Below are 72,089 nucleotides of genomic sequence, written 5' to 3' on the forward strand. Positions count from 1 at the left end.
AGCTCGCGGTGGGACCAGTGCTTTACGCGTCTACAATTATGTACTTTGCGCTCTTGTGGATAAAATAAACAACTTTCTCATCCGTTTCTGGTGAATCAGGAGAGCCTTTACCAGTTGGTATGGTGAAAAGTATTAGGTATTACATATTTGAAGATTATATCCAATATCTTAGAACAATGGATACCATCCCTACCCTAGTGCCGCGTCAGCGCGAGTCGATTCGGAGATTAAAACCGATCTTATTATTGTCGAGATGGCAAGGCCCGCTGCATATTGTTTAGGGATCAACAAGATATCTGTTTTATTCGTAAACTTCAAAATTCATAATAACGAAAGAAACAGCTTTCGTCTGCTTTGGGGGCACTAGTTTTGCAGAAAACAACCGATTATAATTCAAATTAATATAAGTGCGGCGGATTTTTAAGAAGTGTAATTTACCTCTAAGTTCACTTTCACTTTATTATTTATTTATTTATTCATTCTTTATTGCACATACAAAAATAAGTACAAATGGTGGACATAATGCCTTAAGGCATTCTCTACCAGTCAACCACTGGGTTAAAAAGAAACATTTGATACGTGCAGGCATCGTGACAGAAAACAATCATCAGATATCACTTTCTATTCTACTATTTACAAATTAAAACTATTATCATTAAATACTATGATAATCTGATATCGGATGTCGGACCGATATCCTATACATTGCAGGCGCCATCTTGGATTTTTTGTATTGAAATTCTTCCGACATCCGATATCGGATCGGGTAATGTGAAAACGGACTAAGGCCTGAGTGGACACTCGGTGCTGAGCGTTCGGCGGGTCGTGTGGCGATGGCGGGGCGGGCTCGCTCGCGTCGCGTCCTCCCTATGCAGCGTCGACTCAGGACACTTGTACGAGCTACAATTGTTTGACATTCAAACCGCTCCGCTGCGCGCCCAATAAGAGGAGAATTAGATTAAATACGGACACTGCCTACCATCAGCCGTACGCTTGTTTACCAACAGCGTAGTGTAAAAGATCAGGCTGTAATTTCATTTGAAACTACCTAGTTAAATGTGAGAACCCTCTAACTTTGTTTCAACTCTGTCCGCCGCCATTTTCCGATCTTAAGAAACCGCACGAGGCCCAGATTTGTTTGCCGGATTGCAACTAAACTGATTGGACCTTTTTTTAGTTATTAACGTCGAATGAAATGGCTGGATTCCCATTTTACTTGTAGTAATATTTTTGGGACGAATGCCAATGGATTTGAGCTGAACTCGGGGTAATATAATTGAATGTTTGAGATAGGGTTTACGGCACTTTTTAAACAAATGGACGCCAAAAACTAATGACAAGGTAAAAATACTGCTGGACAGTCAAGTGTCCCAGTGCCCCTTTCAATATTAAGTCATCCATACTAATATTATAAATGGGAAAGTGTGTGTGTTTGTTTGTCCGTCTTTCACGGCAAAACGGAGCGACGAATTGACGTAATTTTTAAGTGGAGATAGTTGAAGGGAAGTGACATAGGCTACTTTTTGTCTCTTTCTAACGCGAGCGAAGCCGCGGCCAAAATCTAGTCTACAATAAATGTGAGAGAAGTGTAAGGTCTAAATTGACGCTCGGAGCGGAGCGGTCAGCGGGGCGTGCAGCGGGGCGGGCGAGCGTGCGTCCACCCTATGCTGCAGCGTCCACTCAGGACACTTGTATGAGCTTCAATTGTTTGACATGCACGCCGCGCCGTACGGGGGAAACGGAAAAAAGGTAAAATTATTTTACTTTATCCCGTTCGACCCGTGCGACTTTAAAGATGTGTAAGTACCTACAAGATGTGTAAGTCTCCATCGTAGGCCACGTCTTTGCCTTTGGCTAGTCTGTGGTCAAGAGTAAGCCCATTTATAATAAAAAAAAAAAAAAAAAAAACGTGAAAATTTACATACATACATACAATCACACCTGTATCCCATAAAGGGGTAGGCAGAACACATTAAACTACCTATCTCTCACATTCAATTATATTATAGGAGGTAGGGCATAGCGAATGATATTCCGCTTTGTGTGGTAGGGCACAGCACAGCGGATATCGTCTCGCTCGAATCTAGAGCAGAGCCCAACTGGGGTAGTACCTCCGCCTTACAGAAGACCACAGCCAAATAGCACTAGACCCTACTCATAGTGTTGTGTTCCTGTCGGTGAGTAAGGCTGCCAGAGCTCAACGGGGGTGCGGTGTGCTGATGACGGGAGGACTTACGGAACTAACTTGTTCCGTTTATTGTCCTTTGAGTCGTCGGCAACCCGAACCCTCCTTGGAACTTGTACACTCCTTTTTGCTGTGTACTTAGCACAGCAAAAGGGAATGTACAAGTTTCTAATGGGGTGGCAACGCGCATGTGACACTGTTTGAGTTGCAGGCGTCCATAGGTTACGGTGACCGCTTTACATCAGGCGGGCCGTATACTTGTTTGCCACCGACGTAGTATAAAAAAAAAAAACTACTAAAGCCTCAGTGCCACTCCTGGCAAATAAGGGGTTGAAAGAAAACGAAACTGTGACATTGCAGTGACAGGTTGCCAGCCTCGCCTACGCCACAATTTAACCCATATCCCATAGTCGCCTTCTACGACACCCAAGGTGAAAATTTAAAGTGTTAAATTTAAGTACCTAAAGAAACATACTATATATTAGTTATTTGATTCTGACGTCGTCTTTGAAATCTACACTCCACCCATTGAAACGTCAAACTTTAGCAGTTACTACTATCACCGGTAAATGAAAAGTAAGTATGAAAACTGAAAACAGTTTCTGAAATTTCAGAGATCTGAAAGTGCGAAGTAATTCTTCGTGAACTGCATATTCACCAACTTTCGTTAGTTTGGAAACTTTCCTCATTTTATTCCATTTAAATAGAATAGAAGTACCTAAGTATTCAATGAGGGCTAACACGAATTAATTTACCTTTATACAACCTGTATTTATTGAATTCCGTTAACTTTAAGGGAAGATTCATTCCTAGTACATCAAATACAATTAATTTCTCTAAGCAACTAGCGTCTTAACTCTTGCGGTTATCGAGTTATTACAATAAAAATAATCGCTGAACACGTGTGTCACAGCCTTTACCAATTCCTTATGTTTTTTTTTTTTTGACATGTGCCGTCAATCACTTGACACTAACTTGAATGTTATTCTTAATTGAATTACCAATTCCTAAATTCTCACACTAATAAATTCATTGATCATGTATGAAAATGATAATATTTTTTTTGCGAATTTAACTATAAGTGATATACAGGGTGGCTCCTGATAATGAACCTAACGCCGTGTTGAAGTTAACGAAAAACAAAAAAAAAACACGGTGTATAAAGTCTTTCCCCCTTATCCATAAACGTTATATATTAGGTCTTCCGGTTAGTTTTAAGGAAATAATTAGAAATAATATTACACTTTTTCATGAAGAATATATTTTATATTTTAATCAAAATATCTTCCATTATTAGCTACAACCTTCTCCCATTTTTCGGGCAACAAGTGGATTCCAGTATAAAAGAACTTCTCTTCTTTTGACGCGATCCATTTATCGATCCATTTTTGGACACTTTCGTATGAATTGAAGTGCTGATCAGCGAGGCTGTGCTGCATGGACCGAAACAGATGATAATCGGAAGGTGCACAGTCGGGCGAGTATGCGGGGTGTGGTATCACTTCCCACTGAAGATCTGAAAGTGTATCTTTTACGGTCTTTGCAACATGTGGGCGAGCATTGTCGTGCAGTAAAATTACCTTTTGTTTTTTATTTGCAACTCTTGGTCGTTTTTGGTCCAATTCATGACTCAATTTAATTAACTGGTGTTTGTAGCGCTCAGCAGTGACAGTTTCATTTGGCTTTAACAGTTCGTAATAAATTACACCTCTCATATCCCACCAAATGCATAACAAAGCCTTATGTCCATGAATAGCGCGTTTTGGAGTAGAAGTGGACGGCTGACCTGGATCCACCCACGATTTTCTACGTTTTGGATTATAGTAGTAGATCCATTTTTCATCGCCAGTGACGATTTGGTGAAGAAAAGATTTCTTTTTGTGACGAGACAGTAGAGAAGCGCATATGGTTACTCGAACTTGCATCGCTAATTCTGACAAATCGTGTGGAAGCCATTTCCCTTCTTTTTGAATTTTGCCCATGGCGTGTAAACGATCAGAGACTGTTGAATTGCCTACATTCAACTTTTCAGCCAACTCTTGTAGTGTTTGAGTCGGGTTTTCGTCTAATAACGCCTGCAATTCGCTATCATCAAATTTTTTCGGCTGCCCTGTACGTTCTTTGTCTTCCAAATTAAAATCACCACTTCTAAATCTTCGAAACCAGTATTCACATGTTTTTAAAGAAGGTGCACATTCATGATAAGTATCTGTAATATGTCTATGAGCTTCTGCTGCAGTTTTCTTCGAATCGAAAAAGTACAGTAATAAATGACGAAAATGATATTTATCGCGTTCCATATTTTGACTGTATAAAAAACGTGCGTGCGTTTACGATGACTTCGTTACTTCAACTGTTTACACAACAAACTACAAGACATCGCATCGAATATCCAAATAACTTGTGTAAACATGTCGCGACAGGTACTTAAAACATTCCCTCAAAACTAACCGGAAGACCTAATATTTCATAGCTGAATACGAGTCTCCTTCGGATTATTAATAGGGAAATATAATTAATAGATTGGGTCCGATTAGTAGTAATGGATATGAATCGAGTGATGTCGCTGCGAATATGGGTTTCCTGTGAGTCCTGTGACTACCATGTGTTTGTACATAACTCGATACGTATTCGGTAATGCTGCAGAAATCGCAAAAAAAATTACTGTAATATGTGTTCCGATCGACAAAAAAAAGCACTGGTGGCCTAGCGGTAAGAGCGTGCGGCTTTCGAAAGTCGCGGGTTCGAACCCCGGCTCGTACCAATGAGTTTTTCTGAAGTTAGGTGCGAAATGTCATTTGATATTTGCCAGTCGCTTTTCGGTGAAGGCTTATTGCGAGGAAACCGGACTACCTAATTCCAATACGGCTTTACCCTTCGGATTGGAAGGTCAGATGGCAGTCGCTTTCGTAAAAACTAGTGTCTACGCCAAATCTTGGGATTAGTTGTCAAAGCGGACCCCAAGCTCCCATGAACCGTGGCAAATGCCGGGATAACGCTAGGAGGGTGACGATTTGTTATATGTTCCGAGTGTTCCGACTAACTTGATGCCGCTCATTTCTGAGCATTTCTTTTTTTTGCCAATATTTTTTTTTAATTGTTTTAGGGAATTTTAGGTCAATTTTATTGTACTCAGAATCACGAGTACTTTCAATCTCACTGGGACACAAAAAGTGTCCCAGAATTTCCATACATTTTTGTTACTTTCCTCTTTTGTTACCCTATACAAAATGTACGGAAAATGGTAACAAAATGAGAAAAAATCGTATGGGACAATTTTTTTAACTACTAGGATTGAAAAGGCTAGTAATTCTCAGTAGAAATAGCATTTTTTTTTTTCAAAAATATCACACTTCATAAAAGTGGCAAAAAAAAAAAGAAATGCTCTTCTGTGGAACAACCATAGTACATTACATCAGAGGCCGGGAAAATGAGGATTTCCGGCCAAGTAGGTATATACGGCCGAGCGAGCGTGCGAGCAAGGCCGGATAGGGATACGAGGCCGGGAATCCGTTTTCACGCCGAGGCATGTATAGTGCTTTTCTCAAACATACAATGAAATAAAAAAAAATACTCTAAAGGACAATATTTTATAAAAAAAGTTACTTTGCAGGCCTAGGCCTAAAAAATAATATGAAATCCCTTTACAGTCCTCTCGAGTTGTTGCGCCCAAAAAGCGATACTTCCCAGCCCATTTTAAGGAACGTAAAGACAATATTTCATTGCATGTTTGAGAAAAATTATTTTTTCGCGATTTCAACATTAGTCTACATAGTAAATGTTGTTCATTATGACCTAAAACGTCACTATTCAAAGTGTGGCTGGTCTTTTTTATGTCATGCTGTATACATATGTAATCCCCCACATAGTAGACCGATTTTCATAAAACATGGCTCAAAAACACTCCCGACTAACTCAGCATTAAAACAAAAAAAATGCATCCGTTCGGGAGCTACGATGAAACAGACAGACACACACACAGACAGACAAACGGACAGAGAGACAGTCTGACACACACGTCAAACTTATAACACACCGTCGTTTTTGCCTGGGTAGTTAAAAAATGACACCTTTTTAGGGTTCCGTATTTTATGACGACACTTGTGTAAAGGCCGTCCATAATAATTTGCCTGATTTTAATATCCATATTATAATACGTTATATTACCGGCACGATTCGCGTAATGAGTTTTGCTTCGTTAAAAATAATATAATAGATAATAATGAGCCTCACAAAATAAATGTAGTTGTGAGAGGAAATTATTATATTTGGTACAGTCAAAGTATAAATATACTTCCGATATCGGATGTAGCACCGATATCCCGTACATTTAAGCCGCCATCTTTGATTTTTACTATTGACATCCTTCCGACATCCGATATCGGATCGGATAATGTGAAAACGCACTAAGAGTTAAGACACTAGTTTCTTACAGAAATCAATTGTATTTGATCTAAAGAACCTCTCCTTAAAGTTAACGGAATTCAATAAACACAGGGTGTATATTTATAATACCTTGTATTGTACACTATCCATTCCTTGTTCTAATAGGAGGTACTATTTTAAATAAAATTTAGTGAGGAAGTTAAGTAAGGTCTCCGAGTGGTGACGGGTTAAGAATTTCACCACCCCCTTTCCTCTCGTGTGGGTGTCGTATTCGTACTGTTAGTCAACTGTGGGACATGGGTTCAATAGGCGAGACGACTAAAAAAAACTAAGTAGTTAGATTATCAAACAATTTTAGACACGTAATTTTTCTTTTTTCTCGTAAACGAAAAATGACGACGGTACAGTGCGTCGAAGTTTCGCGTGACGTCACGCCTAGGTACAAATTTTACTTAGAAGTGACGTCACAAGCCCCCACTCCGGAGCTTTGATGCTCTATATCTTTGTATTTTTTCATTCTTCACGTGCTTCTCTAAGGCTGGAATGGCGTCGTACGGTTCACAAAAGTATTGGGCTTTTTGAGACGGGTTACCCTCATCTGGCAGAATAATTTTAGTCCGAAACAAACTTCGCATAACATGTTTCGCAGAAACACTTTCGGTCGAATGGTAATTTTGCAGAAAACTTAATTGACATTATTAATATCACGCATGAGATACATTTGGCAGAATATTGTTTTACAGAACATTACTTTGGTCGACTTTGGTTTAGCATAATTGTATGTACCATAATAATCTTATGGCATATTATTACATTAGCAGAATTATTACTCGCTATCAGAAAAGAAAAACTGCCCCAGAGTCACCGTTATCTTGCATCCCCAACACATCCAACTCGCTATCAAATAGCAAATTACAACTTTATGCCGCCTAAATATTATGCACAAATTTTATCTGCAAATGTATTGTTCGACTAGAAGACTATTATGCCCATCAACATTATGACAACAGACGATTCGGTATTACAAAAATCTGCGAAATGATTTGTGCCAAAGCATATTCTGCGTAAGGTGTTTCTGCCAAACTTGACTTCTGCCAAGAACTATTATACGAATCAAATATATGCGTAAAAAGTTTCTGCCAGATAATAGTGAACCTTTTGAGACACAGCGTTTAGAAAACCTTGACGCTAAACGCCATTCCCAGAAGACCAGACCAAAGCCGTCCTACACTTACACATATAGTTAACACAGCTGGCCAGCTATATTGTGCTCCGTGTAATCGCACGTTTAAAACCAAGTTCGGTTTTGCGAGTCATTTAAGAGCCCACCAAAACCAAAACTCAGACCACATGGACTAACAAGGAGTCGCCATAGCCGGATACGGTTTGGACGACGATGATGATGATGATGATTTTTTCATTAATTAGAAAAAGCGAAAAATATGTGTTCAGTATTTTTGGACGATCTGATTAACTGACTGACTAAACAGGATGCTTTTTTAAACCCCCGACGCAAAAACGAAGGGGTGTTATAAGTTTGACGTGTCTGTCTGTGTGTTTGTCTGTCTGTCTGTCTGTTTGTCTGTTTGTCTGTCTGTGTGTGTGATGAACCGATTTAGATTTCGTTTTTTTGTCTGAAAGCTGAGTTAGTCGGGAGTGTTCTTAGCCATGTTTCATGAAAATCGGTCTACTATGTCGCAGTCGGAGGTTTTTTCAAAATTTTAATTTTGTGGTTAGGTTATTTTATGTAGTCGTCACCCCTATTGTGATTGGGCGTAGGCGAGAGGCTGGCAATCAGATGTCACTGCACTATTTGCAATGTTACAATTTTCTTTAACCCTTTAACTGCTAAGAGTTGCACTGAAACTCGAAACGATACGCGGGCAGTGTGCTACGCCCCTAAATCAAATTCAATTCATTTTGAAGAAACTCGATTCAATAAAATTGGCAATTTTTATATAACTGCCAAAGTTTGCAACTATTTACTAACTTCGGGCCATTATGCTCCAATCTATGGTTTTCTTATGGTAACTGGTACCAGTGGTTTATGGGTTGGCAGGGCTTAGTTTGGGCGGTGATCAATAAATAATAATTAAATCTATAGACGTTTAACTTTCGTGAGACATATACAGCGTGGTACCACCACCCGGGCATTTATTAAAACCGATAATAATACAGTCAATTAGCAATCGTTTGCGTTTATCAGAAAATTATAGTTATTTAAATTATAAATTGAAATAGATATCATACACGAAAGAAAAAACGACAAGGCCCACTGGTGGCCGAGCCGGGAATCGAACCCGGGTCTTCAGCTTATACGCGCTAACCACCACCACCACTGGACCACCCGCCCGCCCACGCACGCACACGCACGCACACGCACGGGCGTGCGGGTGGTCTAGTGGTGAAGACGTTAGCCGCGTAAGCTGCATTGCATTCCACTTCCGTCGGTTGTTTTTTTTTCTAAATTTAAATTTTGTTTCGTGGTTATTAAACGTTAACGATATTTGATACGAAACAAATGATTCAGTAATTCCATCATCTCAAATATGATTTTTTCCATTCGCTATATCGTAAAGTAAAACAAAATAGTACATTACGATTTACGATACAAGTGCGTAAAAAACGAAGTGCGAAACGAGTGGCGATAAATTAAAACACGACCGAAGGGAGTGTTATAAATCGACACGAGTTACGAATTTTCTTTGTGTCGTACGAGGTTTTTCAGTACAGATGGCCCTCCGAAGATTCGACCTGACATAATATAATGAACCACTTCTTGCACTAGTGCGTTATAAACGCACTATCTATACTGAACACTACTATTCAGTACCTAGCAAAGTCATTTATTTCCCCTCACTAGCTCGGAAACACGTGTTTTGTCCTCTAATACGAGCGGGTAAAAACGCATTTGATGCACTAGTGGGTAAAGTAATTTGTACTTGAATATAGTAATTTTTTCTGCTTTAAAATTGATAAAAGTTAAGTGAATCTAGTGATGACGATGATTTACCACCTGTGGAACTACTGGAAGCAGTGATAAACGCGTTTTTTGCGTTGTACTTTCCTCGCTATAGTGAGGGGAAAAATTTTGTGTTACACTCGGGTGCAAATGTATTTTACTTCTCGTGTGTTAAAAAACAACTTTGCACCCTTGTATAACAAATAAATATTAAATATATTAGGCCTTTTGCTTATCGCTCCTAAGCATAATTACAGAGAACGTATGATAAGCATCATGGACATAAGCAATTACCCTTTTCCATTACCAATCAAGTATCACGAAAAAAATACAGCACCTATTATGTGATCAGCATTGAAGTAGGTATAATTATGTTGATTATCAACCTATGAGAATTTAGGATTCCTTTATACACCGTGTTGTTTTCAATTTCTGTTAATTTCAAGGGGAGATTCTTCAGGTTATTAAAAGTTAATTTATCTAAGAAACTGGTCTTAATTATTACTCAGGGAAAGATTAGCTGGCATAGATCCCTATATGGATAAGTTCACCTTTGTACCTCTATTCCTGTAAATTGTATATATAATTAGTCTGTTGTACCTAGACAATAAAGTGATTAGGTACTGTGAATGAATGTAAACCTAATTGTAGCGGAACCCTCGGTGGGCGAATTACACGATTAGATACTTGTAGGTACGGGGTTATATTATTTGAGTTGTAACATTCCATTAAATTTCTTATTTTTGTACAAATTGTAAAACAAATTGGTAGAACTAGATAATTATGTATAATGAGCCGTATATCCCTGAGGGCTAATCCCTACAGCTATTTTTATTATAATTAAAGTTATCATACGTTTTAGATCTATTTTATTGGGTTGTTTTGTTATATTATAACATTTTCATTCAACATGGATGCACGCATTTGCCTATTTATAATATCAGTCGTCGGTTTTTGGCTGTATCTTATTGAGACCAGTAATGCTGATGAGTCGGTAAGTACTGTCTACTTATTTAAAGCCTAGGCATTGTAGAGTGTTTTAACCTTAAAAACCTGAACCACAGTAAACGCCAAATGTAGAATCGTGATGGAGGACTGTGGAAATTCAAATGATGGAAAAAACACTTATTCTTACATTATAATGGTGACGCGAGCGCCATCTGTCTATACTATATTTTTAATGTATTTTTATCATAAAAAAATGTTTAAAAGTGATACTTAAGTGACATCGCAAATTTTAAGAAAAAAATGTTAAAATCATTTTAGATGTTTCAAGTGAAAATATATTAAAAGGAATAAAAAAGTCCTATAACATTTTTTCCGTTTTTTTGGAGTCTAGAAATGCGTGCTTACCTACAACAGTCTTTCTGGTGACTTATATTGACCGGGATGTAGACCGTGATTACCTATTTGATTTTTGTCGAACTTCCGATATTTATTTATTTATTTATTTATTTAAACTTTATTGCACAGTAAAAAAAATGTACAAAAGGCGAACTTAATACCAAAAGGCATTCGAAGCAGTCCCGTCAGTTGGAAAAATGTTATTACTCTGTAGAGGAATTTTTAAGTATAAATGTAGATTAAGTAATTGTGTCATTTTTATTTATAGGTATATTAATAATTTAATCATATTCTCAGAAAAAAAAAACACATAACAATGACTTATATATAACTTTTACTTAGTATGTTTTTTTTTAATTTTTTTTATTCAATTTTAATTGCATGTTATACTGGGGACGCTATTGCTATGTCTTGTATGGGAACCCTGCATTTTATGATTAAGCACTGAGACTTGGCACAGTTGTTCATTGGGTGGCCCTGAGTAGATAAAGATCGGGAGGCATCGAGAGCCCCCCTTAATTTAGGAGGGAGGAGGGGGGGAAGGCTGGCGCCTCCGCGCTTCCTTTGAAACCATATTTCTCTAAAACTATACAAAATAGGGCATGCGATATATCATTTTCGGATAAATGAAGGACGAGGAATTCATTTTTGGAACAAAAAAAGTATTTTAGAACAAAAATACAAAATAAAATGGGAAAATCTAAAAACGAGATTTTTTTTTATACATATTATTGCACATTTTATGAAAACTGTAATGGTTTTTTTTATATAAAAAATATTATTAAATAGCTACATTTATCTAGTTTTAGAAAATGTATAATTTGTTATAGAAATATATTATAGGACGAGTGATAAAAAATAATTTACATCGCCCGATAGGGTGATTTGAATGCTCATTTCAATAAGTTTTGTCAATGATTTCAGGTATAATCACTATTTTTAACACACGAAAGCCGTAATCATTGTAGTTTATGGCTATTTTAGTGATTAATGTACTTAAAATAAAAAAAATACAAAAATAAAAAAAATTAAAATGTGATAACTTTTTTATAACATTATCCTATTTTGTTCTTTCTATACTATATATATCTAAAAGCAATAAATATGAATGAAAAGCCACATTTATTTAGTTTATAAAAATATATAGTTTGTTACATAAATATATTACGAAACGCGAGATAAAAAATAATGAAAGTGACGTGGCAGGGCGATCTTGATGTACGGTACGGGTCAGCTTGTATGATTCGATGAGGTGAGGTAAAGGTACTCAAAGCTCTCAAAAAGTGTAGTTATTTAGGGTACTTTAAATTAAACAACATACTCCTATATAGTCTGAATTTAACTATTTATATCACATGAAATGATCGATTGATATGATAGGTCAGATATATACATCTGATCCTAATACATCTTGTGAAATAGTAGTTACGTATCTATATGATTGTATGTACGAAGCAGACTTGAGACCAATGCAATAATCTGGAGTCCTCACGAACAGCAATACGTACTTATGTTAGAAAAGGTACAAAAATCGTTCATTCGTAACCTATATTACAAACTTTACGGCTATTATCCTCACAATACATGTACCCTAGTTTATTTATACTGGGCATGGTCAGCTGCACTACTCTTGAAGCCAGAAGAAATATAACACTAATAAAATACTTTTACCACCTAATCCGGGGTCAATCGCATAACCCTCAATTGCTAAAGCTTATTCCGTTTCGAGTGCCTGTGCTACACAACACCATTCATAGACCAATAAAAATAGCTTGACCTGGACATAATTCGCTAACCGTAATTTTCTTTTTGTGTCGTATAAAGTATCATTAGTGATAGTTAAAATACAAATTATTAATCAGATTAGGGTTCTGATTCAATTAAAAAAAAAAAAAAAAAAAAAAAAAACGAAATTTGATTAATTTTTGATTTTATAACTAAAGTATTAAATGTAATCCGGAAAAAGTGCTTGTATTATGTTGTGACACCTGCATTTCATATAAAAACGTCTTATTTTTATAAATAATTCATACAGAACTATCATTTATAAAGAACATTCAGTGAGTTACACATTTTCAGGCATATTTCACTAGAAAATATTGCTAACCGTAATCCTGCAATTTATTATGAATATACTATTACGTGTGTTGATAAATTATTAAAACTTATACCAATACTTTTGGCGTTTATACAAAATCTTAAATATTGATAATTTTAGGAAGGGAAAAATACTTAACTAAATTGAAAGATGGTAAATTTTGCCGTTAATATATTCTTAGTACTATACGAAATCTATTAAACAAAAAATATGTAAGATTCATTACTTAATTCATATTTTTCTTAATTGCGTTTTAATATGAACGTTTAACCTGCAGAATAAGGTCGTGCACAGAGTAGGTATAGCTAGTATAGTAGTAGCGGGAACGGGCGGCGAGTCGTCGACACGTGTTTTGCTCGGCGATATCAAGGGCGCCGCGTTTTCAAAACGCTTCGATAACAAATATTTCACCGTCCAGTATAAGAGAGCTCCCTTATTACAAGTGACAAAAGTCATACAAATCAATTAGTCCGATAGGTCACGTTAAACTGGTCAAGTCGTTAGCTCAATAATAGTACCTATCGAGCTTGACGAGATGCTTGGATCACAACAACGTAATATGTATGAAAGCTTGCGGCGGCGCTTAAGACTGTATTCTTTCGAGTCGTGTGTAACGTATTTTGGCGAGGCAAATTTGAAGCACAGTGCGTGTCTGTCTCACTCACTCTTACGGTAAACCTAATGAACTGTTTCACTTTCAGAGGATTTTTGAAGTAATTTGGGTAATGTGACATTGTCGCGGTGAGGTCTTTCCGGTACAAATTTATCGGTGGATCTTTTCGGATTTGTGGACGATGAGCCGATGCGATGTCGCTTCATTTTGAAGTGTCGACTCTCGCAAGGGAGTTCTTAGAGGACCGCGAGGAGCGCGTGTGACTGTTGAGTTTTTGAATGATTTGAAGTTTGTGAATGATTTTATTTTGTGTGTATTTGTGTGGGCATGAGGTGTTTGTGTAGCGAGAGTCAAATCAATAATATGAGTGGTACAAATTTTATTAGGGGGCCTCATGTGTGAGAAACTCAACACTCGAATGCTGCGTAACAATGCGAGCCGAAATCGCCTAATCGGAAGTGTCCGACTTGGTATCGACTAATCTATACACGTTGTAACATGAGAAACCAGAAATCAAAACCTGGTTTCTGGTATCTGGTACCCGGTAACCGGTAACCGTTAACCGGTATCCGGTATCCTGTATCCTGTATCCTGTATCCTGTATCCTGTATCCTGTATCCGGTATCCGGTATCCGGTATCCGGTATCCGGTATCCGGTAACCGGTATCCGGTAACCGGTATCCGGTAACAGGTATCCGGTAACCGGTATCCGGTATCCTGTAACCGGTATCCGGTAACCGGTATCCGGTAACCGGTAACCGGTATCCGGTAACCGGTAACCGGTATCCGGTAACCGGTAACCGGTATCCGGTAACCGGTATCCGTTAACCGGTATCCGGTAACCGGTATCCGGTACCCGTTAACCGGTAACCGGTGACAGGTCTCCGGTATTCGGTGACCGGTAACCGGTAACCAGTAACCAATGACCGTTAACCGGTATTCGGTGACCGGTAACCGGTAACCAGTAACCAATGACCGTTAACCGGTATCCGGTAAACGGTGACCGGTAACCGGTAGACGGTAACCGGTATCCGGTAAACGGTAGACAGTAACCGGTAACCAGTATCCGATATACGGTATCCGATATCCGGTTTCCCGTGTTCGGTTTCCCGTTTCTGGTTTGGTTTTGGTTTTGGTTTTAGTTTTGGTTCTGTTAGTTTAAACAAAAACAAAACTGAAAACGAAAACGGAAACCGAAACGGGAATGGAAACGAAAACCGAAATCGAAACCGAAACCGACACCGAAACCTACACCAAACCCGACACCGAAACCAAGACCAAAACCGAAACCGAAAAAAATATTTAAGTTCCTAGAAGTAAAGAGTGACAGAGATAGCACTATAATCATTTAAGTTCCTGGTAGTAAAGAGTGACAGAGGTAGCACTCATGTTAGTCAAACTCGTGGTATGTGCACTTCCCGCACACAGTAAAGAGTGACAGAGATAGCACTATAATCATTTAAGTTCCTGGTAGTAAAGAGTGACAGAGATAGCACTGTAATAATAAAATGTATGTTCCTGGTAGTAAAGAGTGACAGAGATAGCACTATCATAATTAAAGTTCCTGGTAGTAAAGAGTGATAGAGATAGCACTCATGTTAGTCAAACTCGTGGTATGTGCACTTCCCGCACACAGTAAAGAGTGACAGAGATAGCACTATAATAATTTAAGGTCCTGGTAGTAAAGAGTGACAGAGATAGCACTATAACAATTTAAGTTCCTGATAGTAAAGAGTGACAGAGAATAGAGATAGCACTATAATAATTTAAGTTCCTGGTAGTAAAGAGTGACAGAGATAGCATTTTTGTTATTTAAATTTCTGTTAGTAAAGACGTAAAGAGTGACAGAGATATCACTCACGTTGGTCAAAGACGTGGTTTATGGACTACTATTTGGACCCCCCAATGTCACGCTTTTTTAATCCTTTAACATGGATTGTCACATTTAGTATGACGTAATATATGAATGACGCCTAAAGATTGAGAGAGACAGCAATATTGTTCTTCAAATTCGTGGTAGTGAGAACAGGGTGCGTAGCCGAATGGCACAAACGCTCACGAAACGAAACGCTATATCGCTCTTGCGTATTGGCGCGACAGAGCCAGACTGCGTTTCGTTTTCGTTTCGCGTCGGAGAAATGGCATTCGGCTACGGGGCCTGAACAGAGACAGCACTATGTATCGCGCGGCCGCCGACTACGCAAGTCACCGCGTAATTATAATAACCGTTCGGCTCCTTTTTAGATCGTGTACAGTCAACAACACAGCTGGCAAGACAAAGTGCCAAAAATATGTATAGAGTATTTTATTTCCTGTACAAGTGTTGGTACTTGGTACATTAAGGTGTGTGTATACATATATTTGGCACTTTATCTGTATTCACAGCTGAGTTGCTGACTGTACCAATAACGATCAACTATGAACTTTTGTGGTTTGTTTTAAATAGTTCTATGCAGATATAGATTAGAATACCTATTCTATCGGTACTTTTTGTATAGGTTATTATAATAACTGGACAAAATAATTATAATCAGTGCCGGCGCACTCCGCGATCACGATTCTTTCGCCGAGCTACAAGGCCTTGATATATAGGATGTATTATTTTATCAGCAACAAAAATATGTGATGATATCGAATTAAGGCAAAACAAGACATATAAACGCTCTCCATTATTTCCTCCCTGGTTTATGAAGCTAGAACAATGATTTTTAACACATACGAAATTCGTACACTGAAATAAAGTGATGATACTATAAATATACTCGACATTCAAAGTCGATAATCTAGTGACGTGAGAAGTTATTGATATAACAGAATTTTGCACAAAATAGGCTCACCCTTTGATGTTGAAAATGCCGCCACTCTATAAAACAAACAGACCGCACACGAGCAGCCGACATTAAATTCTATTGCACGGCGCGAAGGTCGAAAGCCGCGCCCGCACCTGGGCGTAGGTAGCGAGATCGGGTGCACGTGCGCTTACCTTTGAAATCGCCGACACGCAGGTGTCGCCGTTCGCCCTCTCTTTTCATTTATGTTTCTGTTTCAATCGGTTAGCCGTTTGCCGGCCGGCAATAAAGGTTGTTTTTTTAACCGACTTCAAAAAAAGTAGGAGGTTCTCAATTCGACTGAATGTTTTTTAGGGTTCCGTAGTCAACTAGGAATCCTTATAGTTTCCCCCTGTCTGTCTGTCTGTCCGTCCGTCCGCGGATAATCTCAGTAACCGTAAGCACTAGAAAGCTGAAATTTGGTACCAATGTATCAATCACGCCAACAAAGTGCAAAAATAAAAAATGGAAAAAAATGTTTTATTAGGGTGCCCCCCCTACATGTAAAGTGGGGGCTGATTTTTTTTTCATTCCAACCCCAACGTATGATATATTGTTGGATAGGTATTTAAAAATGAATAAGGGTTTACTTTTACTAAGATCGTTTTTTGATCATATTAATATTTTCGGAAATAATCGCTCCTAAAGGAAAAAAAAGTGCGTCCCCCCCCTCTATATTTTGAACCTTATGTTTAAAAAAATATGAAAAAAGATCAAAAAAGTAGAACTTTATAAAGACTTTCTAGGAAAATTGTTTTGAGAAAAATACGGAAAACTACGGAACCCTACACTGAGCGTGGACCGACACGCTCTTGGCCGGTTTTTTTGTATGTATGTTACTCGATATCTCCGAGAATCGTGGACCGATTTTCAAATTATTTTTTTTAATCGAACGGGTATAACCCCGAGATGGTCCTATTGGCACCAAGTCGGGGTCTGATGATGGGATCTTGGAGAAATCGAGGGAACTCTTCAAATGTTATAAGTAGGCACATGTAATGTTTTTAGTGTATTTTTAATAGGTACACCAATATTTACGATTGATGGTAAAAATTTTAATGTCGCTGAGCTGATGATGGAAGGTCAACTCCTCAATGGTTAGGAGTTAAAGGATAATTCTTTCACTACTGTACGTATATAATATCAATAGGAACCACTAAAATCAATAAATAAATAAATTTTTCTTTAATATAAAACCGCCTTCAAAAATAAGCGCGTTACAAAACACGGAGAAACTAAAACGCAAAAAATAATAAACCTTTGAATTCAGATTTCTTATCGTATTGCAATAATCTAAATATCCAAATTATAAACAAATCAATTATTTTTGGAGTCGGGGCCAGCCTGGGTATGGTTGGGTGGGGCAAACAGGCATGAGGGATAAGAAATCTGAATTCAAAGGTTTATTATTTGCATTTTTATTTGACATTTTATAAACTGTACGAAAAAGATCCGGATATTCATGCAACTTTTCCATGGTTTCGAAATATCTGTAATGTTTGGATAATTTTCGCATAGGGTGAACCCAATATCTCCTGTGCCTCTGCATATTGAGAATTTGCAGCAAGGCAAACGCATCTTCATCATCGGACGAGGAAGACGTTTCCGCAACGAAATCAGCCTGTATAATGACGCATCGAGCCGTGTTTTCACCTCTTTGTGTAATTTAGATTGCATCCGCGCCCCGTCCGCGCCTCGTCCTCGCCACGCCCGCGCCACGCCACCTCCGTTGTGTTTATTTTAGACGTAAGACGCGCCCCCAGGCGGCGCGGCGCGCGCCACGCCGCCGCCACGCCGCCTGGGGCGCGTCTTACGTCCTTCCTATACAAAATGTACTGAGGAGACGATTTTTGAATTACACTCAGGTGGAGTGGCGCGGACGTCCGTTGCGCGCCCCGAGACACGCGAAGCTCTGGTGTGGCCGGTACCTTACGTCCCTAACCTATTAACCGATCCGCCGCGGTGACGCGGCCGGTGCGCGGCGCGCTCTCCCAGGCCCGCGCCCCGCGCGCTCCCCCCGACCCGCGACAGCCGCTCTACGACAACTTTGCACCCTTTTAAATTACTGACATTTACAGTTTCTTAAGCGCGACCTTCACAGTATTAATTTTGATAAAATCATGATTATAGTACACAAAAACCTGGTCTTAAGCAAAAAAATCTCAGTTACAATTTATACCTACTGAGAAATTCATGTTTATTTAAACGTTAAAAATATATGTTTAAGATCGGTGCTAAATGTCTATATATACTCAATACAATGCAAATTGATATATATATCATGGTCACCATTTTTACCTACCTAGATATTCACATTAAATGAAAACGGTAAAAAAAAGTACACAATCAGATTTATTTTCTGTGTAATATCGCTAATAACTGATCGCATCTGAGTGCACCACAAAGTTAATCTAACAAAGTTTTCGGTTAACTATTTTGCTGTTAGCGAAAAGTGGGATAATGTACTTTATCTCATGATTTTTATAAGATATGAATAATATCGCTTTTTTTTTTATCTATGTACATAATTACTATTTGATGCTTAATAATAATACCCAATAAAATATCAAAAAGGACGAGTTATTGAATTATGTCCAGGGTACCTTACTTTTACTCCACTGTCAGCTGCGTCCACGTCGCCGCGCACTGTTTGCGCTCCCAGTGACTCGGACGTATATCCCTGAGGGCTAATCCCTACAGCTATTTTTATTATAATTAAAGTTATCATACGTTTTAGATCTATTTTATTGGGTTGTTTTGTTATATTATAACATTTTCATTCAACATGGATGCACGCATTTGCCTATTTATAATATCAGTCGTCGGTTTTTGGCTGTATCTTATTGAGACCAGTAATGCTGATGAGTCGGTAAGTACTGTCTACTTATTTAAAGCCTAGGCATTGTAGAGTGTTTTAACCTTAAAAACCTGAACCACAGTAAACGCCAAATGTAGAATCGTGATGGAGGACTGTGGAAATTCAAATGATGGAAAAAACACTTATTCTTACATTATAATGATGACGCGAGCGCCATCTGTCTATACTATATTTTTAATGTATTTTTATCATAAAAAAATGTTTAAAAGTGATACTTAAGTGACATCGCAAATTTTAAGAAAAAAATGTTAAAATCATTTTAGATGTTTCAAGTGAAAATATATTAAAAGGAATAAAAAAGTCCTATAACATTTTTTCCGTTTTTTTGGAGTCTAGAAATGCGTGCTTACCTACAACAGTCTTTCTGGTGACTTATATTGACCGGGATGTAGACCGTGATTACCTATTTGATTTTTGTCGAACTTCCGATATTTATTTATTTATTTATTTATTTAAACTTTATTGCACAGTAAAAAAAATGTACAAAAGGCGAACTTAATACCAAAAGGCATTCGAAGCAGTCCCGTCAGTTGGAAAAATGTTATTACTCTGTAGAGGAATTTTTAAGTATAAATGTAGATTAAGTAATTGTGTCATTTTTATTTATAGGTATATTAATAATTTAATCATATTCTCAGAAAAAAAAACACATAACAATGACTTATATATAACTTTTACTTAGTATGTTTTTTTTTAATTTTTTTTATTCAATTTTAATTGCATGTTATACTGGGGACGCTATTGCTATGTCTTGTATGGGAACCCTGCATTTTATGATTAAGCACTGAGACTTGGCACAGTTGTTCATTGGGTGGCCCTGAGTAGATAAAGATCGGGAGGCATCGAGAGCCCCCTTAATTTAGGAGGGAGGAGGGGGAAGGCTGGCGCCTCCGCGCTTCCTTTGAAACCATATTTCTCTAAAACTATACAAAATAGGGCATGCGATATATCATTTTCGGATAAATGAAGGACGAGGAATTCATTTTTGGAACAAAAAAAGTATTTTAGAACAAAAATACAAAATAAAATGGGAAAATCTAAAAACGAGATTTTTTTTTATACATATTATTGCACATTTTATGAAAACTGTAATGGTTTTTTTTATATAAAAAATATTATTAAATAGCTACATTTATCTAGTTTTAGAAAATGTATAATTTGTTATAGAAATATATTATAGGACGAGTGATAAAAAATAATTTACATCGCCCGATAGGGTGATTTGAATGCTCATTTCAATAAGTTTTGTCAATGATTTCAGGTATAATCACTATTTTTAACACACGAAAGCCGTAATCATTGTAGTTTATGGCTATTTTAGTGATTAATGTACTTAAAATAAAAAAAATACAAAAATAAAAAAAATTAAAATGTGATAACTTTTTTATAACATTATCCTATTTTGTTCTTTCTATACTATATATATCTAAAAGCAATAAATATGAATGAAAAGCCACATTTATTTAGTTTATAAAAATATATAGTTTGTTACATAAATATATTACGAAACGCGAGATAAAAAATAATGAAAGTGACGTGGCAGGGCGATCTTGATGTACGGTACGGGTCAGCTTGTATGATTCGATGAGGTGAGGTAAAGGTACTCAAAGCTCTCAAAAAGTGTAGTTATTTAGGGTACTTTAAATTAAACAACATACTCCTATATAGTCTGAATTTAACTATTTATATCACATGAAATGATCGATTGATATGATAGGTCAGATATATACATCTGATCCTAATACATCTTGTGAAATAGTAGTTACGTATCTATATGATTGTATGTACGAAGCAGACTTGAGACCAATGCAATAATCTGGAGTCCTCACGAACAGCAATACGTACTTATGTTAGAAAAGGTACAAAAATCGTTCATTCGTAACCTATATTACAAACTTTACGGCTATTATCCTCACAATACATGTACCCTAGTTTATTTATACTGGGCATGGTCAGCTGCACTACTCTTGAAGCCAGAAGAAATATAACACTAATAAAATACTTTTACCACCTAATCCGGGGTCAATCGCATAACCCTCAATTGCTAAAGCTTATTCCGTTTCGAGTGCCTGTGCTACACAACACCATTCAGCTGCGTCCACGTCGCCGCGCACTGTTTGCGCTCCCAGTGACTCGGACGCGTGCATTATCGCACTCTCCGCTGCACCGTGCACTCACACTCCTCAATGATATCTTGGACAGCGACAGCAATCTGGACATATTCCATAGTACCGAGACCTATTTTATGATAGTCAGTAGCAGATACCTGGAATCCATAACGACGCCGAGCTCAATTACAATAGGTTAACATTTTATGTTGTAATTAAGTAACTAACTTTGTAAACTGTCACTCGGATCCTTTAACATGTGTAGCTAGACTGTAAGTGTTAATATAAGGAATAAATAAATGAAATGAAATAAATGAAAAAATGAAATGATTTGCATAATTTATGGATAATTCTTACTTGACATATTTATTATTCCAGATCTGCGTCCTATACTTTGGTTAACGAGTGCCGAAAATAGTTATTAACCAAAAAAGACCGCCAAATTAACAGCATTTCACCGACAAAAGCTGCCTTACACCATTTTTGTAGTTATAGGTATATCTAGGTGTCCATGTATGAGGTCAACTAACCCAATTCAAAATTTGCCATTATTTGCTACTTGTGGCTGGACGAAAGTCTGTAACAATTGGGATTTGGGAGCCTACTTGCCCGCAACGTTGCCTGTTGCTGCAGAAACATGCCTCGAAATTGTCGGATGCAGGTGTAAAAAACAGTGCCGCGTAAGGTGCAACCGTAAAAAAAGACTTTTTAAATTAAATGTTTGGAGCTGATGTGCTTATGCAGTGGATGTTGTGATATATATACATAATTAAATTCAGACTATTCATGTTGTTTTATTTGAATAACTCAAAATAGCTACACTTTTTGAGAGCCTTGAGTACTAGCCCCGATACACATGTTTTTGTCTAGTCAGACCATTTTTTGAGGTTCTCCTTTGTACAAAAGCAATGTCTTAGTTAAAAAATCATTAATGTTTAATGCTAATATGAATCTAGTTTATTTTTTATGGCACTATTGCGCAATAACTAACTATTGATACTGAAAGGAAGAATATGACGATTTTTATTTTATCTTTTATGGATGGGTAAAACCGATTTAAGGGGGCCCAAAGGAAGTAACTAAGTTCTGCTAGTAAACTAAAAAATCTTCAAGCCTATGCATGCAGAACTGCGTTAGGAGAGGACAACGTGATTAAGACATTTTTTTACAATATAAGTCACATGCAATTTTATTTTACAATCAAAATAAACTATATTATAGGACTTTTACAATTTTCTGTACTGGGTCGTGATATACCTACATGTGTAAACGTTATTAGAATAAGTATATTTCTGTATTACTAGACGAACTCCACTGCATAGCGGGTGTAATAGTACCTTTACCTCACCTCATCGAATAATGCAAGCTGACCCGTACATTAAAATTTTCATTTTCATTATTTTTTATCTCGCGTTTCGTAATATATTTATATAACAAACTATATATTTTTATAAACTGCATAAATGTGGCTTTTTATTGATATTTATTGCTTTTAGATATATATTGTGTAGACAGAACAAAATAGGATAATGTTAAAAAAAATTATCACATTTTAAATATTATTTTTAATTTTTGTATTTTTTTTTTATTTTAAGTACATTAATCACTAAAATAGCCATAAACTACAATGATTACGGCTTTCGTGTGTTAAAAATAGTGATTATACCTGAAATCATTAACAAAACTTATTGAAATGAGCATTCAAATCACCCTATAGGGCGATGTAAATTATTTTTTATCACTTGTCCTATAATATATTTCTATAACAAATTATACATTTTCTAAAACAAGATAAGTGTAGCTATTAAATAATATTTTTTATTTTAAAATAACTATTACGGTTTTTATAAAAAGTGCATTAATATGTATAAAAAAAAATCTCGTTTTAAGATTTTTCCATTTTTTTTTGTATTTTTGTTCTAAAGTACATTTTTTTTTGTTCCGAAAATGAATTCCTCGTCCTTAATTTATCCGGAAAAGATATATTGCATGCCCTATTTTGTATAGTTTTAGAGAAATATGGTTTCAAAGGAAGCGCGGCGGCGCCAGCCTTCCCCCCCTCTTCCCTTCTAAATTAAGGGGGGCTCTCGATGCCTCCCGATCTTTATCTACTCAGGGCCACCCAAGGAACAACCTGTGCCAAGTCTCAGTGCTTAATCATAAAATGCAGGGTGTTGTGCAATAGCGTCCCAGCTATTATGTGTTTTTGTTATTGTAGTCTTAAGTACCTTTATATAAGATTATATAGGTCTTTGCCTGAAGGTCATACCCCAATATTTTGCAGGTGTACTACGTATCTACGGAGCGCGTCAATGTAACGTACTACAACGATAAGTACGCCTACTTGAACCTTACGGCGTCCCGATACGGACGCCAGGATTATAAATACTACGTGCACGGGTACCTACGTATTACAGACACTGCTGACAATAACGTTACGGTGAAGAGTTTTACTCATTATTATTTCGTAATAATATAATATGTGAGTGTGCACGGAAAAACGTCCCACTTAGTCGATTGCTATAATCGATACCTACTAAAGAAACAAGTAAGACCGTTTTCACATTATCCGATCCGATATCGAATGTCGGAAGGATTTCAATAGAAAAATCCAAGATGGCGCCTGTAATGTAAGGGATATCGGTCCGACATCCGATATCGGATCGGATAATGTGAAAACGCACTAAATCTCGCCTTAAGACCGTTTTCACATTATCCGATCCGATATCGGATGTCGGAAGGATTTCAATAGAAAAAATCCAAGATGGCGCCTGTGATGTATGGGATATCGGTCCGACATCCGATATCGGATCGGATAATGTGAAAACGCACAAATGGTAACCGACAAAGTGGGACGTTTTACTAAACACACTCACATATGTCGGGTTAAGTGTAAGGCCTGAGTCACCCGGAGTACACGCTTGGAACAGTCAGAGCGTTCGGTTCAGCGGGGCGAGAGAGCATACGACCACCCTATGCAGCGTCGACTCAGGACACTTGTATGAGCTTCAATTGTTTGACATGCACGCCGCACGCCCCGCCCGCTGCACGCCCAATATGAGCGTGCACTCAGGCCTTACATTTAGGGCCAGTGGGTAACTATGAGACGAAATTTGTGTAAGGGGATAAGATTATTTTAGAAATCTTATAACCAGCAGGGTTAGCGCATGATTGTCGCGAGACTATGTCGCCGCGAGATACCCGTATTACCCGTCTTCGTCGAGACTACCCGTCCTTTATGTCATTCATACATACATACATACATACATACATACAATCACGCCTGTGTCCCATGAAGGGGTAGGCAGAGCACATCAAACTACTCAGGTTTCAGTGCCACTCTTGGCAAATAAGGGGTTGAAAGAAAACGAAACTGTGACATTGCAGTGACAGGTTGCCAGCCTGTCGCCTACGCCACAATTTAACCCATATCCCACAGTCGCCTTCTACGACACCCACGGGAAGAAAGGGGGTGGTGAAGTTCTTAACCCGTCACCACACGGCCATGTCATTCATACAATTTTAAAAAGACGTATCTATCTCGCGGCGACATACCTACTCTCGTTGCAATCATGTGATAGCCCAGCAGATAGGTACTAATCTTTCGTGCAATACTCATACTCATAATCATACTCATTTACTCATACATATATTACACGTCACAATTGATTTAGGTACATAATTATTATATGGTATATTAAAATTAAAATTATTATATTAATTTCTTTATTTCATGATAAAAATTACACTATAAATTTGTTACATATGCCAAAGTTATGTTTATCTTCTCATCATGATCGTCAAAAGTTACATTATAAATTGAAAATAATAAAATTAATAGTTTCTCCCAATAAGGATCGTCATTTACAAAGAGAAATACACAAAGCACAATAAAATTAACAAATGAAATAAAATCCGAAGTCAGTGTAATCAAATGCATGCTATCACAGATTCAATTCCATGTACTCATTTACAGAGTAATCATAATCATAATCATAATCATAATCATTTTATTGGTAAAGCTAATTTACATGTCAGTCAATGATACAATAAAAAGAAAGCATTAATAATAATAATAGTCCTTACGTATTATACATCGTAAGCATATCAAATAAGAATTAAGTCAAGAAATGAGTACAAGAAGTAAATAAAAATAAAAATATTAAATTAGGTACAATAAAAATTAACATTGAATTCTGCACTTTCAATAGAAAGTAATCATTATCCTTTGTTCGTTATGAACTCGTTGTAATTGTAGAACGGGCGCTCAATAAGCCACTTTTTTAAGCGATACTTAAAGCTAGATATGCTTGGGGCTTCAGTGATGCTATCTGGTAGGTGGTTAAAGACCGTGGGACCCATGACGTGGGTCAGTTTTGAGGACTTGGCGAGCCTGCGGCCGATAACAATGAGCTTCCCTGCATTTCTTGTATTTCGCCCATGTACCATGCCATTTGTCTTGTACATTGAAATATTTTCTCGTACGTAAACTGCTATTTGCATAATTATAACAGCAGGTAACGTCAGTATACCTAACTCTTTAAATAGCGGTTTAGCCGGTGTATCTGCTGGTACTCGAGCTAGAATTCTAATCGCGCGTTTTTGCAGGCGAAATACCCTTTCCCACTCGGCACAGCGACCCCAGAGTTCAGCACCATATTGTATCAGCGAGTGAACGGTGGCAAAGTAGCATGTACGGGCTACCTCTGGAGCCACTGTCTTGGCAACCCGGCTTAGAGCAAAGCAGGCACTAGCTATTTTACCGCACAGCTTGTCGACGTGTCGATCCCATTTCAAACCCGAGTCGATTTCAAACCCAAGAAAGGTTGAGGCGGTGGTTTGTTCCAATAATGTTCCGTTGATTTGAACAAGTAGTGGTGATAAACTCCGGCCCGCTAGGTTGAAATGGACGAAATGGGTCTTTTTTAGGTTTAACGCTAGGCCGTTTATTTTGAACCACTGAGCTAGCTGCGCTGCTGTCTCATTCAATGCATGACGAACGCCATCCATTGTTGGGGCCGTTACAATAGCTGCTACATCGTCTGCATACATCAGGACTTCAGCAGTTTTTATAGCGTCTGGCAGGTCGTTCAGAAGGAGTGAGAAGAGGAGGTTTGATACAGACGATCCCTGCGCGACGCCCATCTGGGCCCCCGATGGATCTGACCTCGCCTTCCCTCCATCACCGACAACGACTTGCGATCTATTTTGCAGCAAGCTCTTAAATAGAGATAATGCTGTGCCCTGGATGCCATAATGGCTGAGCTTGCCCTCGAGTACGGCGTGGTCGGCGACATCAAATGCCTTCGAGAGGTCGCAGCACAAGACGGCCACGTGCATCTGATGCTCTCTTGCGGCCATAATGCGCCGAACCAGGTCGCGGGTCAGGGAGGTTGTGGATCGGCCCGCGCGGTACGCGTATTGCCGGTCTGACAGACTATCAGTGGCGATTAAAAAGCTAGTGAGACGAGTACTTAGCCCATTTTCAAAGACTTTAGCTATCGCTGGTATGATCGAGACGGGCCTATATGCGTCTATATCCCCTCTATTGCCCTTGCCTTTGAAGATAGGGGCTACTTTGCTAACTTTTAGTGATTCTGGGTAAGTTCCTTCATCTATACAGCGCGTAAAGAGTTCTGCCATAACGAAAGATAAGGGAATAGGCGCTAGTCTTAGTAATAACATATTAATACCGTATACATCTTTAGAGGCCTTCGGTGGAATGTGAGAAGTTACCAAACGGTATACCTCATCCGCTGTAAAGGGGCGGAGAGTAAGCAGTTGTGTGAGGGCAGGGCGCGCATCGCGCAGCGCACGCAGGGCGCCGGCGACGTCGGCGCGCGGCGCCCCGCACGCCGCTGCGGCGCTCAAGAACCTGCGACCGACAAGTACCAGAGGGTTATCTAACAAAAGGTTTCTCATAATATCGAAATATGTTAATACATTTTTAAATTACATTAAGGAATATTGAGCATTATATAATATTAGAATAAAATGAATACAATACACACAAATGAATACAATACATACAATATATAATACACGGGGTATCTGTGATTATATTATGTAGGTGGACTTATTTAGGTACAGCTTGGCAGAAAGATTAGGAATGGATCTAATTAACTTGTTATTTATCATATTGTTATCATACCAACACTTATTGTTCTCATACAAAAGTGACGAAATAGTTGCCACATGCAAAACAGTTTGGCGCCCCTATTTTTTCTACTCTTTTTTTACCAGACTGCATTGTAAAGTTGTATAATCAATAATTTGATGCCGTTACATGTTTTCAGGTAGATTTTTGGTTCTATGAGTTCCTGAGCAACGAGTACAGACGGGGGTTCGTGGAGATGCACTACAAGCTCTGCGACCTGTTAGACAAGGACCCTTTGTTCGGCCCTGCACTGCGCGCCAACCTGCCACCTTGTCCATTTCCAGCGGTAATCCATACTTATATCACAGTATAATAAAGAGTACTATCGTACAGTATGGCCACTTCCGCTCCCCGCTGAAAGCGCCACCCACCCCCTCTCGGTTACCGCACAGTTACCGCCTGTCAAAAACGCGAACAGTCAACCTGTCATATGTCACTCATACAATCATGGTACGCGTTCACCTACACGAGCTTAGAATGTGTGCTAGGAACGCGCCTCTTTCATATATTTGATCGCCAGTGTCCGAGATGTGCTTATATTATAAATAGGACCGAGGGGGGGCACAAACTAAAAAACATCGACTTTAGCCCCCCGTTGGACTTGACGTTCTTCGAATTTGGCGCCGCTTAAACTTGGCGCCCGGGCGCCCGGGGCATGGGCCCCGGCTCGCCCCTCCCTAGATCCGGACCCGTGTGTCCGATTGTTTGGCCGTCTTTCACGGCAAAACGGAGCGACGAATTGACATGATTTTTTAAATGGAGATATTTGAAGGGATGGAGAGTGACATAGGCTACTTTTTGTCTCTTTCTAACCCCGAGTCCCCTAAAATGGGTGGTGGGAGTTTGTATGGAGCATTCCGTAATTTTCGAATTGAACACGAGCGAAGCCGCGGGCAAAAGCTAGTACCTAATAAATACCTACATTATAATGTTGCCTTGCCTTTGAGCCATCTTGTTTTGTCGCTTTTTGTGTCACCAGTCTTTTTTTAATTATTCTCCTTTATTCATAGTAACTAGGCAGTTTAGAATGTTATACACATGTATAACCTGTCTAATTTATTGTATGCTATTTTATTTTTATCGTGACTCGACTTGGAATCGGTTAGTTCTGTATTTTTTTATTACATACGAGTGAATAACGACCTAGACGACCGGTCTGGCGTAGTCGCGGTAGTGACCCTGCCTGCTGCGCCGCGGTCCCGGGTTCGAGTCCCGGTAAGGGCATTTATTTGTGTGATGAGCACAGATATTTGTTCCTGAGTCATGGATGTTTTCTACATATGTATGTAAGTATTTATATATTATATATATCGTTGTCTGAGTACCCACAACACAAGCCTTCTTGAGCTTACCGTGGGCCTCAGTCAGTCTGTGTAAGAATGTCCTATAATATTTATATAAAAAAAAAAACACCTACCTACATTCCCTTAACACTTTCGCTACCAAGAACCCGACTGTCGGGCACACCGCTCGTAGAAGCGTAGCCGATTACATGGGTTTCCCCGTATGTAGCGAAAATGTCGTAGCGCCGCGTAGAGCCCGGTTTCGAAAGTGTTAAAATAAGTTATTTATTCTAGTAATTAACACTAATTTTTGTTCATTGTTCGCAGGGCGAATATCGCATGTACAACATGTCAATCCCAGAGTTGCCACTCCTGCGCACTTTCCCGTTCCGCAAGGGCCGGATCTACTGCTCGATCAACTACTTTGGCACCCGCATATTGTACGGATACATCGATATGGAGATTAAGTTAAAACCAAAACGAGCGAAAAAATTAGGGGCAAATGCAAACCATACGAAAGAGAAATAACTGTATCGTTAAGTATGAGGACAACTTTGAGTAGCCGTATTTATTTGCTATTATATTTTTTTTCTTAAAACAAGACATAGGCTTAATAAGGCACATAATAAGGTTCACATTTTGTCCTAGAAACTCGACGTAAGTCAAGTGGTTTAGACAGTATTGACTTAATCCTCCCGAGTAACAATTACGATTCCGGACAAATGCTACTAGAAAATTCACAAAGTGCGTAAAAAACGATACGATTGCGAAAAAAAATTGTACTGTGTGAACCTCAACGACATATGATCCACAAAGCAGAATATCTGGACATAGTCTAGCCATAGTTATTTTTAAGAAATAAAGTTCAGGATCTGTGTATGGCGGCCATTTAGAGAATGTGGCATGGTGCTTCCTCTAACTCAGACTTTGATGTCGAATTTAACTATCATACACTGTTTATATCGATTTGGTTTAGGCACTGTTCAAACACCGTGAATGTCAGTTAGACTTTGGCCTATGGCTAATTTTTTTATCTGTTTCTCTCATCCTGCTTGCATCAAAAATTTACGACAATCCGGAACGTTGCTCAAAATAGCGTTTTTTTTAATTATATAAATTCACCGCATTTATTCTGCAAGTACCCAATTGAAAAACCATGAAGAGGACTCTTAAAGAATATATTTTGGCAGCATATTAACCTTTATTTGTTGAAATCGTACAAACAGTCATTGAAATATTCTCAAATTAAGCCAGATAGGGGTTGTCCGAAATTTATTTGCTAGACCTTAATGAAAGTACCATAAAGTCTCTAAAATAAAAATAAAAATTAGACCTTCTTATATCAAATAGTGCTTACCAATACCTTCAGATCATACTCACGGAACATAATAATATAAAATTATGCACATGTCAACATTTAGACGAGGTTTGTTTTGTCCTTATACTTATCGATACAGTCCTTACACTGTTTTGATTGATGTCCGTTAACTTCAAGGAAAGGTTCTTTAGTACTATCATAATTAATTTCTTTAAAAAACTAGTGTTTTACTATTACTGTAATCGAGTTATTAATTTAATAATTGGGTGCAAATTAAAACCATACTTAAGTGAAATAAGTAATAATGAATGAATACAGAATAGCCATCGTTCCAGCCCCGGCCGTTTTGTCCGTTGAAAAACTCTGTATTTTTTATGCTATGACCTGTAAAGAAACTTACCAATAAAGAACCCGAAAATATAGTAATAAAAGTTAAAATAATTGAGATTTATTTATTTATTGAGATACAATTATTTAAATAAACACACAGAATGAACAAATAGCCATGGCAAGTAAGAAGTTTCATGCTTCATAGGTCCCCTTACTCAGTTTGTTTTTTCGGCTTTCTTTTTCTTCTTTTTTTAATTTTTACTCCCTTAATGCGCATTTCGTTGAGTTTTTCAACTCGCATGTCTATTAAAAGCTAGCTCAAACGAGGTTGTATATTTGCACGGGACGCAGGAGTATTTCTCTTCGATATGCCTGTTCATATGTTCATCTAAATACCATTTTCTGTGACACACGTACTCTCATTTAGTACATTTGTATCGCTTAACGCAGGCGGCACCGGCATGCCTCTTTTTATGTCTAGTTAAAGTTGGCCTTTCACACGTCGCGTATTTGCATTGATCACACTTATAAGGCTTTTCCCCTGTGTGTCTCATCTGATGAGATGTTAACATAGTTTTTTGATGAGTTCTATAGTCACAATGATCACATTTCAAGTGTTATCTGGTGGTCGCGCATTTGGTGTTTATCTCGACACGCGAAATCACAGTCATGGCACGTGTACCGTGTGACGTGTATTTGCTTTTGAGTCTGAAACTCTTCTTTTTCGATGCAGTAAAACTCACATTTGAAGGGTTTCAATCTTTTCAACAGTTGGACGTGTAGGTTCCCGTGGCGCGTGAAACTGCACTGTTGGCTGAAGGTGCGGCTACAGTATTGGCACACGTAGGGTTTCTCACCTGTGTGTGTTCTCATGTGGCATATTAAGTAGGTCCTGCTTGCACTGAGAGAAATTTGCATTGTGAATTTAACAAGTTCGACTTGTTGCGGTTTATCCATTTGAATCAGCCAAACGTATGTTTAAAACAATATGTGTCAGGTTGTTTTTATAAAATCGACTTGTTGATTCAAATATATTGCCGATTCAAATGACAAGTAGCTTGTTGTTTGAACCAAAGAGCACGTAGGCGCTATTTTAACCAAAAAACTTGTTGAACGAACATGAAAACTGGTTGTATTTTTCTCAGTGTGTGAATCTGGTATGACAATATGTCACATTCAAAGGGTTTCTCTCCAGTGTGTGTGCTTTCGTGTATTTTCATCGTGGTCGGGTGCAGGCAATCGAAGCTACAGTAGCTACACTTTAGTGCTCGCTCGTGCTTCTTTTTTTGATGATTTATCATGAAAGTTCTATCGCGGCACGCATACTTAGTGAGCACGCTTAATGCAAATGCAAAAAATATTGGCTTGTACTATCAGCTGCAAAAGTGTATGGCGAATTTATCAATGAACTCATTCATAATTTCTCCATGCACTTTTGCTGCTGATAGTACATTGGCTAACTAACCAGTACTAAACTTTGATATACAAAATTACTTACAAGCAAATACAAAAGAATCATTGTCAGTCATATCATCGCCCGATGACTCTCCTTCTCTCTCAAGTGTTTTTTTAAGATTATGAATGTTAAGACTGACTGTTGCCGGCCTTAATCTAACGTAGTGATTGAATTCTCTTTGGTTAATCTAGTTATAAGAGTAGAATAGAAAGAAATAAAAACGCCTACAAACATTTTTTAATTTATTTATAAATGTTTATGATCTATAGTTTGAGCAAGAGCATAATGGGCGCTAAAGGCACAAGTAAAGTCTTCTTTTGCAATTTTATTAAAAGCTCACCTAAATTAGACTGAGACCTTGGAGTCACCATAAAAGTTAAGCCCTCGTTTGAAAACGACAATCCAAAATAACATCAACATTTAAGAGAGAGAAAGACTAAGAACTAAGAACTAGGTATGTACTATACCTCGCATAGTTTTCATTATTAAAAATCGTAACATCACGATATGCATATAAGAATGTCGTTTACAAAACCGACTAGGTACCATACCAAGCGCGGATCCAGATTCGTGCCCAGGGGGGGGTCACGTGGTAAAGGCCCAGGCCCTGGGAGGGGGGGGGGGGGGGTCACGTGGTCTATTTGTATGGCCAACCTGGGCCCATGGTGATCCCCCCCTTCCCTGGATCCGCGCATGCCAGGTACGTAGAACTTTAAGGCGAGAGTCTTTCATAAACCCAACCATCTTCGCCCGCATGGAGTAGTTTCCCATCCGGGATTTCCCCATGTTCTGGTCTTCTGAAACGTATCCTGTCAGACAGTCGGTTGGACTGAGCTTGCCAAAATTCGACAGCACTCGGACGTATTATGTATCCTCCCCTGAAACACACATTACGTTTGATAATTCACTTGAACTTAGCTGACGACAAGTAGGAGCTATCAAAATGGTACTCATTTCCTTGATGGTAATTGGTAAATAAAATAAATAAATAAGTATTATAGGACATTCTTACACAGATTGACTGAGTCCCACGGTAAATAAAAAACATCCATGACTCAGGAACAAATATCTCTGCTCATCACACAAATGCCCTTACCGGGATTCGAACCCGGGACCGCGGCATAGCAGGCAGAGTCACTACGCGCTAGGCCAGACCGGTTTAGGTAAGTTTGGTAACTCGCATTTATTATGTACATAATGATCAATAAAATTAATTGATGCAGTTCTTTCATTAACACTATGATCAGAATAAACTAAGGGCCAGTTGCTTCAAACTGTCTGTCACCGTTAAAGCATTCGTTAAATTTTATTGTATGGGAAGTTCCATAGACTTCTGCTGCGTGACAATGTGTCTGTCAAATGTGGTTGATGCAACTGGCCCTAAAACATAATATATTCAAAAGTGTTTAACTAGTTTACCCACCAGTAATTTGGTTTCGGCACCTCCTTTTCAGCCAGAAACTTTTCTCTCAACTCGTTCTGTCGCTCGCCTAATAATGACTTTGATTCTATTGGAATACTTTGTGAGCTAGCCCATACAGCTGCTTGAACGTCTAACGGCCGAGATTTGAAAGCTTCTGTAGATTCCTCGTCGGGTAACTTTTCTGCGTGACCTTCGATTCTGATGGATCTGTCGCAGGCTGCCCAGTAGAATGTTGCGGCTACATTAGGGTTTGTATCCTGAAACGTAAGTTGAAAATAACAGTTAAATATTTCTACATTACATTTTTGCTAAAATGTGCAAAAAAACAATAACTGCACTTATGAAATAAAAGTAAAACTGTTGCTTACCATTTCTTTAGACTTTCTGCTGCTGTAGTCAGTGAAAAATTTGAAACCATCTTTACTGAAGCTAGTGCAAATGACGTATCTTGCTGATGGAAAACCTTCCCTGAAGAATGAGAATGAAAAAGTTGAACACAATAAAATTGCCTGTGCCACTGTTGAGTACTGTAATATTTCTGAAATAGTACTTCTGGCTAATTTAATTGTCTTCTTTTTAAATTTAAACTGGTAAAAAAATAGAACTCATTTATGTAGGTAGTCCCTACTACTAAAGTAATTCTATTTATAAACATATTCCGTATCAGTGTGATAGAAAAGGACAAACAAACATTACGCTTGATAACTTTAGAGTATGTTTATTAATAAGGGGGTTGGTGTTTATTATTTCCCTGTTGTCTATGCAACAAAGTATGTTTATTGATACATACTTACATACTTAGCACAACATTTGATAAGATTGAGCTTGTTCTTATTTAAAAAAATATATATTATACTAACCTTGACACTGTGGCAAGGCACATGGCACCAGGGAATAGAACCTGTTTAGCGGCGCAAACTTCATCATACCAAGCCTTGAATTGCCCAATAGGCTCTTTGGATGCTAAGTCCTTTTCCAAGAAAGCTTCATCCTTATTCTTGCATTGTTTCCTCAGACCTAAACAAATGTATTTCATGTTTTAATAAATTTGAGGAAAAGCTATTTATTATAGTCTCTTCTGGGAAGTATAATCTGATTTTGGTTGTAACAATAAAATATGCCTTTTATCTTTCAGAGCAATGTAGCAGTAAAAAATACTTCATTAAAACTTGTAACAACAAAGGACAAAACAAATATGCAAAAACTTCATTGCTAAGTTTGGAACAAATTACCCTCTGAAGTTGTGAACTCTACCAGTGTGACTCAATTTAAAAATAAACTAGACAAACTATTTAAGAAGTGAAATTTTTTGGACGTACCAGCAACAGCGGCCTGTCTAAAACGAAATAAAAATACTTAAATAAAATCATTATTATAATTTATAAAGTGGGGTACAATACTAAACGGAGATGATTTGGAAATGGATATAGATGGATTTCAAAAGTAGTATTAATTGAAGTAACCTCTTGGACTATAATAAAAAGGTTCTATTTCAAATGAATGTAGACTGCGTTTCTGCGCAATATTTTTTACCTGATATACTAACTTCCATTTTACTTTGGTACCGGTTTTGAGTCACGAAATATAGATATTGTCTTCTAAATTTCATATTCCAGAAGTGGACACATTTTCTAACTGGCACTGGAGATATATTTTATGAGGTTATCGCTATAGGTTGATAAGGTGTATCCACCGTATCTGCACCAAATAAAATGTTTTTATTTTATAATAGTAATAAAAGTTAAATTTATAAATTTACTCCAAGTTTAGTGTTCTAAATGACCCAAATGTATAATATACAAAAATTTTATATACAAAACTTCCGTGTACAAAACTGACAATGACAAATATGACAATCCAAACATCACGGCTGTCCAAAATCAAAACCTAGCAAGGGACATTTTTTGTCAAAATACGTTTTTTTAATCAATCAGCCTCAAATTTTGAGCTGCGTCTAATGCAAAAACACCTGTATTTCTATCTCAATTAGAATCAAAGTTACGGAACCCTCTAAACCTAGCAAGTGCATATCTTACATGCAAATATCAAAATCAAAATCCTAGTAAGTAACATTTTCAAGTCCAAAAACCTAGTAAGTGCATGCTATACTAGGTTTCTGAGTTTGTAAACGGAACATACTAGGTTTTTGAATATGGAATTGTCCCATACTAGGTTTTAAATTTTAAAAATTGCCGAAGGGTTGAACAAGGAATTCAAATATAACAATAAATAAAACATAGCAAGTCAGTAATGAGTGAAGTTTGAATTCAAACGGTCGCCGTTCCCGCGCCCCCGCCCGCGCGCCTGCGTTTGTTCCGTTCGGGATCCGAATTTAGGGAACGAGTTTCAATTCAACCTGAAGTTTCTAGTTTGTCGTACTTTGCGCTGCTGCGCGGACGCATGATGAATAAAAGATGATGATATTCCGCTTTGTGTGGTAGGGCACAGCACAGCGGATATCGTCTCGCTCGAATCTAGAGCAGAGCCCAACTGGGGTAGTACCTCCGCCTTACAGAAGACCGCAGCCAAATAGCACTAGACTCTACTCATAGTGTTGTGTTCCTGCCGGTGAGTAAGGCTGCCAGAGCTCAACGAGGGTGCGGTGCTGATGGCGGGAGGACTTACGGAACTAACTTGTTCCGTATATTGTCCTTTAGAGTCATCGGCAACCCGAACCCTCCTTGGAACTTGTACACTCCTTTTTGCTGTGTACTTAACACAGCAAAAGGGAATGTACAAGTTTCAAATGGGGTGGCAACGCGCATGTGACACTGTTTGCATTGCATGCGTTCATAGGTTACGGTGACCGCTTTCCATCAAGCGGACCGTATGCTTGTTTGCCACCGACGTAGTATAAGTGATCGATGGAGACGAATTTTAGCAGCTGCTTTTAGATAGTCATTCTCATTATGTTCGTTGTTTTAGCCCGTGATATTATACTTATTTAATATTGTGTGTGGCGATCGCAAAAGTGTTTGTGGTGCTGAATTGTGGTTTTTTATTTGTGATGTTTTAATGGGGCTTGGATCGAGGTATTAACATTCGGAATGCTTTTTAACATTATTTTTGCTATCTATTTTACGTAGGTACCTACTTAACCTACTTATATATATTTGACGATGGGAGCAACTTAAAATATGTAGTTCTAACAATTATGCCTTTCCAATCTACCTATCTATCCCTATCCTATCCTATCTATCTTGCCCGTGTGGTGACGGGTTAAGAATTTCATCACCCCCTTTCTTCCCGTGGGTGTCGTAGAAGTCGACTGAGGGATATGGGTTAAATTGTGTCGTAGGCGAGAGGCTGGCAACCTGTCACTGCAATGTCACAATTTCGTTTTATTTCAACCCCTTTTTGCCAAGAGTGGCACTGAAACTTGATTAGTTCATGTGCTCTGCCTACCCCTTTATGGGATACAGGCGTGATTGTATGCATGTATGCATGCAATCTACCTAAAGGAATAACTGCCAGTAGTACCTAGTGCTTGTAACAGGTTGTTGATGTGCAGTATATGGCGTGTGTTACATATGAAACTATCGTGTTAAAAAAAGGACACTCTAGTTGCAAAATTAGTGCCTTTAATGCCAGAAACAAGGCGTGATTTTTGGAGTCGATTGCCAATTAATGACCTTTCGGATGATCTTTAAACTGGAGGCGAATAGGCTACTAGACTCATATCTAATTTGGCACAATAAATAATTGTCTTCTGTAATATTTTGGATACCTAAATAATGTGTACGATGTCTACGTATTTTTAATTAAAAAATGTGAATAAATTTTTTTTGGCCACCGAAAACTCTGTCGGCCGTGTAGTGACCTCATAAAATTCATGTCAAATCAATCGCTGACATTACATAATACCTTTATGCCTCGTACTTAAATTGTCAGAAAGTGTTGTTTTCGCACCACTGAATGACTTCATTCACAGAAAATTTATAGATGACATGGCTGATGTTGTTTTTGCCTGAAATATTACGTAAACGTATTCTTTAAAAATATTTTTTTGCGGTTTATAAGCCATAATAAAATATAGTGATATTTTTTTTCGTTAATTGGGTAGTAAGTAATGCTATAAGACAAACTATAAAAAGGGTCAAGTAGCCTATTGTTTACCCGATGACTGATTTTTGTTTTATGCATAAAATTTAATTAATTGTCTAATAATGTTGCCTTTTGTTATTATAATCCCATCAAACAAATATTATAATGTGATCAGACACGAAACGACATTTTGATATTTGCTAGTACCTTTTCGATGAAGGAAAAAACGTGAGGAAACCGGACTAAGTCCAATAAGGCCTACTTACCCTTCGGGTTGGAAGGTAAGATGGCAGCCGCATTTGTAAAAACTAGTTCCTACGCCAAATCTTGTGATTAGTTGTCAAAGTGGACCCCAGGCTCTCATGAGCCGTGGAAAATGCTGGGATAATGCGAAAATTAATCATTTAATATACTTAGTAAGACCACTTGCTAGCTTTTTGTTTTGTAATTGACGAAACAATACTATTATTTTTTTGTAATTAATTGTTAGTAAGGCACATAAAAGTTCTAAATAGACACATACATTTAGTTTCAACATTTTGTCTTGTAAAGCAAGTTATACTTCTTTATATAAAACCAAGTCTTGTGAGAAAAAGGTCTTTGGTACTAATTTTTTTTAACAAAATCTTTGTTTGCCTCTCCTGTAAAATTTCGGTAAATGCACTTGCTAGGCTTTGATTTTGGACAGCCGATCACCCCAACTGTCTTTTTTTCAAGCTGTTCAAGATATTTGCAGAAACGTCGGTAAACTAATGGGTTGGGGTTGGTTATTATTGTTTGTCGTGGGAAGGATTATTTTTATACGGCAACACAGCTGAGCGCAGCTGTCAAATCAAATCTTTCAAAACTACCACGAATGCCGATTCGTGTTGCGACGTATTTATAAATTATCCCTGAAAGTTGTGTTAATTTCAAAAGCAAACTATTTTAATCGAATCAACAATGGAATCAGAAGTAGTAAAGGAGAAAATTCACACCGAACCCATGCTGAACGACCCTAAATACATAACCTTACTTAGTTTGATTGTGCTTATTTTTACACTTGGTAAGTAGACTATTTACAGTTAATTTACCTCTTACTATTGCAGAATTGCCGTTTTTTTCACAATTTATATTAATTCCGACGTGTCGGAATTAGGTAGTTTCTTTGTTTGATGATCCTTATGGATGTTTTATGGTTTTCCTCAATTATTATTGTTTATTCAGACAAAGAAAATTGGTACTTTAGAAGTAACTTAAACCACGTGGTTTAAGTAAGTAGCTTACGGTGTAAAATGGATGCCCATGCTTGAAAAACTAAGTTATAGATTTTAGGGGATTATTTTTTATTATACAATGATAAGATAGTTCCTGTGGTTATTGTTATTCTTCATACATATTTGTAAACAGATATGAATTATTATCTTAAAGTCAAATGTTACCATAATATGCAGCAAAACAAGGCTATTAGTAACATAACATTAAAGGTGAATTAAAGGAGATGAGTTGAAAAATATAAAATATTCATTTTATTCATGTATTTTGTGAAGTTTTGAAATTCTTAAAGGATTTCTTTTATGTATTTCAGCTATTAAATAATGCCTGTATATCCTTAGACATGGATTCAGACAATCCATGTGCTGGAGTTTAATTTTCATGTTACATGCAGACACACAGACATACAGACATACAGTAGACGCTAGTCATCATTTCATGAAAGGGATTTTTAAGCAATTTATCTTGCACATAAGTAATTTCTCTTTGAAAGTCATTTTTTTCCATGAAGCTGCATTGGTTTAATTAAATATATTAATATCATTTAGTACTTTTAGTAGTAAACTTGTAAACATATAGGAAAGAAAAGTTACTCTAAATATTTCATATTACTGGACCACAACAGCGCTGGTAGCCTAGCGGTAAGTGCGTGCGACTTTCGTTCCGGAGGTCGCGGGTTTAAACCATGGCTCGCACCAATGAGTTTTTCGGAACTTATGTGCTTAATGTCATTTGATATTTGCCAGTCGTTTTTCAGTGAAGGAAAACATCGAGAGAATTCCAATAAGGTCTAGTTTACCCTTCGGGTTGGAAGGTCATGGCAGTCACTTTCGTAAAAACTAGTGCCTTCGCCACATCTTGGGATTAGTTGTCAAAGCGGACCCCAGGCACCCATGAGCCGTGGCAAATGGACTGGACCACAACAAATTGTAATTTTTTTTAAAGTCTCTCATTACATTTTCCAGTATTCTGGTGGGTATTCTCGCGCCGGCGCCAACAGCGGCGCTCGGTGCTGCTCACGGGGCTCTCGGACTCCGGCAAGACTCTGCTGTTTGTCCGGCTGGCCTACTCGCAGTACCGGCAGACCTTTACGTCTATGAAGGAGAATGTGGAGGACTATGCAGTTGGTAGTGTAAGTATTCGCTGTGAAAGCTGGAGCTAAATTAGCTACATCATTTGAGGGCCTAAATCATGTCAGAACACTGTTCTAAGTTGGGTGGATTTCTGCATACACTCTTAATAATGTCCATATCTTATTTTCAAAGTGGGGTCAATTTCAAAATAAGAAATATTTCACAGTAGACAAATAGGTAATGACTGGCAGAAATTCGTCTGCATCTTTCTTTGTATAGTTTTGCCTTACAATTTACAGTATTTGAGCAATATCCCCTAGATGGCATTCCAAGCACTGCACTGAGTAATTTTTTTTCTGGTTTAGAGTCTACCTATACTCTAATCTAGAAAAAAGTGCCTAAATATTTAAATAGATGCTACTGACCTATGGCTGCTGCTCACTGTTACTGCCACAGAGCAAATAGGTACAGTCAACCAAATGGAACCCTAGGTAACCATGTCAAAATGACTAGCAGTAAGAGATTTCTTACAATCTGATTTACAGACTGACATAGTTCTACAGTGGACTAGGGTTCCAATTGGTTGACTGTACGTGACTAAGCCCCTTATTCATTAAAAAGTTACTGAACTGAATAATTAAAAAGCGTTTTCCCCTCACTAGCTCGGAAACACGTGTTTTGTCCTTTAATACCAGCGGGTAAAAACGCGTTTTATCCACTAGTGGGTAAAGTAATTTGACCTTGAATAACGTCAAATTAACTGCTTTAAAATTGATAAAAGTAGGTGAATCTAGTAATAAAGATGATTTACCACCTGTGGAACTACTGGAAACAGTGATAAACGCATTTTTTGCGTTGTAGTTTCCTCGCTGTAGTGAGGGGAAAAGTTTTGTGTCACACTCGGGTGCAAATGTATTTTACTTCTCGTGTGTTAAAAAACTCGCAAGTTCAGGATTCTATTCTCGAACCACTTGCTTCGCTCGTGGTTCAACTATAGAATCCTTTTACTTGCTCGTTTTTCAATTCCACACTCGGCGTTAAAATACAACTTTGCCCCCTTGTATAACAAATAACTATTTATCCCTTGCAGTCAAGTTCACTTACAAACACTGACAAAACATTTTTTACTAATCAGTCCAGTAACTTTTTTATGGGAGTAGGTCGTTATGTTTTAAAAGCAGATTAAAATATAACACCTGGCCAATAATTGTCGAATTTGAAGGATTTTAAATGTTTTTAAATATATTTTCAGAAAACCCTTAAGCTAGTCGACTTGCCCGGCCAAGAGCGGCTCCGGAACAAGTTCTTCGACCAGTACAAGAGCAGTGCCAAAGGCATCGTCTACGTGGTCGACTCGGAGACAGTGCAGAAGGAGATCAGAGATGTTGCTGAGTAAGTGTTACCATAGAAAAAAAACATATTAGAGCATTGATTGAATGCAGTAACAAACTAGCTAAGCTTCATGTTGAAAATATCGAACTAACAATATTTTGTGTTATAGAGGTACATTGAGCATGCTCTAACTCAATACTTAATAAATAAATATTATAGGACATTCTTACACAGATTGACTGACTGAATACAAAAACTGTTTGCTTTGCAGGTACTTGTACACGATCCTCTCGGACCCCGCAGTGCAGAGCAATTCCTCCCCCGTGCTCATTCTGTGCAACAAGCAAGATCTACCTCTGGCCAAGGGCAGCCAGGTCATCAAGGGCTTGTTGGAGAAGGAACTGTGAGTATACGTAATAAGCAAACATGTAGGTATTATAGGTATTAAGATTTTTAGTTATTAAGAACTATATTTGCAGTGCCCTTACAGGGTTCATAGCTGTGCTATACTGAAAAGTACCAACTTATGTTCCTATGATAGCAATAAATAATTACTGATTACGTCAGTATAATAGTATATTACGATACAAGTACGGAAAAGTGGAAATTCGGAACGTGTGGCGATAAATTAAAACGCGACCGAAGGGATTCGTAACTCGTGTCGATTTAAAACACTCCCTTCGGTCGTGTTTGAATTTATCGCCCCTCGTTTCGAACTTCCTTTTATCCGCACTTTTATCCTAATGTACAGTCACGGACTTTAGTTGTTGATCCACTTCTAGCTCATTTTATACTGGAACGTCATAGCTTAACTATGAGATTACCAGTATAAAATGAGCTAGAAGTGGATCGACAATTTACCTTACTATTACGAAGTAGGGACTTCTGAAAATAAAACTTACTTCAATTGTTTATTTTTTGGCGCTTAGTCGATTTATGGCGTAAATAATCCAAGTACTATGACTTCAGTTATATATGTAGGTAACATCTATTATGTATTTATTGCTTACAGCAACTTGGTCCGTGTGACGAAGTCCAACCAGCTGCAGTCTGTGGATCCGTCCGCACCGAACAGCGCTTACCTCGGCAAGGCGGGGAAACCCTTCGAGTTCTCACAGCTCAGCAGCAAGATCGAGGTAACATTTGCTACAATTTGACAACTTATAGTCTAAGTTTAGTATTTTTACTAAACTAGACTACCCTAATATTACCAATTGGCAATTTTTCTGAAATGCAGCAATCAGAAAATACGTTTTAGCAACTAACTTGTGGTGATATAAAATGCCGAATAAAGTAACCGAACTGGCCCGGCCTTGTGGGTGACCTTGTCTGCTAAAGCCGCGGTCCCGGGTTCGAATCCCGGTAAGAGCATTTATTTGTGTGATGACTACAGATATTTGTTTCCGAGTCATTAATCTTTTCTATGTATAGGTACATATAAGTATTTATATATGTATTATACACTGTGAAATAAAAAGGACCGTCAAACTTTGCATAGTGACTTTTGAGGTCATAATGAACAACTTTTACTATGGGACCAATGCCGAAATCGCAAAAAAAATTTGACTGCTTCAATCAATTCAATTATTTTTATATATTTCGACTGTATTTTTATTTCACCCTGTGTATGTCGTTGTCTGAGTGCCACCAACACAAGCCTTCTTGAGCTTACCGTGGGACAGTCCATCTGTGTAAGAATGTCCTATAATATTTATTTATAACTACGAGTACATCTCTCTCTTCCAAACTGAATCCCACATGGTGGTGGGGTCAACTTTCTGGGTCATTCTTTGACGTTGTCTTCGGACACTTTGTACAGCCATTTATAACTAAACTAGCTTTTACCCGCGGCTTCGCCCGCGTACTAATTTAACCTTGTTGTCCCATACAAACTTTGGACTCCCATTTCACCCCCTTAGAGGGTGATTTTTGAAAATCCTTTTTTAGTGCTCTACTACACCTCATAAGGTACCTACGTGCCAAATTTGGAATCTCTAGGACCATCGGTTTCGGCTGTGCGTTGATATGTCGGTCAGTCAGTCAGTCAGTTTCTTCTTTTATATTTATAATAACCAGGGACCGCAACTTTGGTGCCGATGACAGACGTATGACGTCAAGCTAAATACAGAGTGTTGTTATCTAGATATAGATATTCACTTAATCAAATAACAACTTATTAGCCTCTTTAGTTTACTGATATTCAAACTTGAGTTAAGAGTTTTTCCACGTACTGGCCACGTATAAAAACATAACTGTCTTTGTCATGTTAAAACCGAGATTGTGGGAAATGACAACCAATTTCTGTTTAACTATTTTTCATTGGTAAAATATAACCGAAATATTATTGTTTCGCTATGGAACCGTATTTGCAACATTTGCTCCAGATGCGGTTATAGGAATTATGACCAGTGCGACCCCAATTTTCCGAATTGGTGAGAGGTTAAAGAATTATTTTGCCCTGAATGTACGTGTGAAATGTATAAAAAAAAAACAATCTTTTGTTAATATGTTGTTTTATTTAAGTACACGAAGAATAATATTTTTTGTTACAATTACATTACTGTAAAAAAATTATTGGCTTTTTACATACACATACATACAATTACATTACTGTAAAAAAAGCCAATAAAAATAATACTTGCATCGTTTTTTAATGTTAACATTATTTTTTTTATGCAAATACCAAGCAGTTCTCAATATCTCATTATTAAGAATCGAGGTATTGCAATGTTATTAAAAGAACATCCTATATCGGACTAAACGTCATAATGACGTCACCGGCACCAAAGTTGCGGTCCCTGATAATAACTAAATGTGTATACTTTTGTCAGGTGGTGGAGGGCTCCGCCAATGCAGACGACGACGATGCGCCGGCGCAGCTTAGCGCGCTGCAGGAGTGGATCTCCAAGCTGTAGGCCGCACGAGTATACGGACTATGTGATGAATTGATCAGTACCGACGACACCTTCTAATGTAATTACTAAATGTAGACAGTCGAGCAAATCTTGTCAGTAAAAAGGCGCGAAATTCATATTTTCTATGGACGATAAAACTTCGCCTTTAAGGAAGGCGCGCGTTTTAGGGTCCTCAAACGGGCTACCCTCATCTGGCAGAATAATTTTAGTCCGAACACACCCTTCGCATAACATGTTTCGCTTTCAGTCGAATGGTAATTTTGCAGAAAACTTAGTTGTCATTATTACTACCACGCATAAGACATATTTGGCAGAATATTGTTTTACAGAACATTACTTTGGTCGACTTTGATTTAGCATAATTGTATGTACCATAATAATCTTATCACCGTTAGGTACGACGACGAGCGAAGCGAGGAGGAGTGTTAGGTATCTTGCATCCCCAACACATCCAACTCGCTATAAAATAGCAAATTGCAACTTTATGCCGCCTAAATATTATGCACAAATATTATCTGCAAATGTATTGTTCGACTAGAAGACTATTATGCTCATCAACATTATGACAACAGACGATTCGGTAAATTTTACAAAAATCCGCGAAATGATTTATGCCAAAGCATATTCTGCATAAGGTGTTTCTGCCAAACGTGACTCCTGCAAAGAACTATTATACGAATCAAATATATGCGTAAAAGGTTTCTGCCAGATAATAGTGAAGCCCTCAAACGTATCGTTGCGAAATCGCCTCAAAATCCCTCGTTAGTATGAAGACGCTTACGCGTCGTCCTCGCTGAACAGCCGTACGCATGTTCACACTAAGAGCGATTTTTGGTCGGCGAAAGCCTATTCCGCATTTGGGGAGACCCTTATGAAGACGATTGTCCGGTGAGCCCTATTCTTCGGCTTTTTTAGTGACCGGATCTGCTTGACCGTCTATTTGAAGAATGCTATTTTGTGTTAGTCTGTTTTCACATTATCCGATCCGATATCGGATGTGGGAAGGATTTTAATGGAAAAATCCAAGATTCGATGTCGGATCGGATAATGTGGAAACGCACTTGGTCAGTGCCGGCCGGCACGTTCACATCGCTCGAGCATGGAACGCGTCACTCGCGTCAGAGACTAACATATTCGCATTTTGGCTATGATTTGGTATAAATATGTGCTAGGCTTGTGCCGTTTCGTTCGTTGATCGGAGCGCTCCGATCTCGTTCAATCGCTCCCACGAACTAGTTCGCTCTTTTAGGTCTTTTGCTCATTTAGTTTAGTCAGACCAGCGACCACTGCGGTCGGAAAGATCAGAACGAATGGGACCGAATAGTGTCAAAATGATACGAATAGTCCACACGGAAAGATTCAGTTCCTTTCGGTCACTGATGGGATTTTATTCGTAACAGTTCATAGTTCGTGAACGACACAAGCCTAATATGTGCCAATAACCATTTTTAAGTCCAATTTTTGTCACTAGATGACAGGTCTCTACCTTACACGGTCCCTATTACTAGGTCGATTCATAGGAGCTGGCACGAATAAAATGAACGACACTAAACTTGTGTAAGTGACACCTCCATCAGTCGCACACATTCATGTTTTCGTTCAAGAAGCGCTAGTGGCCTAGCGGTAAAAACATGCGACTTGCAATCCGGAGGTCGCGGGTTTTAACTCCGGCTCGTAACAATGAATTTTTCGGAACTTATGTGCGAAATGTCATTTGATGCTTGCCAGACGCTTTTCGATTAAGAAAAACATTGAAGAAACCGGGCCAATTCCGAAGAAACCGGGCCAATTCCAATAAGGCTTAATTACCCTTCGGGCTGAAAGGTCATATGGCGGTCGCTTTCGTAAAACTAGTGCCTATGCCAAGTCTTGGATTAGTTGTCAAAGCGGACCCCAGGCTCTCATGAGCCGCGGCGAATGCCGGGATAACGCAAGGAGGATGATAATTCATATTTTCATTCACTCATTCTTTCCATTCGTGCCAACTCTTGTGCATTAACCTGTACCCTCTATTTAAGGGCCGGTTGCATCAAACCGTCTGTCACCGTTAAAGGTTCGTTAAATTTTATTGTATGGGAAGTTCTATAGATGTCTGCTGCGTGACGATAATGTGACTATCAAATATGGTTGATGCAACTGGACCGAAATATATTATTAAGATCGCTAAGACAACAGTGAGTGATATGTTTTAAAAGTATTTTTGTACTTAGATGTTGTATGTGAATTGTTATTGAATGAATGGTTGAATGTAATGTTGTCGCCTATACTCTGACACAGCCATCTTGTCAGTAGAAAACCTGACAAATTATAAAATGTTTTTCATATGAAATCTAAATACATTTTCTACTGACACGTGGGGTGTGTTTGAGTATATTATTGCATTTATTCGGAACACATTGTCGAGCAAAATTTAAATAAAGCTTGCTTATATATTTTTTGTGTTTAAATGGATCTTATTTGACTGACCCCAAAAATATTCTTAACCTTTTAAGTTATTATTTTAGTTAAGAATTATAATTATACTATACACGGTGTAACATGATAAAACCGAATAATTTGAACAGCGTATTTCTTCATCATATTAGAAGAGTAAAATGTAAGTTCTGGATTTCGCCTACTTTTAGAGTTATAAGCATTAAAAAAAATAACAATTACTTATAATTTCTCAGAACAAATTGCTGTTTTGATGGCGATGATGCCGTTATCAGACATAAGGCCAATTGCATCAACCACATTTGACAGACACATCATCGTCACGCAGCAGACGTCTATGGAACTTCCCATACAATAAAATTTAACGAACGCTTTAACGGTGACAGACGGTTTGATCCAACCGGCCCTTAATCTAACTATCGTTGATGGATGTCAAAAAATAACTAGTAACTAATTGCAAAAAAATATATTTTTTTTAAATGTGAATCTTTATTTTAGTGCCAGCTCTACGAATAACATTTACTTTTTATGTGAAAACACATCCAAAAAATAACTAGGGAACAAATCAAATTATTGAATATTTTTTTGATTTGTTCTTTTTTCAAGTAGTCACACTACTATTATATAACTAGACCACGGCGGGCGGGTGGTCTAGTAGTAAATACGTTAGCTGCGTAAGCTGGAGACCCGGGTTCGATTCCCGGCTCGGCCACCAGGGTGGCTAGCCGAATGGCACAATCGCTCACGAAACGCTCACGAAACGAAGCGCTAGTAGATATCTATCTCTATCGCGCTTGCGTATTGGCGCGACAGAGCCAGCGGCGTATCGCTTTCGTTTGGCGTCGGAGAAATGCCATTCGGCTACGGGGCCAGTGGGCCTTGTCGTTTTTTCTTTCGTGTATGATATCTATTTCAATTTATATATAGTAGTGTAACTACTTGAAAAAATAACAAATTAAAAAAAATAATTTGATGTGTTCCCTAGTTGTATAGATGGCAGCACCATCTCTCGCTATATCGTAATTCTGCAAAGGATTCATATAGGAGGTGCAAGCACTAATTGCTCGCCCTTAGAGTTGGTCAAAAGGCGCCTAGCCTTATCAAAGAAATCATACACTAGAGAAATTTCGTCGGGTACCATGGCGGGCGGGTGGTCTAGTGGTAAAGACGTTAGCCGCGTAAGCTGAAGACCCGGGTTCGATTCCCGGCTCGGCCACCAGTAGGCCTTGTCGTTTTTTCTTTCGTGTATGATATCTATTTCAATTTATAACATCCAAAAAAATTAAACAAAAAGAAATTTGCTTGACGTCATATAACATTTTATCTTTATTTTGCCCTCAGAAATGCGTAGTTAAAATCTTTCGGTCCCCTCATGGTACACCGTGTATGCTCACATATATATGCAATATAATAAGTATAGCAATTTTGATACTCAAAAAGGCGGCTATATAATTTGAAAGATATACGGCGGTAGTTTATCGTATCGTCCCATAATTTTAATTTCGCGCTTTTTTAACCCCCGACGCATAAACGACGGAGTGTTATAAGTTTGACGTGTCTGTCTGTCTGTCTGTAGCATCGTAGCTCCCGAACGGATGAACCGATTTAGATTTAGTTTTTATTTGTTTGAAAGCTGAGTTAGTCAGGAGTGTTCTTAGCCATGTTTCATGAAAATCAGTTAACTATGTCGCAGTCGTGGGTTTTTTCAAAATTTTAATTTAGTGACAAGTTTTGCTCAAAGCCTGGCAAAAAAAGAGTAGGAATTAATAGGGGCGCCACCGTCTATATAAACCGTTCTGTATGACTGTGGCAACTATATGAGTCTCTTTTGTATGCGTATAGTAAGTGTTGCTATGATAAAAAAAATAGTTCTACGTAGAACGAATGATAGAAGAAAAAATCAGGCGCCGTAGCCGAATGGCATTTCTGCGAAGCGAAACGAAAACGAAACCCCGCGAAAGGTAGTCTGCCTCTGTCGCCCCAATACACCACGAGCGATAGAGATAGATATCTACGTGCGTTTCGTTTCGTGAGCGTTTGTGCCATTCGGCTACCGTACGCACCCAGGTGCTTTTCTTATATCGAAGGGTGCACTAACAATTAAGTTAATGATAGCAAGATGACAATCGATATGTGACTACCCTATATCGATTGACTTTAATTGTTATTTTTGCATATTCATAAACTATAATAGATGCATTGATTGAAGGGTTTGGCCTTTTGTTATTTATAAAAGGGTTACGTTACGTGAAGTTGCGAAGATTCTTTTGTGGTAAGAAATGCAAGCATTGAAAAAATATACAGGATGTTTAACGTGATTAAATTGGGTAGGGTTTAAAAAGTTTAATAATCTTAAAACCGTGCTGAAAAAGTAGAGCAAAAAATCGATAAAAAAATATGTGATAGGTCGGCCAAGTCAGATAGTTATTTGGATTCGGTGCCTCAATTGGCCAGTTCCAAGTAGGTACCTACAGCTTTCAATCAATCAATGAAGGTATTTTCCCCTCACTTGCTCGGAAACACGTGTTTTATCCTTTAATGCCAGTGGATAAAAACGCAGTTTATCAACTGGTGGTTTAATAAGTAATTAGACCTTGAATATAGTCAAATTTTCTGCTTTAAAATTGATAAAAGTGGGTGAATCTAGTGATGAAGATGATTTACCACCTATGGCGAACTACGGGAGCAGTGATGTGATGAACGCGTATATTGCGTTGTACTTTCCTCGCTATAGTTTAGTGAGGGGAAAAGTTTAGTGTTACACACGGGTGCAAAGTTATATTTTAACGCCGAGCGTGGAGTTGAAAAACAAGCAAGCGAAAGGATTCTATAGTTGAACCATATTCTACCATATACTTCTAAATAGTTTATAGTTCCTCCTTACCTAGCGAAAGGATTCTATAGTTGAACCATATTCTACCATATACTTCTAAATAGTTTATAGTTCCTCCTTACCTAGCGAAAGGATTCTATAGTTGAACCATATTCTACCATATACTTCTAAATAGTTTATAGTTCCTCCTTACCTTGCCTAATCCTGAATTTCAACATACGAGAAGTATAATACATTTGCATCCGTGTATAATTGTATATACGACCCTTGTATAACAAATAACCATAGCTGGGCATTAACTCGTTAATCCGTTAATCGTTAATTAACGAAGTTAACATTTCGGTTAACGGATTAACTTTTAAGTTAACTTTAAAAAATGTTAACGGATTCGTTAACTTCCGTTAAATTTCATCGAGTCCGTTAATCGTTAATCCAGCACCCCAAGCGGCTCGCTGCGCCGCGAATACCGTCCTGACTGCTACTGTAAAAGCCCGTAGTACGGCAAAACCTAGGATTTATCGGTAAAAGCAGATCCGTCGGTTATAAACAGTCTAAAGACCAATTGGCGACTTTGGATCACTTATTCGAGATCTTCTAAATCTTATTAGACGTGCTAGATCGATCACTAACGCCTTTGTCTTGCGTGGGCGACGGTCGCGCGACCGTCGCCGTCGCGTCTCATACTTCCATATCGATAAGGTTTGATTTCGTATGCGTCGCATCGCCGTCGCGCGACCATCGCGCGACCGTCGCCCACGCAAGCCACGGCGTAACCTGGGAATAGAGTGCAATCATCAGGCATGACAGACAAATCGCGCAACCGACGCATCGAGTTAGAGTCCGGCGGGCCTTAGATTACTCTACCAAGTTATCGTGGCCCACAGCATCAAGTTGTCGTCTCAAATCTCAATCTGAAGAACCGTCACACCACGATCGCGACCGCATGAATGACCCAATAATTACCAATCCGAAGTAAAACCTAGGATTTAGCCAACCAACGGCGGTAAAAGCCCGAAGAGACCGTAATTATTACATTTCGGTTTTTTACCGATTGGCGTCACAGGTTTTAATGGTTTTTGGTGGATACTTAGTAAATACAAATACATAATACCTACAGTGAAGTCCTATTTTTATGACGTGTTAACGGATTATCGATTAACTTTAACTTCCGTTAAATCTACCGAAATGTATCGCTTTAACGATTAACGAAGTTAACTTTTTAAGTAACGGATTAACGATTATCGAAGTTAACTATTTGATTAACGGTGCCCAGCTATGCAAATAACTATTATTGCTTTCTTATGTTGTTGTGCTGTAAGGTAGGTACCATGTTATTTTGTAGGTAATTATTTTACTTGCTTTCCTCTTGTCACGCTGTATAGTCACGAGTAACGAATATCGATAGATGTCAATTATTAATTGTGAAAGCGTTCAAAGGGTTATGCATATTCATGACCTTGTCATTAGTGTCATGATGTTCGATTTTTAAAAACTCCATAAAGGAGTGAACGAATTTTTAATACATTTTGCTCTAAATAAACGTCAGTACTTATATAAGGTAACGAACCCAATCATGGACAGTCTAAGAAAAAATTTCGCCTGTTTTTGATATTTCACTGATAAATGTAAAAATTCTACCGCTAAGCGTGTTAAATCTGGCATGTCCTATCCTTCTTTTACATTTCAAGCGTATTGCAAAATAGATACTCTTATTGCTATCTTCATAGTTAACAAATCAAAACTAGGTGTTTTTTCTCCAATTATTATATTTTTAATGATTTGTGTTTTTTGGTCCATAATGGCATCACCGTCCATTATAGGGTATTTTACATTAGAAACACCACAGAAAATTGAATAATACTTGGGAGGCTATTGCTATGTCTTGTATGGGAACCCTGCAGACTTGGCACAGTTGTTCCTTGGGTGGCCCTGAGTAGATAAAGACCGTGATCCTAAAATGATCGCATACCCTATTTTGTATAGTTTTAGAGAAATATAGTTTCAAATAAAAGGCGGCGGCGCCTTCCCCAGCCTTCCCCCCTCCTCCCCCCTAAATGAAGGGGGCTCTCGATGCCTCCCGGTCTTTATCTACTCAGGGCCACCCAAGGAAAAACTGTGCTTAATCAGAAAATGCAGGGTGCTGTGCAATAGACTCCCTACTAATTATAACTCCCTACCAGTTTCTATGTTTTGATTTAAAAATCACGAAACATTGATATAAAACGAACTTTTTGCCGTACGAATTGCCGCAGCAACTTACTCTCCGAGGCAAGCTCGTGTCTTGGGGAGCCGAGGGGGTTTCCTAATCTTCCCTTGCTTGATACTCGTAGTCGGTACTTTCTGGAAGCCCCCTGTTTCCGAGATATCGCAAAGTCTCATTGTGTCCGTTTGTTTCAACGTGGGACAAATTACCCTACGCTATAAAACCAAAGCAAGGAGTAATTTTAAATAAATTTTAATCTCGAATCTTGCGTTAATGAGTCTACTTGTAACAGCGGCAGCGTTATGAGCATTTAACGGCTAAAGATCGCATTTTATATATCTTATTATGCTTTTTAATTCATACTCACAGATAGTGTGTCTAACTATGCGAGGGGTTAATTAAGTGCGTAGGTACGTCGTGAAATAACATATCGCCCTCCAATTTACACACATTAGCACAATGGTAGCTACTGGGTATGCTATAAAACCATTAGAGATTCTACTAAAAAATACAAATTAAATTATTTTCTATGAGCATAAATTAATTTTCCCCTCACTAGCTCGGAAACACGTTTTTGTCCTTTAATACCAGTGAGTAAAAACGCATTTTATCCACTAGTGAGTAAAGTAATTTGACCTTTAATAAAGTCAAATTAACTGCTTTAAAATTGATAAAAGTAGTTGAATCTAGTAATAAAGATGATTTACCACCTGTGAAACTACTGGAAGCAGTGATAAACGCAGTTTTTGCGTTGTAGTTTCCTCGCTATAGTGAGGGGAAAAGTTTTGTGTTACACTCGGGTGCAAATGTATTTTACTTCTCGTGTGTTAAAAATACAACTTTGCCCCCTTGTATAACAAATAACTATTGTTCTAAGAATTAGGTATTGCCTTGTTTTACATTTTTGGCATTATTAAATAAGGAACCTATCCACTGGCCATAACGGCACGCGTTTTCAGTGGATTCATAATATGAGCTCAAACAGTGTAAAACATGGAAAAACTTGATCAGTTGGAAATATGTCCCTGAGTCGTAACCGCCCCGCTGTACCTTAAGTAATTTTTAATCAAGAATCTTAATTTAATGAGTCCACTTGTCACAGCGGCCGCGTTATGAGCATTAGCGGCTAAAGATATAATTTTATGACACCGCCCGCGCTATGTGTGGTCCATTCGATTCAGTGTTAATCGGCTTTGCGAGATAAGATTGGCGTTATCGTTTACTAGAGACCCGGTTTCGCAGACCTATTCCCTGTAGTCTTACCGCGTAGTTTTACCAGTTGAACCATTGGGAATTTTCTTCCCAATAGACTTACTGATTGTAAGACTTTGCTTTTTTGTACAAAACCAGACGCGACAACTGTTTCGAAGGAGTCCCGCCGCGCGCAGCTCCTATTTCTAGATTGTTTGCCCTTCGGGCATCTATAGGTAGGTGGGAAGGAAATTCGTTCAACTGGTAAAACAACGTGGTAAGACTAGAGGGAATAGCCTGTTTCGCACGGGGAGTAAAGCGTACAGCCTAGCAAAATGGAGTAGAAAATAATAGGGGCGAAAATAAAATAATAGAACGATAGGGAGAGCTATAGTTACGAATCGCTTACGAACCAAATAAATCGGGGCAAATCTCGACTGGGGGACAAATATAACTGGGGGCCGATTTTTGAGTCTCACTGTCACTAAAATACCGGTTGAGAACGGTGGATTGCTTATTATTTCAGTGACAATTTTCTGAATTCGAACGCCGTGAGACTCAAAAATCGGCCCCAGGTCCATTTTTTCCATGTTTTAGGTACAATGTTTGCATTATTAAATAGAGTGTCCACCGGTTATATATGGTAGCCGTGTTCAGTGGATACATGTAGAACTCAACATCGTATAGTGTAATAATGGAAAAAAATGGACTAGTTACAATTGCCCCCCAGTCGAGATTTGCTCGGTGCATCATCTAAATCCTTCGTGCGTTTTCACATTATCCGGACTGATATCGGATGTAAGACTGTTATCCTATTTAATAGTGACGCCATTTTTGCCTTTACCATCCTTCCTACATCCGATATCGGATCGGATAACGTGAAAACTTTCCTGTCTTTCTTTTTCCATTAAACAAGTGACCATAAGTTTTTCCAGGTTGTCTCCTGTCTTCCTGGCCATGTGCCCGAAGAATTCCAGAGCTCTCCGGAGACATAATACCTGTATACCATAACGCCTAGTGGTTACTCTTTCTTTTACTTCTCCTCACTTGTAATACGTCCTTTGAATCAAAACACAATATACCTACAATTAAGGAACAAATCAAATTATTTTATTGAATATTTTTTGATTTGTTCTTTTTGAAGTAACTTAGTCTCATTAATATAATTATATAAATTATAAATAAAAATATATATTATACACGAAAGAAAAAACGACAAGGCCCACTGGTGGTCGAGCCAGAAATCGAACCCGGGTCTTCAGCTTACGCGGCTAACATCATTACCACTAGACCACCCGCCCGCCAATCTATTCAATTTACAAAACATACCTAATTAAATATGCGCAGCGCGTGCTTATATATATGTTAATTTATGCGGATTTCTAGTTGCTGAGCCTATGAAACGATATTCCATGTATTTTGATTTTTTTGCAATATCGTATAGATTTCATAAATAAAACTATAAATAGTCGTATAGATAGGACGTAGATAATAGCGTAGCGGGTGGTTCGGTAAGTAGAATCTTGAGCGTTGCGAGGGTTTCAAAGCACGTAGTATTAATGATGTGCAAGTTGCGGAAACTATCCAAAAAAATCTTAAATTTCTTGAAAAAATCACGAAATTTTCACGAAAAATAAAGGGAATTTAAATTAATGAAATGGAAAGTTTCCATCCATACAATTGTCTATACAAAGTATGGAAAGTTTCCGAAGTTTTCCTATATAAAAATTTCAGAATTTTGGAAACTTTCCGTCGGCACATCAGTACGTAGTATAAAAAAAAATCCACCGACTGAAACCGAAACTTTTCACCACTCATCATCCACTCATTTTAGCTCCATTTTAAATTGGAATACATTATTTCTGTACCAGTAGCCTTAAAGCACCATCTCACGTCCTATTCGTCCCTTCTCTCCCCATTCGTGACCCGACTCCCCCGCGAACCCTACTCACCCCAAATTACGGTACTAGGTTATATAAACACAACGCTGTAAAACGTTATTTGTAAGGGATCAAATTTTATTTGATTAAATATCCGTTTCTTGGTTTGGTGAAAGTTGACTAACATAGGTGTTTGTATTTGATTATGATTAGCCAATTTTTGGTGGTTTTTATCTAGGCCTAACGGCTCAGCCACGACATTGGTCTAAGCGCGACAGCGGTGAGCGGCGGCCATACATTGGAGCGAGACACAGCGATGGGACTTTTCATTCGCACGTATGGCTGCCGCTCACAGCTGTCGCGCTTAGACCAATGTCGTGGCTGGGCCGTAATGGGTATAAGTGTGCGGCCAGTGCACGCTCATGTTTTGCGTGCAGCGGGGCGGGTTCGTGCGGCGTGCATGTCTAATGTTTAATGTTTATTAGGGCACAAACGGTACAATTTATCTTATAAAATAATGTTATCAACTAATACAAGAACCAATGAAGATGCCACAAGTTGCTAAACAATTGAAGGTAACATACAAAGTGTCCTGGGTATGTAGCCGAATGGCACAAACGCTCATGAAACGAAACCCTCGTAGATATCTATCTCTATCGCTCGTGCGTATTGGCGCGACAGAGCCAGACTACTTTTCGCGGCGTTTCGTTTCCGCGTCGCAGAAATGCCATTCGGCTACGGCGCCTGTCCTGAGTCGACGCTGCATACGGTGGACGCGCGCTCGCCCGCCCCGCCGAACGCTCCACTCCGAGCGTCCACTCAGGCCTTACATTAACGGCTCAGCCACGACATTGGTCTAAGCGCGACAGCGGTGAGCGGCGGCCATACATTGGAGCGAGACACAGCGATGGGACTTTTCATTCGCACGTATGGCTGCCGCTCACCGCTGTCGCGCTTAGACCAATGTCGTGGCTGGGCCGTAATACGGTACCTACTACCTGTAGAGACTGAAATCATGCAATGAAAGCCATCACTCATCAGCCTTTGTATGTAGAGTTTGTAGAGTCGACTGGTAGATACGACCTACCCGATACTTTAAAAAATCAAGGAATCTTTGTAACTGCTTGTCATCAAAAATTATTTTGATGGATTAATGGACGTCATCCAAGTAGTAAAAAAAAATCACTCGTTCACACCTCAAGAGCAATGTACGAGGGTCACTATGCTCGAAAGTAGTAGTAAAGCGACCAGATTTCATTGTTGGTTAGTGTAAAACCGGTGGCGGCGCTTGTTAAGGTGCACAATTAACTGATTACTTTGAAATAAGCGTGGCCGCGGACCGCCGCGTATTGGTCGCCGCCACTGATAGCTTCCAATAGATGGCGCGAAAACACGGGTGTGCCAATGCCGTTAGAGGTTTTGTAAATCTGTAAAAATTTCACTGGAAACAAACTTGAACCTTTTTCTACTTTTGTAGAGTTTGTGTTTTGGGCATTTTTGCGAAAAAATGATTCAAAAACTTTTTTTCTAAAATAGGTAAATTTTATGTTTTTCCTACGCAAAACCACGAGCCCTTTCCATCCTACTAGGCGGAAAAAAGTGTCTCAAATTTAATTTTTCCACTTTGTTACTATTTTTCAAACACTTCGTACAGCGGTTGCAAAGTGGAAAGTATGCAAAATAATAGAAAATTTTGGGACCATTTTTTTGTCGCATGTTTTTTATCCTAGATCGAAAGGGCTCGTAATTCTGAGTAGGAAAAACATAAAATTTACTACCTTAAAAAAAAAATGTTCTGATTGTTCTCGCGAAAATGTCCTTTTAATGTACTTTGTTCCTAAATGAAAGTTTCCATTGTTTGACACTGTTTTATTTCTCGAATTTCAACAGAAAGTGTTCAATTTCTTAGTACTGCTTTCCACAACTGTCACATCATGCAATGCTGCGCTTTCAAATGGGAAAGGATTCGTTGGAATCCGAATTAGAACGTTCACAACTCAAGAACAATGAGGGTCAGATCTGATTTAATTTCATCAAGAATTAGCAAGCTGTAGGTATATTAGAAATACAACCGATGACCTCTGAGGAAGGCTAGTTTTGTAGAGTAGGGTCTATGCAGTAAGTATAATAAATTAATGGGCATTTCTCAGGAGGCGCGTTTTTACGTGTCCGAGGCAAAAAACGTCAGAATGGACTGTTCTAAAAATCTGAATTAAATTAGGCATAATCTTTAGCCTCTGTTCTATTTGGTACACCTTAACATTATTTATTTATTATTTGTATGATATGAGTAATAAAATATTAAATGCGAAAAATGACCGTCGGTGGGCGTGTCCCGCACTCAGAATTTGCAAAACAAAAAATCATAACTCAAAATGGAGTTGTTGATCGCAGTTGTTATAGATATTCACGTATAAGGTATTAGTTAACCCATCATATTTTCTGTATAAAAATAATATGTTAGCTAAACTCATCGAGTAAAGACAAATTTACCATGTGTCCCGGGCTAGTGACTGATTTCGGTGTAATTTTTTAAACATGACATTAATCTTACAAATTAGTAGATCAGGGACGTAGTAGCTCAAATATAGTTAGTTTTAGCTATGTTTTAACCATTCAGTGTAGAGGAGATGCAGTACCGTTTTATAAAGGGGACTTTTTGAAGGTTTCTCAGTCGTTCGCTGGGTTTGGTCCCATGTTTTTTAAGATTCGGTGGATCAATTTACTCCCACAGTGTAGGTCCATTTGTCGTTATGTAAGGTACTAACAAATCCTTGAAAGTATGTTATTACGTCATTATAACATCTCCTCTGTATCATTCATGCTATTGCAGTTATCTCCAAAAAAGCTATAAAATTTGATATCAGTGGAGTTGATTTCCGTGGTTTCCGTGGATTTTTTGACCACCGATGTCAAAAAAAGTGACCACCGACTTCGATTGCCACGTTGTAAACTGATTAAATGTTCATTATTTTCTAATATTTCATACTTAAATAGTAGGATATACCTTGTAAAAACATAGAACTATGTTTCTAAGCAAATTAAGCCACTCTATGTGTACAAAATTCTCTACTCGATAATGACTAGCATATTACCATGTTAAATTTTGTAAAATTACGCGATTATGAGCCTTTTTACATGACCTGTCATCGAATTAAAATGAAAAATATCAATAAATTGAATAATAATTTATATATTAAGTTGAAATGTGGAATAATGTGTAAAAAATTGAATTCGGTGGGGCAAATTGATTACAGTGCCCATACATAATTTCGGTGATTTTAAAATGTCTGATTTCTTACAAACTATAAGGTTTTAATGGAGGCCTCCACCACCAATATTTTTTATATTTAGGCTAGATTTTAGTAAATTGACTGACATATCAATAAAGTAGTAAATAAAAATCACCACCGAAATCAGGCACCGAACGTCATCCCTGAGAACCGCCCTAATATGATGATATATAGAATGCAGCATGTAGTGACTGGATTGCAGCTGAGGAATTGAGAATCTAAGTGACGTACTAACGTTCTAAGTGCAAGAGTGTTGGTTGGTTTCCACACGTCTTTTATTCTTCGCTTTAGTATAGCAAGCAGCTACTTTAATGCGAGCTCTAGCAGAGGTAGTCTTTTTTCGCGTCCCTTTGTCGGTCTCCGTACATTGTTGACATTTTGTGGGGCAAATCTTCATGCTGCGGCCCCTTTGATCTCACCACCGTCCACATTATTAACAACCAATTTACAACCTTACTACCAACACATAAGGTTCATCAAAAGTCATTTAACTCTTAGAATACCAAGTTTAATGCGCGGCGCGTCATTATTAATCTTTTACGGAAGTTATAGGGTTGATTTTTGGCTGTAGTTAAGGACGTCAGTTGACGTCTTTAGCAGTTAAAGGGTTAGATGTAAGTACAACGCTTTAAAATTTTATGGAAGCCTCGTGAGTTTTATAAACGTTTTATAATTAGGCTAGAATTGTTTTTACTGGCTGTCTATAATGAGATAAATTATGCTTTTATACATATTCAGTAGCGGGTAATAAGATACAAATGAACATTAATGAGTTGTTTACAATTGCAGGTCTGTTTCAAGATAAACAATTTAGTATTTTAGTTAAGTAAGTAAGTATATATTATAGGACATTCTTACACAGATTTACTAAACCCCACGGTAAGCACAAAAAGGCTTGTGTAGTGAGTACCTACTCAACGATATATGCGTACATATAATATACAAATACATAAGTGTTACACATATCGATACCTTTGGATTCAATTGGCGTAAAGGACAAAATGCAGGTTTTCAGGAGAAGCAAAAAACAACTTTTTTTTTTGAAAAATGTTTATATCTTTTTTGTTTTTTGACCTATATTTGTGACGTATGTAGAAAAATATGTAGATTTTTAGTATCCTTCACCTAGTGTAGCAACCGTAGTGATAAACGAAACGGTTTAGAAGTTAAATGGTTGTAAAGGACACGTCAAAATGCTATGGACGTCCTTTACACCCACGATTGTTTTGAACAATTAGAGTCGATAGGGTCGTAAATGATGGTCTTAGATGATTTTTATACAAATTCGGGGCGTAAATGTAACCGGAATGGTACAAATGGCAACTGTTTTTAGCTTAGTTTACAATTGAGAAACTTGAAAAATGTATCAAAACGTAGTTAATATGGCGTAGAATAGCCACATTAGTGTTACAGTGTATATTTATCTAAATATTTAGCAAAGACAAAGAACAAGACTATTTTATATCCAGTTATGCAATAAAGAAACAACATTTGCTTAAAAACTATCTCATATTTTGGAAAGTTATTATTTTAGTACTCGCCGCTGTCTCAATAAGTTACGCATTCAGTATTTAATTCTAGCAGGGAAACGCTTTCGTAGTTTAAGTAAATATAAAAACACTAATGGTAATCACGTAAATCTTTAATCAGCAACTGTGAATAGTAGACTATATTAATACGACAGTAATTTTAAGTCTAAAGTAGAAAGAAGTTCTAAGAATAACTAAGAGTTAAGTACTTGTTTATAAACGCAAGTTAGGACGCGTATACAAACTGTAGTCAAGACTACCTACTATGTTGATTCATATTTTTGATAATTTTAAAACAGAAGATTGTTATTTAGTCTTAAACCTGTTAAATAAGAATAATCTTAATTATGAGTTCAATCCTAGAAATATTACAGTCAATGCTTTAAGTACCTGGGTACATAGCCAAGTCACCAAACGCTAACGCTCATTCGCTAGCGAAACGCACCTGTTATTGTCGCACTAAATGTTAGTATAGTCTACTGTTAAAGTTTACTGCCGGCGTAGCTGAATGGCAATCGTCGACGCCAGACGCCGACAAAAATGCAGTCTGGTGCAATACGCAAGAGCGATAAAGATATATACTTAGCTACGAAATAGATATTATCGTGAGCGTTTGTGCATTTGGGCACGTACCCTGATAACCATAATGTTTTTTTTTTAATTACCTACATCTCGCCGCTGTATAATAATACTACGAAAGCGTTTCCCTGCTAGAATTAAAGACTGAATGCGTAACCTACTGACTATTCAGACAGCGGCGAATACTAAAAAAATAACTTTGAATTTGTTGCCAAAGTATTTAGATAGTTTTTAAGCAAATATCGTTTCTTTGTTACAAAACTGGATATAAAATATTAGTCTTGTTCTTTTGATAGCTTAGATAAATAATACACTGCATTAAACTAATGTAGCTATTCTATGCCATATTAAGTACGTTTTGATACATTTTTCCAGTTTTTACAATTGTAAACTTAGCACAACATTTGTACCATTTCGGTTACAATTACGCCCCGACTTTGTATAAAAATCATCTAAGACCGTCATTTACGACCCTATCAAATCATGGGTGTAAAGGACGTTATAACATTTTGACGTGTCGTTTACAACCATCTATCTTCTAAATCGTTTAGTTTATCACTACGGTTGCTACACTAGGTTAAAGATACTCGTAATCTGCATATTTTTCTTATACACGTCACAAATATAGGTCAAAAAAACAAAAAAAAGTGGTTTATCTTTGTCTTGGAAACCTGCATTATATGTCCTTTACGACAATTGAACCCAAAGATATCGATTACAGTTGCGGATAAAATATTTTTAGTGCTGGTTGTAAAGGACGAAGAAAAAAAAACTTGTCCTTTACGCCCAACTTTATCACACTACTATAGAAAGTGATCCTTAGAAAGTAAGGGCTTAAAGGGCAACAATATATATCAAGGTGACTTACGACTATATTTTTATTTGTAGATTTCCTTTACGACACAAATAATAATTTATAATTAATGACTTGATATTTACGCCCCTTCAGAAAAGCTATTTTTGCAAGTCCATAGTAGAAAATCTTGGTCGTAAAGGCAACTTTTTAAGAGATATCGAAATTTTAACTACACAGATCGATAGCTCTTGAAATTCTGAACAAAACTGTATATATAACTCATTTTCGCCAAAATGTCCTTTACGCCAATTGAACCCAGAGGTATCGATATACATATAAATCATCTATGACTCAGAAACAAGTACCTATATACGAGTATGCTCATCAAATATAACGTTAGTTTAAATCGTGCATCTAAATCTGGAAACATAACTACTCGTTACTTTGAAATAACTGCCTACTCAATAATAATAAGTCAGCAAGTATAATCAGCAGTGGGACAAAATAGGCTCATAATAAATAAATAAATAATAAGTATATTCAGTTTAAAAAAGCGCAAAATCTTGTCAATCAATCTCGTGTTTAAGAAACACCTCATATCGCCAACAATCCATAATGCATTATAACAAATTGCCACTTTTTCGATTCAGTAACCTTTAACGCAAAAAAATATATATGATTAATGTATATATGTTTACAACAATGTGGAATACCTTGAGATCTATGCACCGCCCACTTTTGCCGGTTTTCGCTTGTGATTCGATGATACGCGTGACGTCACTTGTCGGCCATTGTTTTTATGAAGTATGCGAGCGTCTTTTTTTATTATGAAAGTTTTTTGTGGTATTTATAGATAATTTATGAGTGTGGAGAATAAAGTAATTATCTAATTATTGGTGGTAATTATTGCACTATTTCTCTAACTACTCGATAGTGGGGTCATATGATACCTACCTACGGGTTCAACTGCAATGCAACCTGTCACTGCAATGTCACAATTTTCGTTTTCTTGCAACCCCTTATTCGCCAAGGTGGGACTGAAACTTGAGTAGTTTAATGAGCTCTGCCTACCCCTTTCTGGGATATAGGTGTGATTGTAAGTATCATATGTATGTTAAGAAATTAACGTCATAATACATATTTGTATAGTAATTAAATATGAACCTACTTTATGCAGTCGTGATAGAAAACTTTTCTGTCTAATAGATGCCTTATACCATAGCATTGTTTAAACATGTCACAAGCTAACTTCCTTAGTTTAACGAATCACTTATACTTAATCTAATGTATTGCGACGGTAAAAAAGACATCAACGCACTTCTTAGTCATTCAATTACATATACAAAATAAATACAAAACATTAATAGTTATATTTGTTTTACAAGGGGGAAAAGTTGTTGTTTAACCGCATGTGCCAGTATTTTTATATTGCATGAACCGCGAGCGTAGCGAGTCAACACTACGTCATAACTTCTTTATAACTATTTGTTATGATGGAAATAACATAATTCATATTTAACATTATTCGTATTCGTATTAGTTTCTTTAGCTTTTTGCCTGTATATTATTACTTTATTTAAGTATCAAATAATTTTAATGCTGTACTTAAACAACTTTGTAACATTATGGTTATAATCTTGTTATTTACACTTCAGTACAAATCCGCTTACGGCGGCATAAAACATAATATTAAACATGTGTCCTCAAGATATGAATCAAATTAGCTTTTATAACTTTCTTGCAGCAGCTACGGGTATAAATAAGTGCTTAGGGGTTCCGCAGAGATAAGGTGGCAGTACTACTTACTAATACTCAATATGTCAACAAGAAAATATTAAAATTTGAATAATTAACGATATTGTGCTCATTTATAAATCTACATAAAGTATTGTCTTGTATTTTGGGAGAGAAGTTAGTTTTCTTAAATAATATTTATTTTAAATGTTACTCGCGTCCGCAGGAGATACCTACCACGACCCTGCACGTGTCCCCTGGGTGGTGCTAAAGAGTGACAAACTTCAGGCGAAATAATAGGCAAAGAATACGAAAGGAAATGAATACTACAGGCGAAAATGCGATTGGTCCAAGTTCGGGCCCACATATACACAGCGCCTCACAGAGCGGCTTGACGAGAGATGTTGGACCTTCAGTACGCATCTTGCAGATTAATATTGAGGGTATTAGTGCAGCAAAAAGTGACTTCCTACTTAGGATCCTGCATGAAAATAAGATAGACGTGGTCAATATTCAGGAAACCCATACTAAAGACGATTCTGACCTCGAGAGAAGAGGGCGACTTCCTGGTTACTCCTTGGTAAAGGCTGTTCACCATCGCAAATACGGCATAGCTAGCTACGTTAAATCTAACCTCGTCGATGTGCACTTGACAAGCTTCAGCGACCTAGGCAACATTTTCACCATCACTATTCGCGTTGGAGAGCTGACCATCACAAATATTTACAAGCCTCCAAAGGTAAGCTGGGCTCAAAGTCTTCCATCAAGCCAACCCCACCCATGCATATACACAGGGGACTTCAACAGTCACCACACTAATTGGCGTTATAACCAAACTGACGAGAATGGGGACGCTCTCGTTCAATGGGCAGACGTCTGTGACTTACACTTGGTCTTCAACGCCAAAGACAGAGGTACCTTCCGCTCTGCAAGATGGAATAAAGAGTACAACCCTGATCTTGCGTTTGTATCTAGGGACCACCTTGAGCAGCCATTATCTTGCCATCGCACCGTGCTCCCGGTCTTTCCCAACAGCCAACACCGACCGATTATTCTACATGTTGGCCTAAAGCTGCCTCTTACCAACTCAATGCCACTTCCGCGCTGGAATTTCAGACGAGCTAACTGGGAAGGTTTCAAGACATGTCTCGACTCCAAACTCACATCAGCATGCTTGGAACCTACTGCCTCAAATTACGGAAGATTTAAAGAACTTGTAATAAGCTCAGCAAAATCCAACATCCCGAGGGGCTTCCGGAAGGAGTACATTCCCGGTTGGAACGCAGAGAGTGAAGATCTTTTCCAAAAGTATAAAGTCTCTGGCGATCATTGCATTGGGGCACAACTGTTAAAGTCGCTAGATGAGGCCCGCCACAACAAATGGAAATCAACAGTAGAAACCATGGATTTCAAGCGGTCTAGCCGTAAGGCGTGGAAGGTCCTAGACAGCCTCACCGGGAAACAACATCAACGGAAGCAAAATAGCGTGGTGAATCCAAATGCCATAGCGGCCCGCATGGTGGAAATGACTCGAGCTAAACGTGACAAACTGTTTACCAAAAAAGTCAAGATAGACCTCAAGACTCTCAAAGAGACTTCTCCTAGGAATCAACATATTGCCAGACCTTTTGAAGTCGATGAAATAATGGAAGCTTTAAAGTCCCTTAAAATCAACAAAGCTGCGGGCCCTGACAACATCTATAACGATTTTATTCTGAACATGGGCCCTGTTGCAGTTAACTGGCTAACGGCACTTTTCTCTTTTATTCTCCAACATAACCGACTTCCCAAGGAGTTTAAGCTGGCAAAAGTGATCGCTGTCCTAAAGCCCGGAAAGCCGGATGACCAACCTGACAGTTATCGGCCAATAGCTCTCCTCAGCTGTACACTAAAGCTCCTTGAACGTGCCATCTTAACGAGGATCGAACCGTTCATCGAAGCTATTACTCCTCCTGAACAGGCTGGTTTCCGACCTGGAAGGAGCTGCACGGACCAAGTCTTAGCCCTCACGACCCACATCGAATCTGGATTCCAAAAAGCGCTCAAGTCCACAGCAGTTTTTATTGACCTAACTGCTGCTTACGACACGGTGTGGAAACACGGTCTCATGAGGAAAGTTCTAGGTGCGATTCCGAGTAGAGAGGTAGCAGACCTCATAAACAGTTTATTAAGCGAACGGGAGTTCGAGGTCTATTTGGGAGACTCAAAAAGTAAGAGACGGAAGCTGAATAACGGCCTACCTCAAGGATCAGTGTTAGCGCCGAAACTTTTTAACCTCTATATCCACGACCTACCGCCGACGGAAGCCACAAAGTTCATATATGCAGACGACATAGCTCTGGTCGCGCAAACTAAATCCTTCTCGGCGGGGGAATGTGCCCTAACTGCGGACCTTACTAAACTGGCAGAATATTTTAAGTTTTGGCGTCTGATCCCTAGCGTAAGCAAGACAGAGGTATCGTGCTTCCATCTTAGCAACCAATTAGCGAACTACCAACCAACTGTCTATTTTAATGGAGAACCGCTTAAGTACAACAAATGCCCCAAATACTTAGGAGTCACCCTTGACAGATCCCTCACATATAAGGAGCACCTCACCAAGTTGTCACTTAAACTTGCATCGCGGAATAACATAATACATAGACTGTGTGGAACATCCTGGGGAGCATCCGCTGCTTGTTTACGCACGACTAGTGTCGCCTTAGTATACTCAGCTGCAGAGTACTGTGCTCCTGTATGGTTGGAGAGCGCACACGTAGCGAAGGTAGACACTAAACTCAATGACACCATGCGATGCATCACCGGAACTGTTAAGTCAACCCCCACATACTGGCTACCAACTCTGTCCCACATTGCTCCCCCACACCTGCGTAGGAAAAACGCGCTGAGAAGGGAAACAGAAAAGATTACCACTGCAGACTCATTACCCATTCACGTGGATTTCTGCAACCCTCCTCACCAACGCCTGAAGTCCAGAAAACCAGCATACACCCAGAACCTCTCAACTTTCAATGTCTCCGAGGCTTGGAAACAGGAATGGACAGCTACCAATGCAGGCTCAAAAGTCGCAGACCCTACATGTCGACTTCCAGGCTTTGAACTGCCGAGAAGGCAGTGGTGTCGCCTAAATAGACTCCGAACGGGCCACGGTCGATGCAACTACCTTCTACACAAATGGGGATGGAGGGTTTCAGCCCTGTGCGATTGCGGCGAGGAAGACCAGACCATGGAACACATAATCCAGCGCTGCCCCCTTCGTTCATATCGAGGGCTGCCAGAAGACTTGCTACATCTCACACCCGATGCAGCTGACTGGCTAAGCTCCCTGAATATTGACATTTGAAATGTAGAAATAATTTGCCTATTTTTAAATTGATGCCATACGACTAAATAAATAAATTTTAAATATAGGGTGACAATATCGACTAAATAAAGTGCGTGCGACTTTCGTTCCGGAGGTCGTGGGTTCAAAAATCGAACCCCGGTTCGCACCAATGAGTTTTTCGGAACTTATGTGCGTTTGATATTTGCCAGTCGCTTTTCGGTGAAGGAAAACATCGTGAGGAAACCGGGCTGATTCCAATAAGGTCTAGTTACCCTTCCGGTTGGAAGGTCAGATGACAGTCGCTTTCGTAAAACTAGTGCCAATGCCAAATCTTGGGATTAGTTGTCAAAGCGGACCCCAGGCTCCCATGAGCCGTGGCAAATGCCGAGATAACGCAAGGAGGATGATGATGATGAATATCGAAATTTCTTTAAATTAGAAATTTTCTTAGTCAATCTGATTGTAGGAGAGTGTCAAGAGCTCTGGCAGCCCCAATAAATCTCATCTTGGTAGCTGGGAGAAGTGGCGTACTAGAAGAGAGGCTTATGCTCAGCAGACAAAGGCCTGAAGATGATAAAAAAAATATAAAAAAAATTATAGGACATTCTTACACAGATTGACTGAGGCCCACGGTAAGCTCAAGAAGGCTTGTGTTGTGGGTACTCAGACAACGATATATATAATATATAAATACTTATACACATAGAAAACATCCATGACTCAGGAACAAATATCTGTGCTCATCACACTAATAAATGCCCTTACCGGGATTCGAACCGCGGCGCAGCAGGCAGGGTCACTACTGACTGCGCCAGACCGGTCGTCGCCGGTCGGATGATGACTCTATTTGACTTTTTTCTTAGTTAATAAAGTCGTGCTTATAAAAATAATAAAAATCCAGTAGGTATAGGTACCTATATACTTTGTATGCTCTGCCAACCCCTAACCAAGTAAGTATCACGTGCCTGCTACAAAGTTAAAACGTAATTACGAATGTTTTTATATCTTTACAAATGCTACAACACATCATTGTATAATTATACTTATCATAACCATAACATTTAAAGCGCATTAAAAGTTTAACAATCCCGTATTTCTTGGCTTATTGCGATTCGCAGGCGGGAATCAGCGGGGGATTAAATAATAAGCCGTAAACATACAAAATACATGTATACAATGTATTACACACATTTAATCAGAGACCATATTCTCAAATCCGCAACGCAGGCTTCGTCAACTGAATACAAAATCCGTTATTAGCTACAAGCTTCGTCAAAAAGTAAGACAATGGAAAATCCGCAACATGCATCGTCAATAAACTAAACCTAAAAGTACATACTTAAAAAAAAAACACACACACACACCTACAACTCAAAAACACCCTGCAAGTCGCCACCAACAGGCAGCGTGCCCAAAAGGCTGGCCGCATTGCCTCGCTGAATGGCGATGCTTATTCTCTGAGCAAAATACTGGCCAGCCCTTTTGTCACCCGTCACATCTACCAAACGAGACACAATGAAACAATGTATACAATTGACGACCGGTCTGGCGCAGTCGGTAGTGACCCTGCCTGCTGCGCCGCGGTCCCGGGTTCGAATCCCGGTAAGGGCATTTATTTGTGTGATGAGCACAGATATTTGTTCCTGAGTCATGGATGTTTTCTATGTATATAAGTATTTATATATTATATATATCGTTGTCTGAGTACCCACAACACAAGCCTTCTTGAGCTTACCGTGGGCCTCAGTCAATCTGTGTAAGAATGTCCTATAATATTTATTTATTTATTTATTTATTATTTATACAATGAATTAGCTTTTGCCCGCGGCTTCGCTCGCGTTAAATTCTAAAATAGCGCAATGCTTAACTGTGCGTTTGTCCAGAAACTTCCTGCCCCGCACAGCTAAACTGTGGAATGAATTGTCGCCTGCCGCGGTATTTCCGGACCGATACGACCTTCAAACCTTCAAGAAAAGATCGTACACCCATCTTAAAGGCCGGCAACGCACCTCCAACATTTCTGTTGTTTCGAGTCTGCTCGTTTGCCTCGTATCCCATAAAAAATGTTCCATACAAATTTCCACCCCACATTTTAAGGAAATGGAGTATTAGAAAGAGACTAAAAGTAGCCTATGTCACTCTCCATCCCCATCCCTTCAAATATCTCTAATTAAAAAATCACGTCGATTCGTCGCTCCGTTTTGCCGTAAAAGACGGACAAACAAACAGACACACAACTTCCAATTTGTAATTTTGCCTCAAGAATAACTTCTCGGACCTCAGCGGTTGTGGAACTATAACAATGTAAGGATAAAGGTAAAATGTCAATGTCAACTATTTACTTTCCACGGCTCAGAGGATTATTATTTCTAGTACCTAAAGTAACTTTATTTTGTAATAAAGGTATCATTCACATAAACAAAATTTATGAATGCACAATGTTATAATAGATATAAAATACGTACAGTCGACTACAAAGAGATGTAAGGTACAGCGGGGCAAATCTCAACTGGGGGGCAAATGTAACTGGTCCATATTTTCCATGTTTTACAATATTTACATAATAATAGAGTGTCCACCAGTTATATATGGTAGGTGCGTTTAGTGGATACACGTACTTAGAACTCAAAAATGGCAAAAATGGATCAGTTACAATTGCCCCCCAGTCGAGATTTGTCCCGCTGTACCTTATCCACTTTTTCACCTTATTGCATTATAATAAGGTGAAAAAATGGATACATCTCTTTGTACTCTACATAGTTACAATATTTGCTATAGTCAGCTAGGCATAGCAATGTACAAGTGAGTTGCAGAACATTCTCAACATTTCCGTAATTTACTGGAAAGTTTCATGAGAAAATTCTCACGCAAGTTGCTATTGAGAACATTCTCTTTAAGGTAAGGATGTATTCCGCAATGTTCTCTACTCTCAGTTCTCTCAGTCTCTTGCAACATTAAGGGACATTTGGTTTTCAAGACACCACCCATGAATCACATCTATATATCGTTTTACAATTTCGTACAATCTTGAATATACTTTCAAATCATGAGCATAAAGCAAGCTAGGACAAGACAGATGACTCTCGAGGTCGTTTAATAAACATTATGAAAAATAGCGGCCCCAAATGAGATCCCTGTGGTACGCCAGATGTAATTGGCTTAAGGGATGACTTAAAACCTTTGAGAGTAATAAGTTGGCTACGATTATACAGATACGAGTAAACCTAGCTAAACAATGACCCATGTATCCCATAAAGCGAGATTTGATGACATCTAACAGCTAATAGGCTACTTGACCCTTTTTTAAAGTCTGTCTTATATAATTAAGTACCGTTCTAATTAACCAAAATAAAATATGACCATATTTTATTATGACTTAAAAACAGCAAATAAAATTTTTAAAGTATATTTTTACGTAATCAGGCGAAAACAACACAGTCATGTATTCTATAGATTATCTGTGCATCGTTGGTCAAACTATTCGAAAACAACATTTTCTGGCTTTTTAAGGTTGAAGGCATAAAGCTCAATATGTCAGTGATTGTTTTGACATGCGTTCGAATTCGATGACGTCACTACATCGCTGACAACGTTTTCGGTGGCCAAAATATATAAAAATTACACACATTTTTAATCGAAAATACGTAGTCATCATACACTTTTAATACCCAAAATCTATAAATATTGTTTTTTTAGTCTCAATAAGAGTGAGAGGCACCCGGAGACTTATAAGGGCCTTCGAATGTGAGAACGGAGCAGGGATCATGTACTAAAGAAGGATTCCGAAGAAACGGCCTTAGCGAGAATAAGTGATTTTCATCTTTTAACAATCAATCGACTATTGCCACTGTTGTTAATTTAACGTTCCGGACTACGTGCTTGTTTTTGTAGTTGTCAATATTTTATATTTCATACCTGGCCGTGACATATAGCTCAAAATTTGGCTTTGCATAGCTTTCGCGTGTTTGTAACAAGCGTTGCTTCAACGTTTCTGAAGAACGGAAGAATACATTTCACAAGATGACGGAGATCTGTCAAATGGTTGAAGAGAAAAACGTGAGATAGATGTATGTAATGACAAATCTGTACCAAGAATCTTATATATAAGATTCTTGATCTGTACTCTTTTCGATGACTGTCTTGTTTTTTTTATGTCAATTACTACAGAAGACAATCATTTATTATGCCAAATTCGATATGAGTCTAGTAGTCCCCAAAAATTGACAATAAATGTGCGAAGAACAATACCACATCTCGGACACTGGCGATCAAATATATGAGAGAGGCGCGTTCCTAGCACACATTCTAAGCTCGTGTAGGTGAACGCGTACCATGCTTGTATGAGTGAGATATGACAGGTCGACTGTTCGCATTTTTGACAGGCGGTAACTGTGAGGTAACCGAGAGGGGGTGCGCGGCAGTTTCAGCGGGGAGCGGGAGTGGCCATACTGTACGATAGTACTCTTTGTTATACTGTGACAATACTGAGATCATTCGCCATTTTCGGTGCATTGCTAAGTCTGACTCGGTTTTGATGTCACAATAAATCCCTGTCAAACTGATCTACACCAACGTCACCGGAACTACTGAAACAATGAAACTTTTTGCCCAAATTAATGGCCTTTCAATTTTATTAATTGTCCCACAATCACAAAGAGATGGCGCACCATTTATTAATACAAGCAATAAAACATTTGAGACACGTTCCTTCGAATCAATACAGGCTCCCAATATGTGACGTTACACGTCTAAAGAGTCCTTAAGTTCCATCCAGCAGTCCCCGCCGCGTCTGTACGTGTGTTCGCGATAAACTCAAAAACAACTGAACGGATTTTCATGCGGTTTTCACTTATGACTAGAGTGATTGAGGAAGGTTTACATAGATATAGATAGATAGAAGCTTTATTTAAATGCTGCAATAACACACAATTATAATTTGTTAAGATTTTGTAATGAATTGATTGAAATATGACGATATTTGCTAATCGAGTCGGACAAAATCCCGCTGGCTAAGAGTAATCGAAACGACGAAAACGCTGCCCAAACCGTTTGAGCTATATTAAAACAATATAAGTACTTATAGCGAAATTAAATCACTCTCATAGGTCTACAAAAAAAGGCAAAAGCGCTGGTGGCCTAGCGGTAAGAGAGTGCGACTTTCGATCCGGAGGTCGCGGGTTCGAACCCCGGCGCGTACCAATGAGTTTATCGGAACTTATGTGCGAAATGTCATTTGATATTTGCCAGTCGCTTTTCGGTGAAGGAAAACATCGTGAGGAAACCGGACTAATTCCAATAAGGCCTAGTTACCCTTCGAGTTGGAAGGTCAGATGGCAGTTGCTTTCGTAAAACTAGTGCCTAAGCCAAATCTTGGGATTAGTTGTCAAAGCGGAGCCCAGGCTCCCTGAGCCGTGGCAAAAGCCGGGATAACGCAAGGAGGATGATGAGGTCTACAAAAAAGGCTACGATGGCAAGTGTCTATCTTTTAAGGATAACTTACTTACATCTTTATTAATAACTTTATCCTCCGTGTAGAATTCAGAACTAGGGCGGGTCGCTAGACTTGGATAAAGACGAGATTCTGTTAAGATTTCAGATGAATAATTACGTACTTATTGGATTTGAAGGTCTTCAGCTAGTTCCCTCGGTGATTGAAAGTCACGTATGAATTATTGATGTTTTTATCGCGATCTGGAGCGGATGCCGTCTCGAAATAATCGGGACATCATTTTTGTTTCTGACAAATAAGTGAGCGGGTTTTTGTCCGAACGAGTCGCCACACCTGAAAGTCGGGGAGAGCAATTCCCGAAAAGTTTGTACATTTGGATCACGTCTCCGATTTGGACAAAAATTGGTAGGCTGATAGAGTCCATGATACTGAGCAAGATCCACTAGGTTTTCCAAAAATCCTATGTAGTTTGTATGAAACCTTCCTTTTTTTGTTACCAAATTTCTATAGGTACATTTTCGGTAACAAAAAAGGAAAGTTTCATACAGTCAACCTAGAACACTTTGGGAAACCTAGTGGATCTTGCTCAGCATCATGGACTCTATCAGCCTACCAATTTTTATCCAAATCGGAGACGTGATCCAAATGTACAAACTTTTCGGGAATTGCTGGGGAACGAGTTGGGATTATTGAAATAGATGTCATGTACTGAAGAAAAACTTACCACTACTGTTACATTCCCACTACGGTGGCCTACAATGGATCTTCAGTTTACGCGGCTAACTTATAGGCCACTAGGTTTCCCCAAACCATAGATTAAATATAAGAAGATCATACCATCCCATACATTAAAATGC

At 38.4% G+C, this 72,089-nt stretch overlaps 2 protein-coding genes across 2 annotated transcripts; one reads left to right on the top strand and one right to left on the bottom strand.

Moving 5' to 3' along the window:
• Positions 1–32,175: 32,175 nt before the first annotated feature.
• Positions 32,176–35,188, bottom strand: LOC125230617 (pyridoxine/pyridoxamine 5'-phosphate oxidase-like). Its single transcript, XM_048135834.1, has 5 exons — positions 34,903–35,188; positions 34,230–34,386; positions 33,738–33,837; positions 33,370–33,626; positions 32,176–32,824 (listed from the first exon to the last, which is right to left on the bottom strand). The coding sequence occupies exons 1-5, from the start codon at positions 34,976–34,978 to the stop codon at positions 32,659–32,661; spliced, it is 756 nt and encodes a 251-aa protein (XP_047991791.1). The 5' UTR covers positions 34,979–35,188; the 3' UTR covers positions 32,176–32,658.
• A 3,135-nt stretch (positions 35,189–38,323) lies between these two features.
• LOC125230618 (signal recognition particle receptor subunit beta) lies at positions 38,324–44,109 on the top strand. Its single transcript, XM_048135835.1, has 6 exons — positions 38,324–38,458; positions 39,633–39,799; positions 40,993–41,132; positions 41,344–41,475; positions 42,085–42,208; positions 43,904–44,109. Exons 1-6 carry the CDS (start codon positions 38,356–38,358, stop codon positions 43,985–43,987), a joined length of 750 nt encoding a protein of 249 aa, XP_047991792.1. The 5' UTR covers positions 38,324–38,355; the 3' UTR covers positions 43,988–44,109.
• The last annotated feature ends 27,980 nt before the right edge of the window (positions 44,110–72,089 follow it).

This window comes from Leguminivora glycinivorella, chromosome 10 (assembly GCF_023078275.1).
Source record: "Leguminivora glycinivorella isolate SPB_JAAS2020 chromosome 10, LegGlyc_1.1, whole genome shotgun sequence".
In the NCBI taxonomy this organism is placed as follows: domain Eukaryota; kingdom Metazoa; phylum Arthropoda; class Insecta; order Lepidoptera; family Tortricidae; genus Leguminivora; species Leguminivora glycinivorella.

Excerpts from the sequence above, each read along its gene's own strand:
- LOC125230617 (XM_048135834.1), bottom strand. The coding sequence starts at position 34,978 with ATGAAATTTAGAAGACAATATCTATATTTCGTGACTCAAAACCGGTAC. Across the intron at positions 33,838-34,229 it reads TGCCTTGCCACAGTGTCAAG|GGAAGGTTTTCCATCAGCAA; the intron begins GTTAGTATAATA and ends CTCATTCTTCAG. Across the intron at positions 32,825-33,369 it reads GTGCCGAAACCAAATTACTG|GGGAGGATACATAATACGTC; the intron begins GTGGGTAAACTA and ends TGTGTGTTTCAG.
- LOC125230618 (XM_048135835.1), top strand. The coding sequence starts at position 38,356 with ATGGAATCAGAAGTAGTAAAGGAGAAAATTCACACCGAACCCATGCTG. Across the intron at positions 39,800-40,992 it reads AGGACTATGCAGTTGGTAGT|AAAACCCTTAAGCTAGTCGA; the intron begins GTAAGTATTCGC and ends ATATATTTTCAG. Across the intron at positions 41,133-41,343 it reads GAGATCAGAGATGTTGCTGA|GTACTTGTACACGATCCTCT; the intron begins GTAAGTGTTACC and ends TTTGCTTTGCAG.